At 40.2% G+C, this 72,089-nt stretch overlaps 2 protein-coding genes across 4 annotated transcripts; one reads left to right on the forward strand and one right to left on the reverse strand.

The window, feature by feature from the left end:
* Nucleotides 1–24,015: 24,015 nt before the first annotated feature.
* Nucleotides 24,016–28,577, reverse strand: zic4 (zic family member 4). 2 transcript variants are annotated; one of them, XM_055230203.1, is made up of 3 exons: nucleotides 27,437–28,577; nucleotides 26,702–27,328; nucleotides 24,016–25,017 (listed from the first exon to the last, which is right to left on the reverse strand). In XM_055230203.1, the coding sequence occupies exons 1-3, from the start codon at nucleotides 27,852–27,854 to the stop codon at nucleotides 24,575–24,577; spliced, it is 1,488 nt and encodes a 495-aa protein (XP_055086178.1). In that variant the 5' UTR covers nucleotides 27,855–28,577; the 3' UTR covers nucleotides 24,016–24,574. The 2 variants fall into 2 exon arrangements, with proteins under 2 accessions (XP_055086178.1, XP_033842015.1); XM_033986124.2 differs by having other exon boundaries at nucleotides 26,702–28,577.
* A 2,399-nt stretch (nucleotides 28,578–30,976) lies between these two features.
* Nucleotides 30,977–44,345, forward strand: zic1 (zic family member 1 (odd-paired homolog, Drosophila)). 2 transcript variants are annotated; one of them, XM_055230205.1, is made up of 4 exons: nucleotides 30,991–32,208; nucleotides 32,563–32,726; nucleotides 32,977–33,164; nucleotides 44,278–44,345. In XM_055230205.1, coding segments are annotated over exons 1-4 (1,296 nt in total). In that variant the 5' UTR covers nucleotides 30,991–31,265; the 3' UTR covers nucleotides 44,279–44,345. The 2 variants fall into 2 exon arrangements, with proteins under 2 accessions (XP_055086179.1, XP_055086180.1); XM_055230204.1 differs by lacking the exon at nucleotides 44,278–44,345 and having other exon boundaries at nucleotides 30,977–32,208; nucleotides 32,977–34,693.
* The last annotated feature ends 27,744 nt before the right edge of the window (nucleotides 44,346–72,089 follow it).

Here is a 72,089-nt window from a genome sequence, read left to right on the forward strand (position 1 = left end):
CTCCCTCCTGACTGGCCCGGGCTAATGACCATCGTACATCATGTCTTAAGTGCCACCGCCCCGCTCCGGCTCATGGCGCTGGGCTGTCCGCCGCTCATTTCCATCTGACCCACAGAGCGCTGGAGCCGGGCCATGACAGGGAAATTAAAAATGCATTGTGCGATTCATCTTCAGAATGAGCACATGAGGGGGATGACCACTGGGGAGAAGGCATCACAGAGGACGTGGAGATCATCACAACTGTCCACACACTTTATGGACTGTCCAACAGACCGTCACTGTCATCAACTTTGTCTTTCACTGTTAATTACTATGGTAACCCGAAATAGTACATTACACAAAGAGGAATGCATTAGTCAGACATGGATTTGTATAAGATGTTATAATGCTGTTGCCTCATCATTAGCTTGATTGACACATGTGAGTAAATCCTGCATTGTCCTGCATTTGGGTGCTCAGAGAAATTAAGTTTTGACCTTCCCCCCTATCCCCGCCAATGTCTGTAGCAGCCATTATTTGAGAAGTAATACAAACTGAATTTGAAAATGTTGTGCAGCCATTTTTCACATAACGTGTAAATGAAAATCTACTCCTTGGTACAATGAAATGACCCTCAGAAGGGGCGGGGCCAGTTATGAACAATATGTCATTTGTCCTAATGTTAAAAGCGTGTTTGATCAATATTGTGGTGTGTAATGAACATAATGAATTTGAAAATAATCATGAAAAGCTGTTGTAACTGCGCACACATTCTTGTAACTAAATAAATGTATGTTGATGTAGTGTCTGATCTGTGTTGCCGTCTTGGTCAGGATTCTGTTGCAAAAAGAATGCAAAAGTAATCTAAACGGGACTGCACTGGTTAAATAAAAGTTAAATACAAATAAAATAAAGCAGAGATAATGCTTTTTATGTACTAAGTGTCAACCTGTATCATAATATAAGAGAACTGTTTGATACTTAAAGCAATATTTCTGCTTCATTTTATTTGTATTTATTATTTCACTTTATTTGACCAGTAAAGTCCCATTTAGATTACTCATTTACTTTTTGCAGTGGAATCCTGACCAAGACAGAAACACAGATCAGACAACACATCAGCATAAATGTATTCAGTTACAGAAAGAATGTGTCAGAAAAAGTTAATTTTAAATATTATAGCTGTAGTTTATATTGACATAGATGAGCATCACTGTTATTTTAAAAGTGAAACTAACCACACTTACTACAATGAGGATGTTAATAATGATGAATAGTATTTTATTACAAATAGTGTATTAATTACCTTAAAAAAATGTGTCTGTGCTTTGTATTTTACTTTAACCCTTAAGGACTGTGCACATTATGGACCATTATAGCTCGCTTGGACTTTTTTCTTTTTTGAGCCATAAAAATCATATTAAAGAATGTATCAGTGTGTACTTTTGCCTTTTTTTCTACACAACTACCTCTATTTCACACATCCATCCTTATTTTTCCTTTGATGCTTCAGATAAGTGTGTAAGACCAGTTTAAGTAGATGAAAAATATAAAAACGAATGCACTTTTGAGTAACTTTTATGCAAGGAAACAATGAAAAAACTACCCGATGAGCTCAAATACACTTTAAATTACATATATGAACAATAATCAACATTTATAGAAGAGATTATGTATATTGTTCTTAGGGTTAGGTTTTTACAGCACTTCTTATAAAAAATGCCAGGCGTTTATGCACCAAAGACTTTGATTTTTAAATGTCTAAGTGGCCTTTTATGCACATTTCATAAAAGTAATATGAAAAATAATGTCACATAGCTGTACTTTAGGCTACTCTCTGTTCGTGATTGTTTTTTATGGAGGGCACACATCACCATCACCAAAGCTGTGTCTGGTTGAAGCACGTGCCTTTTGTACAGACACATAATCATTGGTGAATTTCCCTCACCACCATTGATCAATACAACCACGTCCACACCTTCACTTTTAATTCCTGCTCAGTAAAAACACCTGTCAATACTATGGCACAGAAGTCCACGAGCACGAGCTGAAGGGGTGGGGCTGCTCGAGCGTACTACTGTCGCCCCCTGCTGGTTACTGCTTTTGAAGTCCTCTCCCCCTCCCCTCTCCGTGCCATTCAGACTCCACTGGACCGCCTCCCACTGCCCAAGTAACCACCACCAGTAAAAAAAAAAAGAAAGAAGAAAAAGGGAAAGAAAAAAGCGATCCAGACCTAGCTTCACTTCACAACCTCTTTTACAAATCCCAGAGCTGGACAAGTGTTGATTTTTGAAGCAGTAAAAAATATTTCCTTTCACCTTATAAAAGTGTGTCTGCAGCGTGGGCCTTAAAGGGGCAGGATACGGGCCTGTGTAACTTAATCACGCAGATATGAAAGTGGGCTGTGCGTAAAGGCCAGAGATAGGCCGTAACGAGCTCCTTTGGATATTTTGACAGATGTGAAAACGTGGATGAAAAAAAGCCCATGCGCGTAAAAGTCTAATCTGCTTGGCCAATTATAATTATCAGAGGGAAAATGCAGTCTTTTTTTTTTTTTCACTTTACAATATTGGGAATACATTTTTTTTCTCTTCTAAAATGTTATTTTTTTTTTATTTTTTTTTAATGATTCATTTGAACACTGGTGGTGCCATTTGATACATATGCGTAAAGTCCTATATATCTAAACATTGGCGAATATTGTAAAGATAAGGACAAGTACTATAAGTGGTATTTTACTTTCAGTCACAAAAACATAGCCACTTCAAAAAAAATGTGTATTAATCGCAGTAGGCCTTAGTGGTTGCAGTAATTACAATACAATCTTACTTCACCATTCTCTTAATTTACATGCTTATACTCCTATCTTATATTTAGGACTGTTTTTACGCACCAAATATGTTTTTCTGTCCTGTTTTTGTCCTATTTAAATGTCCTTTTGACTTGGTTTCATTTTTAAAAACCCCACCTCTTGCAAACCCCAAACAAGTCTTCACCTTTTACGCACGAGTATATTTGATGTCATGAATATAATGTTAATAAAAGCCCCAAAAAAACAACGAGCAGTGGAGTGTCCAACAAAGCCAGAGTTGGTGTTAAACCTCCGCGGCTCCCTCCTGCGGGTGGAAGGCCCCATTCCAGCCCATCATAACGTGCCATCCATTTATCATAAGGCGCCTCAGCCACATTACTCTAAACACCGTCTTTTCAATCGAATAAAATCAAGTCTGGTGCGCGCGCTAATGGTCACATCGAACACTGACCACGGGAGGTAACTCTAACAAAATTAGTATGCAAAAGAGCTGCCCTCGCGAGGCCTATAATTTCCTCACAAATGATTTCCGCATTTGAGGATGAAACGAAAAAAGACGACAATGACATTATTTTTTTTTTTTCTTTTTGGGAGCTGGAGCGGCCTATTTAAATGCGTTAACCTCGCGTCAGCAGGTGGCACGGGAGGAAATAAGGTCAGAATGCAGCCGGCATCTTTCATATGTGGCTCATGTGGGCAGCCGGCGGAGTGAGCTGAGGACAAAAACGAGTGCTTCAGCTTCAGGACGAAACGACGCGAGAGGGAAAGAAAAAAGAAGAAGAAAGGCGTGCGTGTGCTCTTTAGCCTACATTATTTGCAGCGGGCAGCGGCGTGCGCCATGCTGGGACATCTTTTCACCAGTTAACTTCATTAAACCTGTATCCGCCGCGCTTTGTCTCCACCAGACAGGAGACACAGCCAAGAGTCTGTCAGGGCATTACTCTGCAACAATGTACACACAACAACAACAACAGCAATAATAATAATAATGACAATAATAATAATAATAATAATGACAATAATAATGATGATAATAATAATAATAATGATGACAATAATAATAATAATAATAATAATAATAATAATAATAATAATAATAATAATAATAATAATAATAGTTGTTGTTGTTGCCTATCCTTTTTATTATTTTTATTTATTTATTTATTCATTTATTTTTTTTAGTAATAGCCTATTATTGATTCAAATCCCATCATTTATAGGCCTTGGTGTAGCCTGCTTAATAAACTGTTTTAATCCTGTTTCTCATCTTTCAATAACTGAAAATTATCCCTCATAACCCCACTAAAAAAAAAACATAAAAACATCAAAAAATATAAATACTACCATTACTTCAATACATTAAAAAAGCAATCATAATAATATAATTAAAATAGGACTAATCTTTATTTATTTATTTCATTTATTTTATTTTACGTCATTCATAAAATATCAAAAGACAAACTGTGTCCTAAAGTCAAACACGCAAGAAAAGAATGAAACAAATAGAACGAAGAGTAATCTGATGCTGTCTGCTCCCTTTCCAGACAGTACTTGATTCATTACTTTAAAACATTTCAGTACATTTCACTTACATCACAAACATGAATCTATAGCAAACACATATCTGCACTTGTTTTTTATGTTTGTTAAATGCTGTTCCTGTTCTCAATTCTTGGATTTCTTTGTTAACACTATTCCATAAATGAACTCTTTTTACAGCAATGCTTTGTTCCATAACCTGGGTTTTTTGAACATGTGTGAACTGTTCTTCATAATAGTAACAATAATAAATGTTCAATTCACATCTGTACCAGCCATAAGACTCACACCAGCCTATTATCTTCAATGCTAATCTGCATTTGAACGTTTTACCACCACAACACATGGCCCGTGCTGGTGAAACATGGATCACTTCTGCTTCGACTCAATCACCGCTCTATATAACACCAATTCTACCAAGACATTATTGGACCCATTTATTATATGCGGGCTAATTTTTGAGTTATTATTTATTCATTTGTAATAAAAACGTCACAAGGGCACACTGCTTTTTCAACTTCCTACCGAATACTTAACTACAGAATTTCTGATACGTGTGTCCGGCATATGTTTCAATTTAGTCTTACATTTTATTGGCACAGAACCGGGAAAAGTTGTGTTCTAGTGGAAGAAGCCCTCAGAGTAAATGTCTTCTTTGAATGTGTCATAAGCTCCATCATGGTTTCCTATTTCCCCGGCCCCTCATCTGTCTCAGCATGGAAGCTTTAACGCTCAAGTCTCTCCCTGACTAAGTGGACACATCTTTTCTGCAGCGTATGTCCAATTCCCATCTCTATATATTTATACCAGTTCATTTTTCGTATAGCAAAAATGATGTTCTTCTGCTAATCACTCATCCAAAGTGCTCCGTCGTTTAGTGTGAAGACTTGGGTGAAGTTATTTGAAAAATTAATGCCTTTAATTTTGGTTGATGGCAACATGAGTGCAGCTCTGTAAATTGCTCTTTAATGAGATTTTGCTACAGGGGATAATCTGCAACTGACAGAAAAAACATCTTGGAAACATCTGTAGACCTGATTTCACTCATTCCATGGCGCCCCCCGCAAACCCGTGTGTGCAGAAAAATGGACAGGCTACGAAGCACAACTTTATGATGTAGAGCTTTTCAAAGTGTGGAAACAAGAGAAGACGTTGAGGAAGAAGAAGAGGATGGGAAAAGTTGCACCCTCCCTGAAAAAACCTAAACAAAACAGTGCCAAGTTTCATATCTGTATTAAAACTTATGCATAATACTTATTTCCGTATTCGTTGAAGTGTTTGATTTGAACTGATATGAAATGAAGATCTCATTTATTAGTACGATTTCAGCTCAGATTTTTTACTCTCAAATACAAAAATTAAGATCAGTTTGTCAGTATTCTTGCTTTTTCAGTAAAGAATATTATCATGAGAACCAAAAAATATAATTGCTTTTTTAATTTATTTTTCTGATTTAAAAAAAACACAACTATATAACTCCAATTCACTTTTAACCCCCAAAAAATCCTCCTCATTGTGCTCATTTTAAGTGCTTTTGTTGTCATAATGCAAAGTGAATGAAGAATTTCTCTGTTGTCTGGTCATGGTTTCATTGTCCAATCATGATTTTTTCCGTCTCACAATAATTATAACAAAACTGGATATATATCGTGACATATATTTGCAAACCAATCACTTTCTCTTGTCCTTTTTGCATTTTCCATTTTGCAAGAGACAACATTTTTGAGAATTGTGTCAAATTTCTTCATGCACATTAACCAGATACGAAGATAAACTGTTTTTTTTACATTTTAATGGTTGTATTTAACCTGTTTTAATGTTGAGGCATTGCAAAATTTGAATACGACGTGTCAAAATATAAGAGATAATTCATATATGCGCATCTTTATGTGTATGTTACAATGTTAAAAGCTAAAAATTGACTTGAAATAGACAGGACTAAGTGGGTCTAAGAATTCAAATTATTTCTAAACCTTAATTTTCTCAAATATTCGAACAACCACATAGCAGTCTGGAATAGCTTTTAGTAACTAGTCCAAAGCTATAAAGGTATACGCTGAAGGAATTGTCATTAAACATATACAATATCATTCAAATTGTGCAAAATCCAATCTGATACGCACATCTGATCTCACTTTTAAACTCCACCAACTTCTTTTTGTTCGGCACAAATCAGCAGTGGTATATTTGATTACACCTCAGCCAATGTTCCATACCTCCACCTGTCTCTATTTTGCCTCCTTTCTCTCTCTCTCTCTCTTTTTATCCCAGTCTATGTTTTGTCTGCTCCTTCCTCGTGGTAGCTGTCATGGAAACAATAGTTTGCCAGCGCTAATTACAGACCCAACGAGCAAACGGCAAGAAGGTGGGATGTGGCGATGCACACTTGTTCTGCGATAATGAACTCTAGGATAAACTGGGAATCGAATGTAGAAGTCCCACCCTGTTTTATTTGGTCCCACGTTTTGAGTTTTTTTTTCTAATTCCAGACATTTTTGGCCCATCTTTATTCAATGTGTTAAGTGTTTAATGTTTACCATGTGCAGGCTCAAAACCCTGTGGTGCAGAAAGACATGTTTCCAAATGTTTCATGGTGAGTTTGTCTCTTTTCGCTCTGTTTCGTGCCTCCTTCAAATACGACTTAATGACGCTTTTACCTGGAAAACTGGAACGAAGCACTAAAGCCAATCTTGTTTGTTGTAAAGAAAGTTTGGAAATAAATGACCTATCGACAAAAGATGTTTACCAAGTTGTTTGCTTTTACTTTAGATAAAATTTGAGTATTTATTGACGAATATCTCTGCCTTGGCACGTTTGGTAATTGCAATTTGTTGAGAACGATAATAAGAACAATATTGCTTTTGTTCTGTAGCAGGTTAATAGTGATGCAAAGGTAAGCAGGTAGTCTAGTGTTGTGTTGTAAGTTTCTGTTCTTACCCAGTACAAACTTATAATAATGATGTATTTCTCAACAAGTCACACCAAGATCTGGCCTCCGTTCTCCACCTCAGGCCTCTCCGTCAATCAATGCACAATCACATAAAAATGTACACAGGAAATGTGGCTGAAGTTTCTTTCTGAAGTACAGAGCAGAACCAAGAAAGGGCATCTGGCACACAAGTAGAAAAAGCTTGATAAAAAATAACAAACTGCTGCAAAACATGTACACTATGCAACAAACTCTAGAGAAAGATCCAGCACCTGCTTCAATCCTGGGAGAGGTTAATGCTTTGCTTGGAACACTGCACAGTATGAAATTAAACTTATCTATCTCCATGGAGACACACAGGATGAAGCCACCAGGACAAATTACAATTCACATCTGCGAAGAGCTGATCTGCTCAAAGTATAAACGAATCTGTAATGAAATGAATGTTATGTGGAACATTTTAGGCAGAGCTTAATATCTCCATGTATTAACACACGCCATTCACATTGTTAAACACTCCAAAAGTATGCCTTTGACTGCTGTACTCCTTGTCCCAACTTTTTTTCCTTCTCCCAAGAGTGACACAATTAACTCAGCTCCAATGAGTGGTGCCACCGCCTGTGCCAAGTCGGGATCACGCTCTCAGCACGGCCCTGGGTTCTGCCGCAGTCCTGTCAGGCCAAGCGGCACCTGTCACGGCCGCCCCACATCCTGCCAGCCTCTCCCTAGGATCCCCTGAACCACATGAGCCCGCATAAATGTGGCTTCCCCGCGTACGCCGCAGACATTCCCAACCCAAACACACTCCAGATAGAAAAGCCTGTGTGTGTGCGTCTTGGTCTCTTGCTCTCTCACTCTGTCTCTCTCCATCTCTCGCATGATTTCCCTGACTTGCGCTCCCCGGGGGTCAGTCATCTTTGGTCATCAGCTCCACTCTCAGGTCAATTGTAGCAGCGAGTGGTCTGCCAAACAATGCAGGGGAAAAAAGCGTTATGGTCATGATCCACTGCCGTGCTCACATCAGCGGCGCATGACAAGATCAGAGCAGAAAGCTGGCTATAAACAAGCCCGATGCGTGGTATTAGAGACTTGCTGAAGCACTTAAAATAGATGAGGGAGTGAAAAACACATGCTATGTATTGGCGTCGGGAGCTTTTCGAGACAGGGCTCCAGTAGCGAAAAAGTAGAGTGTTGCTTTGGTAAATGAACTGCAGAATCAGAGCTTGTACTAATGAAGAGGCCTGGAGGATATTTGCTGGGTCACGCAGGGGAGGTTTCAGCTCACATAACCATGTCAAAAACAGATTCCAATCAATATTAGAACTAGTTTTGAAACAAATATCGATATTCAGCGCAGCAAATCAAACAAATAGAACCAAGTTGGACATTTACAGATCATGTTGTACCAGAGTATAAGTCCATGAGGTCATTTTAAAGGTCCTGTATTACACAAAATCTTTTCTTGCGAGCTTTAATCCATGTTATAACCTCACCATAAAACATACCTAGAGTTGTGTTTTGTTTCATACACAGGTGAGTTTGAATAGTCCTTTATTATTAGTCTGTCTACATCGTCAAAGCTCAAAAAGCTCTCTTCCACCTTGTGATGTCATGAAGTGGTAGTTTTCAAATTAAAAGCTACATTTTGCCTTTAGTTCAGTAGAGATTGACAATTACATGGCTGAGTACATCCAAATGATTCTAGTGAAGGTGTATGGAGTTTAAAAACACAGTGGAGCACTTCCTGTATTACCACAACATGACATCACAAGGTGGAACAGAGTGTTTTCCATTTGAGAGAAGAACTCAGCCTAAATATGCACTGTTTGTGAGTTAAACATGTGTGAATGAAGCAAAACACAACTCCAGGTGTGTTTGTGATGAGAAAATAACATTATAACATAGCTCAGAAAATAGCATAACATGGGCCCTTTGAAAAAAATGTCTTTTGACTTATAATTATTGTGGTGTCAAGACTTTTCCTCAGTAACACACAAACACACACAAAATGTAAATTAGGGGATACTAAGACCTAATCCAGGCCTTTCTATGAGGCAACTTTTGTGTTTTCCAATGTTTTTATTATTTTAAAGATGACATATCATGCTTGTTTCCAGGTACTTAATATTAAACCATAACACGCATAGATCATAGATACATTTTATTCATTGTAAACCGCAGTATTGATCTAAAACGGCAATAATAGAAACGGGTCCAGTGGCATTTCACCTTAGCAAGCAACTGATTCTGAACAATTGCTATGTGACATTTTTGAACCTTCTATTTATGACCTAGAGTCTTTTTTTTTTTCTATTATTGCAAGCAAGTACACAGCAGTGGGCAGGGATAAGTGGTAGGTGAAAACAGACATTTTCTGAGCACTCAAGCCTTGAACGCAGGACAATGAAAGATCACTCAAACGTGCAGTACAGCTCATAATATGCTACGGATGAGGGAACGTGGTTATGAAATGCTAAAAAGCTCATAAACTATTACCGTATATGCCTGTGTATAGTGGACAAACTAAAACCACTGAAATTCTTGTTTTGGAACTCTTATTCAATCCATATGCAAGCTGAGCCCTGGAATATTTGTTATGTCGTTTTTACATTTGGGTTACAGCATCAAGGGTCTATCCCACAATGCCACTGTCCCATACCTGTCAGCGCACTGGCCACAAGGCATCACCAATGTTCCGCAACAATCTGTTACAAAGGGATTCCAACAGCTCTCACAATATGTGGTCACATAAAATTAATATGACTGACCATGCAATTTGTCCCGCAAGCCATTGTTATTCAGAAACCCGTGGCGTTGTAATACAGCACTTGGTGAGTTACGTCCCAATGCTATGCTCATATTTTAAACCTTTTCACGATTTATCTACGTATACAATCACCCATCCCCAATCATAAAAAACAATACATCCTCGCAATGAAATGCTGTGTAGCCTTTTCTGTTGCAGCTGCTATTGAACTGCTCATCAAATTTCCTCCCTCAGCCAAAAAGACACCGCAATTACACCCAACATCACTATCAGTTTCCTTGATGAATTCTAATCTACGGATGTTTGTTTGATAAATAAGGAAATACAGCCCGGTTTGCACTACGTATAGTAATTAAAGTGAAAAATCATGTCGCAATGTAAATCCTTAATTGGACTCCTAGAGAGATATTGAAAATTCGTCTTTGATAATAGGTGATGACTGGGGACGGAAAAACAAAGCATGTTGAAATGTGGCTGCAGAACTTTCATTAATCAGCACTTAGAAAACAAGTCATTTAGCACGGCTCATTCGGGGAATCAGTGGGTCCAGGTATAATGTACTTTTAATCATCTTGCCTTAGCATCTCTGTGTAACCGTAATCGAGAGAACTCTTTGCTCTTTGCCTGATAATGCTTTTCTCCGCGCCGGTGTAATAGGATATCATTAATACTCAGTCAATTAAAAGATGTGTTGTCATTGGATAGAAGCGAAAAACAATGGCCGCCGCTCGCCTAAAGACCATAAGTGCTTTGAAGACGATACGTCACCGGCTTCGCAAAGTGTTTTCCGGCGCTTTTAGACGAGACCTTATTAGCGCGAGGTCAATGGAATCCTGCGTGACCTTGGAGTCTTTTGCTCCGACAAGTTGGAACGGCGCTACAACGACGTCGGTGTTAGAAACTTTTTTGTGGTGGTTGTTGTTGTTGTTGCTTGTTTACTCTTCATTAACAACGCCGGCTGCCATCTGTGAAGTGGCATGATCGCACCTGGCTCACCCTGGGCACGTAATGGTTTTTGCCCCATGTGCTAAGCTGTTATAGACCTGTCATTTCGAGATCATCAAGCAGACGCGCAGCACCTTGTATTCCGCTGCTATAATTATGGATATTGTAAAGCGTTCAAAAATGATCAATTTAGCCCAATCTGTCACCGGAGGAGTTATTAAGCCACTTTGTGTTGATTTCAATGTTCGTAATGTGCTCGGATTATTGTGCTCCCAACTGTGTGGATTCAAAGCACTGGTTTGGAAAACTTGTGCAGCTTGAGGCATGAGTACTTATTATGAAGAAGACGTACTTTTTCAGGTATTCAGTGTTAAACTATGACATACATGAGCTACTTTTACGTTTCGCTCATTGGAAAATTACAATATTGATCGATAATAGCTTAAAAAACAAAACACGTCCATTGACTTCCTGTTCGAAACTGCAGATCTGAGTGCAAGCACCAGATATTTATGTATGTTTTTATCGCTGAAAATGGCTATGTAGCATTTTCAAATCATCGCAACTAAGTACTTTGATGTAGGCGGAGATAGGGGGTATGTGAAAACAGGAATTTTCCAAGCACCCACGCCTCAAAAGCAAGTCAACCCACCATTACTCAAGCATACAATACATGACATAATCGAAATACAACTTTAAGTAAGCTAATGATAAAGGAGCACCGTCATAATTTCAGTAAAATAGATTTTGCATAACACATCTCCTTTAAGATTAAGCCAAATAAAACTGTCAGTAGCTGAAAACATATTTAGAATGGTAATAAAAGTGCCAATGTTTTATCTTTGTTCAAAGCCCAATTATCTTCTGAAAAGTTCACGGTCTGCATATGTGCTCCAGACCAGAGTGACTAATTTTAATCGAGACACCTTCACAACACCAAGCCTTTTGAAGTCCCACACTTTAAACTGAAATGCCTGAAAAAACAAGGGCCAGTGAACCACATCAGCTGCTGAGATGAATGAACTTTGGCGAGACCCCGGTAGGATCCTTTGAACTTGCTTACGGGTCTGTTTCTGCTCTGTTATAGGGGCGGTGCAGTGCTGTGGTCAGTCGGCAGAGTGGACATCAGCAGGCTCCGGCCCCCGTGCGCTCTGCTCTGCCCGTGTATCTGTTCTGCCCGTGTATCTGCTCCCAAATGAGATGGACACAGGCCTGAGACATGTCCTGCTGGGGTCCACTGAAACCAGAGAGCCTTGAAGTGGACGTCTGCCTATGTCCAATCTGTGGACCTCCAAATGTGGCAGGCAGCATGGAGACTGTATGCCCCTGCCCCCAGTCTCCCGGTCTATAGTGCAGCACCTCCAGCCCTCAGCCCATGTAGCAGAGGCCAGTCCAGACCAGGGAGCAGACCACCCTGGGCTGGTCAGCAACCCCTGCTTACACCTGCCATAAAACTTAAAAGCTACAGTCTCATCCCCCGGCTTTGAAGTGTTCAAAGCATAGCCTAGTGACCTTTGATGGGACTTGGGCCGCAACACATGTTTTGCACCCATGTTGTATAAATGCAGGCCTCTCACAAGACAAGATGGGATTGTTTACCTACATGTGCAAAGTGTAAGGGGCCAGTGCAGAGAGGCCATGCGCAGTCTCTTCCCACGCCAGGCTTCCCCGCAGTGGGGATCACTCACAAGTCATCCCGGACGCAGCTTTGAGCTGCTCATTCACTACCATGTGTTCAACATTACTCAAACTGCTTTCACTCAGATACATGCTGCTCTATAGGACTCTGTCGTCACTTTCAAATGACTTTAAATGGAGGGCAACATTTTACAGACTGTATTGTAATATTTGATGTGCTGACTAGTGCTGTATCACCTCGTGTTAGTGTGACCCCAGTGGCATTTAATATCAGGATCATTGTAAATGTGGTTCCCCGCTATACCCATAGTGTAAATAATGCATTGTGTGTGTCACTGTGGTTCTATATAAACATCTCTGCCTTTATTGGTTGTGTTTGTGTCAAACAAACAGATCAAATGAAAATGTACTTATGATGTAATGCAGTTTAAAATGAATGCTGGTGTGCAGTATCAGCAGTTGGATGTCTGCTTGACTAGTATATTATTTCTGTATAATTTGTGCGTGCACTGACTTTGCAACAGTACATCATGTTTGAAGGCCTGATCAGCCACAGGCTCACAAAGCAGTTTGTTTTCAGTCCAGGGGCCCTGCTGTTTCACACATACTGTACTAAAATGCCTGTGTGTTTTAAATACAACATTCTCATTGTGGAATTTGATAAACGAGGTGCGACCGGTGTCTGTTGGCATCATGAATATTGCTGCTCCACAGTTTCAGCTGTAATAGTGTTTATGGCTCACATGCTAACGTTTCCATACATATTTGTGCTCACATAGAGCTGTGCACTAGTTACTATAGTGTAAATAGCTGGCTGTTTTACAGGCCATATAATATTTGACAGAGCAGTGTGATCATAATTACATGAGAGCAGGGCAGTGTAAATGTCAAACAAAGCAGGCTTATATACAGCTGGTCACGGGCTTTACATGCTTCAAACGCTGCTGTCTGAATGACAAGGCTCAGATGATGTAATTATAGCAAGAGCGACTTTAGAAGTGCGTGCACCGTCAGTGTGCACACTGGGTTAAAATAGCACATGCGTGAGGCTAGGAGAACTTCAGAGCAAAACATAGGCTCCCTTTTATTTACACAAAGTGCATGAGGCCTGCTGTGCATGGTTTAAGTACACCAACAATGACTCTCTATTACAGTTCAAACAGTGCACACAAGATCCACCAAAACCCAATCGGACCAGACTTTTGGGACTCACTTCCTCTGCCTGACTGGACCAATCACAGCTGTGTTTGGACTGATGTCACTGGTGCCCCTGCTCAGTGGAGCCAGAGGAGCTGGCCTTTCTAAGTATAGACGGAGAAATCCTGAGTACGTTTCTTTAGGCCTGAGGGCGGCTGCATGGCCCACACAAATGTTGATGGGGATAAAACAGCCCAACTGAGTGCAGTCTGCTCTGTGACCTTCGGAATGTGCCTTCAAAGAGCATTCTCAGGCTACAACCAGTTCTCTTGGGATGTGGGGAGTCCCTTGTCTCTATGTTTTCAATTTAAACATGTGAGTCTACTCTGCTACCCTGATATGGTGACACTGATCATCCAAAGTCACAAGATCATGTGGTTTTTTTTTCTGTTCATGAACCAAAGTGGCACAACAATTGCAAAGGGTTTGCCTTGAAATCTCATTCTGTTTTAATTTTGCCCATCTGTCACTCTATTGGAGAAAGCTGTCACGTAAGGAGAAAGTTGTAAACATTCACAGTGATAGGAGCAGGGCCAAATGAACCGCACACCAAGAGCATTGTTCCACGTGCCAAAATACCTGCCTGTGTCGTCGGCACAGCTCACAGGGCCGCAGTGCAGAACAGCAAACATTAAAACAGTCTGAACCAGGAGCTGTCAAGTGCGCCTGTCAACACCTCTATTTCAGCAAACATGACAAGCCCTCTAAAGCGTGATGGATATAAATCATGAGGCCATTTTGAAACAACAGGGTCATATTCAATCCGTGTTGAAAGTGTGCACGTCCCCATAAACCCTGCCAGCATGGGACTCCCTGAGGGCACAGGGCCTGCCATTCCCTCCTCTGGCAAACACCTCACATCCAGTCCACTGACTCCATCCAATACCATCACATTATGTTAGATCTAATAGCACGACAACTGCATTTTATTAGCTTAAATAAAAACAATGGCCTTTGAAGAATTTCTTTTTGAAATCAAATGTTATTGATGCTGTGTTATTTTGTGTTAATTTTGACCTATGCATCTGATAAAATGTTAGGTAACTGTTGGGTAACTCTGCTTACTTTAAATATTTTTGCTTACAGGTTTTATTTGTGTTTTTTTTTTAAACCTTAATGCCTCTCTTTAAGATTATCCACATAATCAAATTTAAATGCTTCTATGCAGATGCAAACTGGGCTCTTTTAAAGTTGAGTAAACCAGTTGAAGTGGTTTTGTGCAGCCATAGTTTGGAGGGGAAATCAAGCACAACAATTAAACTTCCGCCCTCTCTCCCGTGCGCCGACCCTCTTTTGGAACTGCGCAGCCCCTCCATTCCTTTCACTCCAAAGGGACTCTATAGAGAGGCTTTGTCCTGCGACAGATCAGCCTGTGTCTACTACTCCTTCTCTTTTCAATACAGACCATAAGAGCGCGTCTAAGGGCTGGAACGACAGTGTTACCCATGCAAGCAGAACATCCCTGTCTTTTTGTGCAGTGGCTTGGCGAGGGGGCAGAGGGAGAGGATGCGGTCAGTCTGCCACGGGATAATGGGGGGCTGGCCAGCTGCCTGAGCTCTTAAAATGGATTCGTCTAGTGTTTACTTTAGTGTTGTTTCGATGCTTTCTGCGTGTTCTGGGCATTTAGGAGTAAAACATGTGTTTCAATTGAGACGTCTTCTCTGAATCAATCATCCAAGAATCTATCAAATAAATGGGCCTGGTGAGGTAAACGACATGAAACAAGTGTGCGTCATTTGTTTGCTACAGATAAAGCAATTGTAAAAATGTTCAAGTTAGAGTGCTATTATGTCCATAAAATACAATACACATTTTTTTTAAAAACTGCATTGTGAATTAAAGTGAAGCGTTAGTGTCACCAACAACAACAAGTCTGCAGCATTTCGCCATTGTTAGAAGACTCAAAAGTCACCGCTGTCCGACTTCTCCAAAGGACTCCAGAGCCGAGGCTTTGATCCCTTTTCAGGGCGTCTTTTTGGAGTCCTGGGTCCATAATGCTTAAGAATTCTTTGGTGTTCCATAGAAACGTGTCTTTTTGCGCTGTGGATATTGATGTTTTTTTCTTCGCAGGGGTTATGATATGGTGAATCAGAAGTGAAAAAGGGCCGGACAATGCGTGCATTCATGACTGCTTTTTGAGCCTTTGTCGCGGCTCCTTTTTGTTGCAGTTGTTCAAATCCTCATTTCTCAAATGAATACAAATATTTATTCTGAGAGTGTCTGAAGTCCTTCACTGTGGATGCTTTTTGACTATTTACTTCTTTGTGGGAGCAGCAGGTTGAAGCGTCAAACACTGGGTGGAAGAGCTCTGGGACGCGCGCGCACGCACACTGTGTAGGCCTACATCTGTACACGTTTTAATTTATTATAGTCATGAACCAGCTCCAGAAGTGGCGGGTTTTGTTACGACTCAATGGCCTACTTTATTATGTTTCATAAAGCGATGACGAGAATGTGACAAGATACTTCATCAGCTTTCTTTGCACTTAATGAAATTCGGGGGTTATTAGCACCCCGTTGTTGCGCGTTTGAATCCCAGATGCGCAGGAGAGCTTTGGCCCCAGTCTGGAGCTTTACATTCCTCCAGTAGGCGAATTAAATCGACACCCGGGCTTTTCTCAGCCCTCTCCTCCCTCTTCTTTCTGCGGCCTGACATGTCTGATAGACCACGCTTTCACTGCGCTTTGTCCTCCTGACACCCCTACAATGTACATCTGAGGGGCACCAATTTTAGACGCTTTTGATCTCCAGTCTACAAGGAACAGAATAGTGCAGAGGGAAATACGTACAGCACCAAAATGACACTGATGCTTTTACGCAACGTCATATTTAGCATTACTGTTTTCTACAAGGTGCTTTTTGTTTCAAACAGCCAAAGTCTAAATAAAAAACAGACTGAGCCTAATTCTGGCACTTAATGGGCATGTCTATATTTGGGATTTAACCAAGAGCACATGTAATTCCTTGCATTCCTCTTTGCCCTCAAACCACTACAGTCTAGATCTCAAACTGCCCTAGACATTAATTATGATATTCCTCAACTCTCGCGAGAGCTTTAACATTTGACACAGAAAGAGAATGCGTGATCATCACCTTTTCTGAGAAGACACACGAGTGGGTTAACAATTAACAGCATATAACACTCACTCTGCCGAAAAGTGTGGAAGTACGTCTGCTTTTAAACTGTAGTGCGCAATTAAGACCATGTCTGCTTTATTCAGGACCGATGATAAACTTCTGTCTCACGCATGTCTATTGACATGCATAAAAAAATCTGCCTTATGGGATTTGTTGAAACTTCTGCAGTGTGCTCTCATGTGACCTCAGTACAATCCTACTGCAGTCATGATGAACGAGCAGACTGGCGCTCCTATGGACTGCTGCCCAACCTATCCCTCCAGTCATAAACAGCAGTCTTTTAGTGTTTCTATTGCTCCCAAGCAACTTTCCTGCAGTTTGTGGAGTGCACATTCACCACGTAGATATAAAGATACTGTGAAAACCAACAACTGGAGAATTACAGCGTGTCAAAAGTCTGTTGGAAAGACGGTCAAGTCTCACCGTGCTGTTAGCGGGTGTGCAGTTTAGAAGCTGTAGGCGTTACGCGTCAAAATAACTCCCCTGGGTGTATATTACATATAGGATACCTGAGAGGAGTCCTTCTCCTCTGGCTTTTTTTTCTACCTATCTGTTCAATCACTTTCAGCAGATTCTCAAATCAGTGCGCAAAGCTGTCTATAACTGATATGTGAAGAACTGAATAGAAAAAACGTAACGTTTAAATGATCTTAGGCCTGTGTGGAGCAATGAGCTCCATAAGAAATATGAATGAAATAATTTCATGAATATGCGTGATGCAGTAGATTATGTTTGTACACAATAATTCAAATTTTATAAAACACACAATTCTGCTATTTTCTTAATTTTTACAGTCACTGTTAGTCTGCTTAAGCTCAGGACATCTATAGACGTACTTAAACGGCCGTTTAAGCCCAAAGTTTCCAAACACCTCTGAGGCGCTGACGCGCTCTCCACACAGAGCGAGCCCGAGCATCTATCCCCATGAATAGGACGTGTCAAGGCAGCGCATGTCCTCGCACAAAAGACAATTGTGATTTAGACAAACACTGGGGGAAACATAAAGGCAAAGGTCAAGTCCTCTTTCAGTTCAAGTGTGCTCCGATTCACCTACGACACAAGGGGCACAAAGAGTTGACGCTATACCTCAGTCTCCCACAAAAGCTCGTGTGATTACACGCCTGCTAATGGAGCAGGCCAAGTTTCCACTTCAAAATTAACCGCGAGATTGTGCTATTTTGCACCAATCTGCAGCAGATTCTCAGTGGTTCTTATAAGTACCTCCTGCCTTTACAACAAAGATTCTGCCCATAAACACACCACAACCATTATTATTATTGTCCAATGATTATCCCTGCATTTTTCAGCTATTTCCGTGGGTCGTGTTTTTTGCACTCTCTTATTGCCAGTCCAATTATTTCTAGGACAGATGGATTAGAAGAATAAGTAGTGTTAATTGCGCGGCAGGTATAACGAGCAGGTCTAATCCTTCTTCCCCCTCTTTGTATTGAGTTTTTGTGGGCTTAATGAGTGGCAGGTAGGGCTGCTTCCTGCTTTCTCACATGCTCAAATAGGCCTCTCGCTGCTTGCAGTCCTGGACCCTGGCTGTGTACAGGAAACAATTGATTTTGAGCATAAAGTTAATTATGCCTAGAAATTAGACAGCTTCGATGTTTGGTTAGGAGAGGACAGAGGTTGATTTTCTTCCCAACAACTCTCTTGGATCTACAAGCAAATGAACACTTACCTCATTGCAAAGTTTAAGTCTATATCCTCCAAAATACGTAGTTGGCCTAGGCTTTGCTTGTGATTTTGGTGGAGTCTTTCCAAGAATAGCTAAGCTTCACAAATCTGCGTTATAGTGATGACTTATGAGCAAGAAATCTCAAAGTGGTTGGCGAAAAAAAGACATCGAAAACCCTCCCGTTGAAAGGATTAAAGGGGTTATGTCTTTTTGCTATATTGTCAAACAAATTATTATTATTATTATTATTATTATTATTATTATTATTATTATTATTATTATTATTATTATTTACCTCGACGGGACATGTGCTCACACGTTAAACTCGCCCGTCGCTCAAAGGCTTTTTCCTTAATTCTATTATCTTGCGCGTGGCTCTTTGTCTCCGCACTGTCCCCTAAAAATGATTGACATAGTAATAAACGCGTCACGCTGCTGCTGTGCCCGTGCTCCCGTCGCCGCTGCATGTGATGTGCATGTGATTACCGCGCGCCATTTGCATTGGACACTGAAGGGGAAGGAATATGACAACCTTGACACACTTGGGATTTACCCTGTCAAATAAACACGTCTCCAAGGATCTATATTGTTACAATGACATAAGCTAACAGTGATGAAGTTTTGATCAACGTGGTCTCGCTGTCCGTTGTGGAGTGTGCGCGAAACGGTGGTCAAAAGTGTGGAAATGAGAGCTGAATAATACAAAAGGATGGCTAAATAAAAGCGTGGCCAGAGGAAATTAACACCATACTGGCAACACTCCTCATTAATTAATATACTGCTCCTCACCTCCAGCCTCCGCCTCCCTGTCCCTCATAGTCAAAGGACCGGCCCTTCCATAGGCCAAGTACAAATGCGTTTGGTGCAATAACGCATGCGTAATCATGTAGTATTCAACAAATAACAACAAAATGTATATTTTATTATGTATGGGGTATTCATTTAATAGTAACAACAGATGCTAATGTGGAAACGTATAAAATAACTGTGCACAACGTTTAGGCCTAAAATAAAGCATCTCTATAGTGTTAATGTCCCCAGCATTTAGCAGCCCTGTATCCGGGCTAGTGGCGTTATAGATGGGGCCATTTATATCCCACAGAGTGGCCACCTCCAGCAGGTGATCCCGATGTCGTAACGTGTCAGCGGTGGCCTGACATCAGTATAATAATACTTAATAGAGCGTGATACAAAGAATAGCATTAAACCTAACAAAAATGTGTCAAAGGCACAAACGTCTCTGTCTTCATTAGCTTGATCTCCAAGGACCGCCAAACATTTCATTAGTTTGTAATTTATGAATGTTTGACAAATATTAAAGAGTATGTAAATATGAGAAGCGTAATGTGCTTCCTGCGGGAGATGGAGAAATGACCCAAAGTCTCCGATAACTGCTACACTGATCACATGCATTATGTCGCTTTTCAAACTGTGCATTCGCCTGTCTCATCCCGACATATTCTCCATCTGACGTGTGAAATAGTGCAGACAAACCAATGATTCATAATGTTTGGAGCATTTGCATTCACTAATACTATGTGTTACGTTGATATATGATGATATACAGTGGTTTTCATAGAGGAGAGGCGCACTTGTGTCTTTATGGCTGTGGCTAAATCAGTGGGAGGTTTTTTTGTCCCAAACGGTTCATTTCCTTGTTTGTGAACTAGATCAAGAGAGTAGTTCTCTTCTTTGTTTCAACTGCATCAGAAACTCAACTTTGAAAAATTTCCTGTGCCGCCAAACTTACACAAAGAGACTAAAACCATGTTAAAAAACAATAGACGCGCACATGTCCAAACCAGAATGTAAACAACAGTAACAAATAATAAAAACAAAAAGGCCCAAATGAGCCTACATTATACTTTTACTGTACAGACTTTGCAGGCCTATTTTACCCTGCAGTGTATCTTTGTGTCAGGAAAACAAATGTGGACGTAATGTCATTGCAACAAATAATTAAATATCATTCAAATGCTGAATTATCAAAGGCAGAGATGTTGCATGATATGATATTGTGTTTATTACGGTTTTTATATATATATATATATATATATATATATATATATATATATATATATATATATATATATATATATATATATATATAATTTTAATTAAGATTATTATAAATATTACACATTTCAAATAACAATAAATAAATAAAGACGTGTGGACTTTTCACGCTATAAATAATACAAAATAAACAGGCCACTGGATCCGTTTATTCAACATGAATCATGAATTTTAAACTTTAATAAATGTATTGACTCATTATTGTGTGTTTCCAATTACAACGTAGATTTATTTATCTTTTAAGAGAACTGTTTCTTCAAATGATGCTACATAATTATACTTCAAATTCCAAATACACGTTTCCTGTTTACACGCACGCGTTACGTGAATACATCACAAATATATTTGACTAAATACTTCCAGCAACAAGTCCTCGAGTGTCTGGGACTTGAAATGAAGTCATCAGAGCTCTGAGTACAGCGCCATTTTCGGAGCGCACGTGAAGAGTCTGAAGCAGAATAAAGGAGAAAGGCCGTGCGCCTTTGCAGCTGCTTTGAGCGCGGGGCCAACAGGCGTCGCGCGCATCCACACGCGGCTCCATTCAACTGCAGGTGTGAACTATGTGACAGGCTCTGCCATAGAGCGGGGAGGCTGTTCCTGCTCCGGCGTTACCGGGGGGCTGACTCGCTGTAAGAAAGCCAAACAAGTTGGTTTCCTGAGACGTGCGCATGACGGTAATCCTCCAGCGTCGGAGGGGGTGTGCGTAACGTCCTATTGGTACTTTTCTCCCTCTGGACGCTGACTTATGCGAGTTTTGCCTGCTATATACAAAAGCGACCGCAGGGTGTAGCCTTAAACCAGCCTTAACTCTGCTGGCTCACCTTTTTATACACGTCGAATACAGTTAATTTAGCTTTAAAGGCTGCCATAAATCTTTATGACGGAAGTTCGTGGCTGACTATACATTACTGCGTCAGCACGTGATCCTGTAAATCCCCTGGAAAGTAACCTTGAGTGATACCGGTATTAAAAAACGAGAACGAAGGATCGGCTTTATGGTGGTATAGGCTACTTGTAGATTTTGGTGCCTTTCAAGGTCTAAGGAGACGAAGTTCATTTCTTCAGTGTGAAAGTGTTGCTTTGTAATGACCTTGTCTAGTCCAAGCAGCGATATATTTCTTCATATGTATTAGCCTACCAAACATGCACAGTGTTACAAAACACCGTGGTACGTTATATTTTTGTGTGAATTAGACTGTACGAACTATAATAAATAATGCAAACAAGCCGCTGCTTCTGCACAAAACAAATATCTGTGTGACTAAAATAAACTCTGAAAATGTTACAATTAAAACTACAGAATTCTAATTTGTTAAAACGCATGCCAAAAGTATGTATTCATCAGTGCAATGTGTTGTTTCACCAGTGCTGCATCAGCCCCTTCACGGCTGATCACTGTGACCTGGTGAAAGTGGAGGAGCGCGAGGAGGGCGTGAAGACCAGGAGGAAGAGGAGGGAGGGGTCAGAGCTCTGAGCGAGCCTTTTACTCCTAGTGCTGCTAATCCCCCTATTAAAAGGGCTTTGTTCAATAGTGCTACGACAGTTTCCGGAAGTAGGATTACCGCCTCCATTATTTTACAAAGAAATTATATTCTCTCACTCAAATGAGCTCTAGAATTCAGTTGTTTTGTTGCCAAGATTTTGCGTAGAATAAAACGTTTTAATTAAAATCCCTACTCCAGTTTTGATCGTTATGTGCATTCCTTTTGAGTAAAATATGACTGTGCCCAAATTATGTTACATTTTTAAACTTGTGTTGCGCGCGCAAACACACACACACACACACCCCACACCCACACACACCCCTACACACACACACACACACACACCCACACACATACACACATACACCTGTTGTCGATCGTTGACCTCTGATTATCAGATCAAGGGTCAGACTAATGCACATGAGTCCTAACTTAACAGGCTCAACAGAAATGGTCAGTGGTGTCTTGGATTCTTTTAGAGCAGAGTCTGTGTGTTACACTCTCTACACACTGTTGGGCCTCTTATGTAGGCCTGTGTTGTTATTTTTATTTAATTTATTTATATATTTATTTATTTATTTTTTTATTTTTTTTATTTTAAAGACCTTCCCTAGACACAATGAAACATCTCATTCTAACAAACTCAGCCTTATCTGCGCACTGACTTGCTCCTTCTTTACTTTTAAACGCCGCATTATTCGGTCTTGTTTCTTTTTGACTAGTGGGACTAAACGATTTACAAACGAGCTTAACAGTTCTCTAACAAAAGGCTTTCCGTGTCGTCTCCATCGTTTAGACCCGTAAGAATCCCTCTGATACGAAGGTCCACTCCAGAGAGGCGCGTCACTTGCACATTATATTTTCTCTTCACTGTAGGCGCGCGCACAAAGTGCATCCACACTTGGTGTTGTGTCGTGGCTTTGGTGTTCATTTTGTTCTTTGTATTAAATCGTTTCACCAAACCTGTAGGGCTTGAGTCAGGCTACTCTTCCCTTTGACTGGCTCATGTTTTAGACATATTTATTCTCCGTCCCCTGTGCACGTGGAGATCATAGAGGCTGCTTAAGTTAAACAAACGTTTGCTTAAGTTCGAAAAAATGTCTGATCGTACTTGTCTTTTATATAAATTGTCAGTTCTTTTCAGTTCACAGACTGTGGCTTATAGAAACGTCCACGGTGCGGCTCTACTTTCTTCTGAAGCAGGTCTATTAAAGAGCGAGACAACTGCGTTTCAGCATCTTTTCTTTTGATTGTTGTAAAGTAGTGTCTAAGCTAAAGAATATATTTTTTCTTTTTATACGGACCCAGTCTGTGGAATAAAGAACACAGATTACCGTTTCCGACCCCATGGGAAGCAAATATTACATTCTTTAGAGCGCCCCTTTCAGTGCACGGACTTGGCCCCATATCATTTGAGTTTGACTTGCCTATTGCCATAGAAATCTTAATTCACCGTGAGGATTCATCGTCGTGAAAAAAATGCGTCTTTGTACAAAGTGTTCTTTGAAGTCTGGATCAGAATATTGTGGCTTTGACCAAACTGCCCACGTCCACTAACAGCTCAGCTGAGAAAATAAGCCTCAACAAAACAAAACCATCCCCGCTCTACCCGACAACTTTGTGTGTCTCATCAGATATGGCACGAGTGTCAGAGGTCAGCGTGAGACAGGCACACAAATGTCTAATATATTATGTTTGTTTAGAAGCGTATACAATATTTTTATTAAACACACATATCGACGTTAGTTTCGTGTGCAGACGACTGCAGCTAAAACTCACCAAACTGGTCACTTAAACAAGGTTTATTCAAAATACAGGTACAAGGCATTTGGTGCGCATTTTTAATGCGACTTCATTTTAGATATTTTTTTAAAAAATAATTCAAAAATACTGACATGGATGTACTGACAAAATGCCCACTTTTTAAACATTGATTATTTCACAGTTATATTAAACGTAAATGCAGATCGGCTCATAGGGCAAACTGCACGTGAAAATGAGCCTATTATAACTGTTTGATATACAAATTACTGCCAGGTGGCCAAATGTTTCAAAAACGTACACATCAACACATAAAAAGTTACAAAATGTACAAATGTACAATGTGTCCAAATCCAAACATGCACTTTGGTTCCATAATACAAAACACCTTATGTTTAGGCTATTTGGGCTGAAAAATAAATAAATCTATTTACAAAATTGAGTGACACCAGCATGCCAATGGCCACGGAACTTCAGGTTAGCTACTGTAGGTCACATTGGCCACACTGAGCCAAACTTCGGAACACTCCAGCTTCCTTTCCATTATTGTGTCTCTTAGCGTAGACTCAAGGCGATCTGGCTCATTACATGTCCACAGTGCGTCCAGAGAGTGCCATGGCTGTGGTCAGTAGTGGTCCCTACTTTCCACGTGTCTGTATGAGGGTTCCTCTGTGGGGTCGGGCGTGGAGGGCCCACTGGGCGGTGTATGTGCGCCGCTCGCACCTGAGCTGTGACACACGTACCACTCGCTCAGGTTTGCGGCCTGATTGGCTCCCATGGGCTCGGACATGACGGTGGAGCCGCCCCCAGTGTCGCGCCCTACGTCTGAAGAGGGGGACACTAAGGACGGCGTGGAGGACTCGTAGCCCGAACTGGGCGGAGGGGACTTGCAGTGGACCTTCATGTGCTTTCGTAAAGAGCTGGGGTGTGTGTAGGACTTGTCACAGCCTCGTACTTTGCAGTTGTAGGGTTTGTCGCTGGTGTGCACGTGCGAGTGCTTCTTCCGGTCACTGCTGTTGGCGAACCGCCGGTCACAGCCGTCAAACTCACATTTGAACGGTTTCTCCCCTGGAACAAAGTAGCAGACACGTCCTATGTTAAACATTTGACAATTATAAGCCTTTTCAAGTCATGCCATCAAAATGCACAAATCAGACTACAGACTATAAACAATACACGTTTTACACACACAGCATCGTGAGACGTCTTTAACTACATTCATAAAAAATGAATAAATAAATAATACAATAATACTTAGCCTAAGTATAAAGTATGCGCCCATAATTATTTTTACTTGATAGATCAATAATGTAGCCTACAACATCTTCCACTATTTCCATACACTAATACAATATAATGTGTTATTTTTATTTTGTGCTAAGCTGAAAATAGTTCTCGTCTGTCAAATAAAGAGAACGTATTACGCAGTAACCAAGGGGCAGCACGCCCACTGCCACAGCTCTATACCTGGCGTCCCCACGCTTCAAGGCATACGTCAAAACAGACAGGCTACAGAGCCCAGACTCAGGCCTAAACCAACTGAAAACAATGACAAGTGGACATAGAGCGCAGCCCACTGCTCATGTGCTGTCTGCCATTTCAATCTAAAACGCGACTTAATAACGAGTATTTCTGTCTGATTATGACGAGGCACAAAAAATGAGACATTCTGAATAAATTACACGGAAATCATCCACTGCTGATTTTTCTCCTCCCGATTAAAGCTTTTGAGAATATGTAATTGCCTCTGTCTAATTACACTTGCGGGTTGAATATCAATTTGACCTTCAGCTGTTGGGTTGAGAGAGCCAATCAAGGATATTAGTGTAGTACAAGAAAGCGTCGAGAACAGACCCCAGGGGCAGCCCCAGTCATGAGCACACTTTGGGCTAGGTTTTAAACATGATACCAAAGAGCAAGCCCCTTGGGAGTCAACACACAGAAATAATTTAACACATTTGTACTTAGGTAATGTGAGCAAATGATATGAATAATACATAGGGCAGAACTGGAGTAGAATGAGGGGGAGTGCCGTTCGTTCAACCACTGCATGGAAAATGAGTTCATTTACGAGTGTGACTCGACATTTTGGGCCCTTCCTCTTCCAGACGTCACTGGAATACACTAGAGGAGCCATATTGCCATGTATACTCTACAGTAAGGATTAAATCACTGCACTGTACACATAATATTTACTTATTTAGCTTTTACAACCTGTTGGTAGGTCAGATCAGGGCATGTGTGTGTGTCAACTTGTTGCATACTGAGAAACATGTAGCTACAGCATAGGTTAAATGTTCTAATAAAGTAGCTATTTTAGTTTATAGGCATTATTTTGTACAATTTGATTATGCACATTTTGTATATAATAACGTTTTTAATCAGTCACAGTTTCAAATAACTTAAATGCATGGGGCAACAAGTGGTGAACTCTTAGCTCCTAATCCAAATAACACAGAGTCATGAAGCCACTGGCTGAATGTAAATGTGAACATGTACCTCTCCATCTGAACTGTCACTCACACACTTAAGCCTTATCGTCTTTGTGCTGCGGTGTAAACAAGAGGTCCAAGCGTCAAACGCCTCGCTGAGCTGTCACACTGACTATGGCAGGCTTTTGTATATGGCCAATACAAGTTGTAGCACTTACTGTTTGGTATCGACCTAATACATGCATAATGATACATTACTGATCACAGGGGTTGTATAATACTCACAGTCAAAACCAAAGTGGAATAAAAGTACGACTAACCTGTGTGCGTCCTCTTGTGGATTTTGAGATTTTCGGATCTGGCAAAGACTTTTCCACAGCCGGGGAAAGGGCAGGGGAAAGGCTTCTCTCCTGTGTGCACGCGGATGTGATTCACAAGTTTGTACTTGGCTTTAAAAGGTTTGCCTTCCCGCGGACACTCTTCCCAAAAACAGATATGGTTCGCCTGCTCGGGTCCTCCAACGTGCTCCACGGTCACATGCGTAACCAGCTCGTGCATGGTGCTGTAGGTTTTGGAGCAGCGCTTTTTGGGTGAAAGTTCCGGCTCTTGCCACTTACAGATGAGTTCCTGCTTGATGGGCTGCCGCATGTATCTGAAGAAGGCCCCCGCGCTGTGGTGGTGATGGTGGTGGTGCGCGCTCAGATTCATGTTCAGATTGAGTCCACCGTAGCCGTGCAGCGGCGACGCGGAGAACGGATCAGCCCTGGAGCTCGCCACTTGACTTAAGTGCTCAGACCTGACATACATTTCTCCAGGCAGTCCTAGTCTTATTTGTCCGTTCAACGCCTGCCCCCCCGGGGATCCGCTCGCAGCCTGGTCGTGGTGCAGTCCAGAGAAGAGTGCATGGTTCCCGTCAGGATGATGACCGTAGTGTCCGGGGTAGCTACCTGTTGTTGAGACAAACATTCCGTGGTGAGAGGCGGAACCAGCAGACTGGTCAGTGAGCACTGGCATGGCTTGAGCTGTCAGATCTCTCCGGATGAGGAAATCCCTACCTGCGGCTGGATGGGACATAGAATAAGGCACCGACGTCGCCTGAACCGGGCCAAAAGCTGCTCCCGTTTGACTGGAGACCACGTCGCTGTGGCCTGCCATATGATGGTTGTGGTGGTGGTGATGGTGGTGGGGATAATGATGGGCTGGGCTGATTTTGAGGGCCGCGGAGTGCCCCATGTGTTCTGGCCCGAATGGACTCGGCCCCAGGCGGGGTTCCGCAGTAATCTCCCCAGGGTGCGCGTGAGCCATTGAGTGTGGATGGCTGCTGAACCCCGGGAAGCCTGTCACGCTCTGAGGGGTATGGTGGTGATGATGGTGATGGTGGTGAGCCCCTGCCAAGTCAACTAATCTCAGCGCCGTGTTCCGTTTGGAAAACGTAGGGTCCATCACGGGGCTTCCCAATGCATCCACGCTCATTACTCCCTAATTTTAGAATAACTTGACAGCAGGCAAAATAATAATGATGATGACAAATATATTTTAATCGCACTGAAAAAATAAAGGAAAAAAGTTTGTGAAGTTGCGTCTATCTGCAGACTACATGGAATCCCATTCGCTTGAGAGGCAGCAGCAGGACGCTTTGATACTGAATAGAGATTCATGGTAGGCGCTGCAGCCCGTGGAGCTAAACAATCATCCCGCTTTCTAATTGGTCAGAGCGCTATGATTGACGTCACCAGTGACAGTTTCCAACGTGAAGAAAAATGGCTTAGTGACAGCAACCAGCCAACACGCATGCGCACAGCCTCGGGCAACGCTTGAAAAAGAGTTGTTATGTAAAGATTATTGTACGATAAAAGTGTTAAAAAGTTACCGCGGATATACTGCTATGTCTTTGCGGTTACGAACAAAGGCTTGAGCCGCGATGAAAACCCGTTTTCCCTTTGGCTGTGCCATTACCACGCACACAAGCACAAAACTGTCACGTATTGTCACTGTAAAAGTTGTTAGAAACATTAATAATGAAGTGATATCTTCATATCGAGGTACAAAGCGCGAAGAAGAACTTTACGCACGGGTTACGCACGGCACCACGTTGTAGAGAGAGGAGTAGTGGAGGAAAAAAAAAGTCCGCATTAACGTGTCTTTTTATAAGTATCCATATTTACATATCCATCCGTTAGTCCGTTTCATGGGTGCTGCATTTAAAGCGGATTGGAACATGGCGAACCGGAGCCATCGTGGCGAGCAGAAGAGAAATGGACGGGACCTGTTGTTGTGATCCGAAGCAGCTCTGCTCTGGAGCGGGGACGGCAGCACATGAGGGTCACAGGAGGCGGTGCCGCGGCGCACAAAGTTCTAAATGTATCGGGTGTGTACTGTAAGTAACTAATTTCAAAATCAGGGCAACTACTTTGAGTCTGCATTTGATTTTAAACACGAGGAAAAGACGGTAAAACTGTGTTGTTAAAATCATGTTCTACCGTCTAATATTTTTCCAGTGAGACTTTTTAAACCATGAGTGCACAATGGAATTGTTGTAAAATGTGGCCAGTTTTAACTCCAAGGCTATGTAATTCACAACATCTTTATTACTGTTAATTTTGTATGATATATTTTTATGTGCTTTGTTGAGCTGTAACATTTCAGCATTTTTAATTCCTCGTTTAAACTTGCAACTGCATTAATCATTTAACTTTCCAAGGTGACGGGCACATTTTTTAAATGTATTCCTTGTTAATTAATTGTTTACAATTTAAGAGGCATTCCATTTTTGTAACAATTTATTTAGAGTCCATAAATTATTACTGAAGGTTGCAATGCCTGCGGCTAATTTACTGCTACGCTATAACCTCACAACACGCTCCATAACACAACTGTGTTATAAATAATGCTTTTTACACGTGACACTGTTCAGAACACCAATGTGAAACACCAACAATCTTAATAGACTCGTCACAATCTGCAGTGACAGTTTCACATCGTGGACGTTCGAGGCTGAGTCAATATTTGGAAACGTTTGATACGAAAGATGTTTATTAAATGGCCTTTACGCATGGGGTTTACTCTTCGACAACCAACCAGACATCAGGGCTCAAAGCGAAATGCAAAACTTTCCAGGTCTATTTTAAGTAGTGCGTGCATTTCTGCAGTCAGGCGAAGGAAAGGAGTTGGATGACAACAAGAGAGAAATGCCAACAACAAAATAACGGTATGACATGGCACACAGATTATGTAAAAAAACATTTGATTGTGACAGCTAGAAATTCTAAATCTACTGGAACATATTTGAAATTCTCTCGCTCAACGTCAGCTCAAATAAAACCATCCCTGTGCTATGTGCTATTACTGTGTGGGGTAACTTAGCTAAAACACCAAAACACAAGGAGGTTTCTTAGTTACATATTGTTAAGTGACATAATTCTTACCGTTTTCCACTTGTTGAAAACTTCCCAATTTGAAAATAGAGTAAGTCAAATCCTATGTCTACTTGTTAAGTTGAGAACAAAACTTCCACTCTTGGTCTCTGAAGAGTTAGCTCAGAGAAAGCGCACCAGAAAGTGGCCCAAGCAGATATTTTAATGGTTCGCATGGCACGTCTGTTCATGTGGCTTTGAACTCTAGCAGCCGGAGGTTCCTGCAGAGAGCGCCGCAAATCCCACTTGATAACTTCGACAACCCACAACGTTTTACACACGGGCTATGCACCACTGGTCTGCGAAAAAAAAATACTTAAGCACAACTGGGATGGACATATTCAAGTTTCAACCGGACACAAATTTAGAGCAGATGATATATGGGAACAGTGTCATTGTACACAGACAATCAAATGGCATAAACAACCATCAGTCTCCAGTAGTGCCAATTCTGCATGTCAAGTGTTTTTGGCTCCACCATCCACCTTTCTAGCATGATAATATATGTGTATTACTTAATTAATGTGCACTTTAGCTTTACACACTAATGGAACAGTCCCTTAGGGTGAGCCATCCACATAGACACAAATGAACACGTTTGGAGAAAGAGAAAAGAAAAAGAAAAGAGAACAGAGGAACATCTAGTAAAAAGGGTTAAAGGTAAAGTGATGACATTACTTCTATAGTTAACTGGCTTTTCCATTGTAAACAGCTTTTACAGTGTCTATTACATATTTGCTATCTACACCTGACAACTGGAGACACTGTAATCTGCTGTCTTTAGTTCAAATTCAGAAATTGAGATCTTAAATTAAATGTGCTTCTTTAGAGAATAAAATAATATGCATGTCGTGTAGGTAGACTCGTGCTTATTGGATGTAGCCTATTACACATTCTACTAGTGCTGTGCGTAAAGCGTGCGTAAAACGTCTTGTCTTTTAACTTTGTTGTAATTCAGCTTTTTAACCAAATCCACAGTCAGCACTCTTCCTATCTCTGGGATTGATGATGCAAAGAGGCCAATAGAAGCGTGGGCCCTGCTTCGTGGATTGTTGTTTGGTGAGTGGATGTTATTGGGGGGAAACGGGCTACATCCAATGAACGACTCGCTTCTGCTTCACGTGACCGCCCCCTCCTCTTCCATTCATCAGGGCTGGACTGTGTTGTCTTTTCAATTCATTTATCTGCAGGAATGATTGCGACTATCAGTCTAGAGCTCACCGCCTTACTGAGGAGGTGAAAGTTGCGCCACAGGAAGATCAACCGCAAAAGACAATATCGCGTGTATACATGTTTGCGCGCGTGAGTTGAAGACGCGGCACCAAGAAAGGGGGGATTTCGCGAAGAGAAACAAGTCCGAACGGAAAGCGGTGGATTTTGAAGAGATAGAGAGAGGGGCGGGGAGGAAGAATATCTGTGCGTGAGTTGTTGATTTCTGCTCTCAGTCGTTTTGGGCGAGTCGACACTGAAGATGCTCTTGGACGCAGGACCGCAGTATCCCGCGATAGGAGTCACTACTTTCGGCTCCTCGCGGCATCACTCAACAGGCGAAGTCACGGAGCGAGAAGTGGCGTTGGGGATCAACCCGTTCGCGGATGGGATGGGCGCCTTCAAAATCAACCACAGCTCACACGACTTGGGCTCAGGACAAACAGCATTCTCGTCCCAGGCACCCAGTTACGCCGCGTTAGGACACCACCATCACGCGACCCACGTTGGCTCCTACTCCACATTTAACTCCACGCGGGACTTTCTGTTCAGAAATCGGGGGTTTGGAGACGCTGCTGGGCCACAGCACAGTTTATTCGCTTCTGGAAGTTTTGCCGGGCCACATGGACACTCTGAGGCGGCGGGGCACCTGCTCTTCCCCGGGCTACACGAGCAAGCGTCCTCGTCCAACGTGGTCAATAGCCAGATGCGCTTGGGGTTCTCGGGGGATGTGTACGGACGGGCTGAGCAGTACGGGCATGTCACCAGCCCACGGTCCGATCACTATGCATCCACGCAACTGCACGGCTATGGCCCCATGAACATGAATATGGCCGCGGCGCACCACGGAGCGGGGGCCTTCTTCAGATACATGCGGCAGCCCATCAAACAGGAGCTCATCTGTAAGTGGATAGAACCCGAGCAGCTAAGTAACCCCAAGAAGTCTTGCAACAAAACTTTCAGCACCATGCACGAGCTCGTCACACATTTAACGGTGGAGCACGTGGGGGGACCGGAGCAAACGAACCACGTCTGCTTCTGGGAGGACTGCGCCAGAGAGGGAAAACCTTTCAAAGCCAAATACAAACTGGTCAATCACATCCGAGTGCACACAGGGGAGAAGCCGTTCCCGTGCCCGTTCCCCGGCTGTGGCAAAGTGTTCGCGCGCTCGGAAAACCTGAAAATCCACAAGAGGACACACACCGGTGAGGCAGTGTCATTTTCTGCTTTCAAAAAATAACGACAATAGTGCTTAATATAAAATAAATTATAATAATGCTGGAGGCAACTTAATATTTTAAATCCCATTCATATTTTTGTATAAATTGTATCTCTAATTTGAGTGTATAATAATATAATATATACCCAAACATATAGCAAGTATTATAGAGTATATTTACACGGAAAATGATTGTCTAATTATTATTGTGTATTTGCAATAATTTCACGAACGTAAACTTTTGTGTTGATTGAAAAGTAGTAGTAATAAAAGTGTAATGAGAATAACATTTGAAATCTTCTGCTTAAAATGTTTTCCTTAAATCCTTTTTATGTTATAGGGGAGAAGCCTTTTAAGTGTGAGTTTGATGGCTGCGACAGACGATTTGCAAATAGCAGTGATCGCAAGAAACACATGCACGTGCACACGTCGGACAAACCATATTTGTGCAAAATGTGCGACAAATCCTACACACACCCCAGCTCCCTGCGGAAACACATGAAGGTAATTGCTTTGTTTTTTAACGACTGCCTTTTTATGCAATTTGTACGTTCATAAATTAATGTGTTGTTAGTAGATTTTACAAATGTATTCCTTTCAAATCAGACAAGTTAATTTGCTTTGACACCCACTTTCTGTTTTTGCTTTGAACCGACAAATAAGATTAAGATTCAGATGACCTAAAACCTTTGTCTTTTATGCAGACGTCTTCAGCATTTCTAGGGTTTAACATGTGCCTTTGCCTTTTACGCAGGTCCACGAGTCGAGTAACGGGGGGTCCCAGCCCTCTCCTGCGGCCAGCTCGGGCTACGAGTCCTCCACACCGCCCACAATCGTCTCCCCGTCCACAGAGAACCAGAGCAGCAGCTCCATATCACCAGCAACGTCAGCAGTGCACCACACGAGCAGCCACAGCGCGCTCTCGTCCAATTTCAATGAATGGTACGTGTAAATATTTTAGAAAGAGACACTTCGAAACAAAAGACTGTTTTTTTAAAAGCCAGTGACATGGACTGAAAAACACACGGAGGCCCACGCGATCTTTAAGTCAGAGAAATGCATGGACAAAGGAGCCCCCCTTTTCCTCCATATTCCTTTATTTTTACGCAAAAGACTTGTCTAACGCATGCTCTGTGCGCCTCCAGGCCTCAATTTTTGTACATACGGATTTCACCAAGTTAAAATGTAATATTTTATTTTGTAAATATCACAGTTTAAGGGAATTTGTGAAAAATGTGGTCCCTAGATATATGGAAATGAAGATAAGAATATTGCGATGATTTGAAAAGAATGTTCTAGTTGTGTACCAAATGTGAATTATTCAGTATTACTACAGTCTACACGTCGACCTAACCGACTCTTATTAGTATTAATGTGCTTTTGTAGCCTATTCAGTGCAACATTTTCGTCCAAGGTCCAGTTTGAGTAGCACAGTATTTGTTGTTATTTATGTCATGTCGATAAAAAGTCGTGTAGTGAAAGCCTGAAAACTTCCGTGTCAATCTGTTTATGTACGTGATAAATATAAACACAAAACTCTCTGTCAATTGTCTGAAAGGAAGTATTATTCCATGTAAGTAGCTCAATTTTCCATATTTATCCGCATGTAAAGGACCGTGTTAGAAAATGATCGGTATTTATGGAGAAATGCGCTCGTATGTTAAATTTAGTTTACATAAAATGTTTGGATACATTTCGTACTATATTAAAGGATTAAAAAATGTCAGAATGCATTGCGTTGGAGGTTCATTTTTGAGAGCTAAACGGAAGTTGCATTACATTTGTTTTTGTTTTTGCATGTCGTGCGTAAAAGTGTCTATTTCATGTTAGTTGTAGGGGGCAAGTCCGATGCTAAAGGTTGCACCACGTTCAAAGTTTAGTGACAGTAATAATACGTAAATTCACCCCCCTCGTGTTTATCCCAAATGAACAGCCCACACTTTGCCCTGCAGTGACGTGCAAATGAAATCGATTAATCACGCCGCTTGTTCCTCAATGTAAAGCCTAAAATGTGGCGTTAGTTAATTGTTGAAAGGGAATCTAATTTTCAAATCTTGTTTTTGGTTTTGGTGCGGATCTTTTCCTTGTGTGGGGAATGAGTCAGTGTTGGCCCCTTCATTGTTCCTGGTGCCGCGCGCTTGACCGCCCCATTAGGCAGAGATCACATCAGCAGCCGCCACTGATCACGCTTACGCCGTGCACGATCTGTCAGTCTGGACGCACACGCACGAGGCCAGGACCAAACGGCAATTTTAATAGGAAATGTACACACGCCAGCGTGGGATCTATACTGTGTGCGTGCGCCTGGCAGTGTGCGTGCGCGTATCTCTCTTTCCTTTCTAAAATAAAAACAGCCACCATCTTAGATGATTTATCCAATCGCACTGAAATGTATTCGTATTTTCTTTTTTCACGGACTATTACTTTTGGAGATAAATGAAAGATGGTAATAAAACGACTTTTTCGACTCTATTTAACACTGTCTGTATGAGCTTCCACTGCTGATGCTTCACTGCTATAGACACACGTGCACGGTGCGCGCGTGCACCAATCTGAAGATTTATAGAAAGTGTTCATATAGGGCTGTGGGGGAGTAAAATTGGTTTGGATGTTGGACAATTGCCATGTTTAGGGACCACTACATTATCATGAGAATAAAATATTCCATCAGGACAAACATTTGAAGCAGGAAAAAGTTTAACATATATTTGTATAAAACAAATGTAGAAAAATGTATATATGACTTAGTTTGCACCAAAACTGAAAGTACTTCTTTTTTATTTCCCACGGTCTTTCAAACTTGTGTCCGTGGCCAAAAGCAGCTGCGCCTAACGTGGCAACACACGCTCATTCAAACAGCTCCACGTTTAATTCGCACTTCACGCTTGTGTCGCATAGCTTTAGTTCATCAGAAATATAAAACACCCGTAAAAAAATAAATAAATAAAACAACAGACAAGAGTCGAAGACAGGTTGCATCTCGTGGCCCTCAGGCAGCGGTGATTCCACATCAAATAGTAGCAGCAGCGTGGAGGCAAAAACACCCACTTTAGCATGTATTTACGCTCAAGTCTGGAAATGACAAACACTGGGAGAGAAGTGTGGGGCGCAGGCGCTGCACTCATGAATATTTATCAGCAGCACTTGTGGCCAGTAAAGCGAGCCCTACGACTGTGTTACCAAGGTAGACAGCGGCGTACATCACACATCAGGCCGAACAGAGGAGATGGCAGCTCGCCTCTATATGCTCCTATGATGAAATGGCTTCAAACAGATGCTAGGCGTGTTTTGGCCGCGCGTTCCACGCTTCCTTTAATGACTTCGAGGCAACGTCTTACTCCCACATCGGCAAACTGATTGGCTTTTGGATGTAAGATGTCCAAATAAACGCGACGACATTTTAGTTTTAGTGAACACACACACAGCCACGTGGAAAATGGTGAAGAGCACAGTGGCCCGTGATGGATTAGGCGGACAATGCCAAGATTCTGATGTGATGCCCAGCTGTTGTGAGGACTATCGTCAAGTTCTCGGTCTGTTTTAACCGTTACATTTCAAGAAACACACAACTTAGTGTATTTTCTTTGTGATAATAGTTTTGGAGAGTTGTATAAAACTTAAAAGCTACGCCCAAAAGTCGCAAGTTATAAAATCTCTTGCACAATGGCATCCTACGGTGTCCATCTGCTGCGCGTAAAGAGCCGTACAGAAAAAAGGTCAAATTCGAGTCAAGTTTATTGCCGTGTAGACATTTCTAGAGAAAAAAACCCTCTGCGATAGAAAGCCATTTGTGCTGGATATGCCTCCATGACAGCTTTCTATTGGCAGCTTGTGTCTGTAATGGGAGCCATCCATCTGACACCGAGGATTTGCATAGCTACCAATCACATATTGATTTTTACGCACATTTATTAATAATCTCTTCAAAGTAAGTGACCTGACCACGAGCTGTAACTGAGCTGGGCATATCAGATTGAGATTATTTTCCAAACATTTTTAATAAGTAGAAAGAAGAGGAAAAAAAAAAACCAAACAAACAAAAAAAAAAACACACGCACACTGACTTTAATTCTAATGGAAACGTATGTATTTAAACTACGTCTTAATACAGTGCTTTTATTTTGTCGTTTTACTTTACGTTCTCCAAAAAATCTCCAAATTAAATATTTTGAATCAATTTTATATATTTTCGTCAACTGTAAAAATCATGTTTTCTCTTTCTGTCGTGGTCTCCTTTGGCTTTTGACTGACTCTCTTTCTATTTAAGCGCATGGCTGATTGGGACATCCGTCTCGTGTTTGTCCCCTCGCTGGCCTCGGATGCGCCTTCGTTATAGTGAAACATAGGCTCACGGTGACCTACGTCGCATCAGTCGTATGGTGTGTGACACGCTATTAAGTGGAGAGAGAGAGCACTAGGGGGGAGAGAGACAGGGGGGAGAGGAATAGAAGGGAGAGGGGGAGATTTGTGGAGGCGCTGACACCGTGTTGTCGCGTCCCCTTTGACGTGTCGCTAAATGAGGCCACTCCAATTAGCTCTTTGCGACATGGTGAGACTACTGCACACCTTTACTGCCTCCCAGAGAGACCACAACAAAAACTAACAAATTCACGCGTAAATTTAATTATAAGTGTTTTAAGGCTGCGGAGATTAAAATGGAACGAACAAACGAAGAACCATGCGTAAACATCCAGTTTTCCAAAGCAGCAAACACTTAATAAACAACAGAAACATCAACTAAAATAAACAATACATGTGACAAAATATACAAATAAAGAAGTTTAGATTAATAAACAGCTCGGAAATCTATAACACTGTTTCCAAAATAGGCCAGACGGGTGCATAGGCCTACATTTTAGTTCTGTTTGATTTATTTATTAATGAAAACAAGCATTGTATTTACATATATATGTCTGCTGCTGCTTTTTAACTGTGGTAAGTCACCCCAAAGTGCAACTCTTCCCATTTTAAGATTTGATTTAAGCTGTTTTAAAAGAATACTAGTCCCTGCGTAACTTTCACGGGCCGGATTTTCTTTAACCCCAAACTGACTTCTAAATGGCTCCTGGTGGCTGTGTTTCTGACTGTAGCAGGCTATCAGGGCGCTGCATATGGGGCGTTAATGTAGTGTTGAACCGGCAGAGGTCTTGTCGCTTACAGAGCAGCTAGGCGACATCTGCGGATCTGATGACTTCCATAATGAGTCATTATTTTCGCAATGAGGATGTCCAGCCAAACGTAATCACTGACAGACTTCCACTTGAACATTCCGTGCCACCTTTTATAAGCTCCAAAACACGACCATATGAACGCGTAATTGTGTTTAGTGGCATGTGGCATTTTAATTAAAGGGGCATTAGTATTAGGTTATATTAAACGTTGCAGTTGTGTAATACGTGATGCAAAAATACTGTAGGTGCACATGAAACAGTTTGCATTCAGTCCTACAATGCTAGAGTCAATGCTGGTTAAATATCTGATCAAAATAATACAAGTTGGATAATTTTGGTAAGCTATAATATTAGGCCTATTAGAAAAAAATAAAAAAAAAATAATTAATAAAAAATACAGAATCTCTTCAAATGACTCAAATTTCTGGTTTACGTTTAGAAAATCCAAAAAGTAAATTATTTAAAATTATTAGAAAACTCCAGTGTTTATCATGTTATCCTCAAACTCATAGTACAAAACAGTTCATTGAAAAAAAGAAAAAAAAAAAAAGCTCATTACATTTCAACCCGCAGCTCCTCACACCTGCACTCAAACTGTATAGAATTTTAAAAAAAATCTAATATTTGACTGAAAACTAACCTGTGAGCTCTCCGTGTGCACTTGATCTTTGGCTTGGCTTGAAACGCACCATTGTTTTCCTGTTGGGCCCAAGCCTGAGACCTTCAAAACCTTCTGCAGTGACAAGCAGCAATAAATACAGGTTGCTTTGCTTGCCCGGACTTTCAAGAGCGTATATTTCAAACAGGAATACTTTCCATTTTCCCCTTTTCTTTTTCTCATGTGTAAATCACTCCAGCAAAAACAAAATGTGTGCAATGAAACAAAGCAGATTCATAATTCCCTGCCTTAGAATGGGCTTGTGCGTGCAATTGCTATAGCTATTCTCAATGTTAATATCCACACCATTTTTTTTCTCAGCAAACATTTGGCGCGTTGTAATTGTTTTGGCTCACTGTTGTTCGGTTTGATTCTGGTAATGATAGAGCATCCATCATCGGAGTCCACTGCGCAGTATGGCTCAATGTAGTTGTGGGTTTTCAAAGTGCTATCATAGAAGTGCAGTGTGTGGTATTTGAGCACGGGTATAAGAATGCTAGGATCAGAAGATAGAGTGTGTACAATTACATACAGTTCTCCTCCAAAACCTGAACAAATATTTAATTTACAATGAACTAAAGTTTTATTAACAATTATTTAAGCTTAGTGACTACACTTTAAAGGCGACAGAAGCTCAGTTGGTAGAGCATTTGTGCACTGATCCGAAGCTTGGTGGTTCGAATCCCATAAACTTCACTGGTTGCGCAGTTAGATCCACTGACCCACAGGTTGGCGGTGCGATTCCAGCTCCCACATATGAAAAATGTAATTTTGTCCTTGGGCAAGACACTTAACCCAACTCGCCCCTAGTGTCTGTGTAAATGTGTGTGTGAATGGGTGAGTGGTTCCTTGATGTAAAGCGCTTTGAAGGTGGAAAAGTGCTATAAAAACGTGACCATTAACGCCCTGACACCTTAAATAAGTAGTTACTAAGCTTATGTCATTCTTAATAAGCTATTTCTTCATATTAAGATGATAGATTATTTTTTTTAAAGTGTCGTTATATTGTGTACTCTTGTGTTACTGTCAAAACTAAAAGCACTTATGAGAACACAGACCTCTGCAAAGGCACACTTGCAATGTTTACAATGTAGGTTTAATGTAATCTAAAATTCACCTGTTAATCCTCATTATATTTTCTTGTTAAACACTTTTATCTCACAATACAAATTCAAAATCTAATATTTAATTTGAACTGTAGATACATAAAAATTGTCAAAAATGTAAAACAATCTTCACTTTAACTTTGCACAGTAACTTGCCCCAAGTGCAAATATCCCTGGGTTTGTCAGTAATGAAAATTCAGATTGGTACCATAGCAATAAAAAATATTATGTCACTTGAATGACAGAAAGTCCTCGAAAGTGTTGCATATAACAAGAAGCCGAAGCCAGGTATAATAAAGTTCTTTTTCTTAATCTTAACTCAAGCATACAGTCTGATGCAACGCGTTCTTACCTGGAGTCTCTCAACAGTTAGTCATTTAGAATTTCCTTGGCAGTGCGGAAAGAGAGTGATTAAAAGTAAAAAGCTGGCAAACAAAATGTGCTGGGTGGGATACCATCAGACCCACTCGCCTGGCAACGAATCTCCTTCAGCAGCTGCACCAGCGGGATGCAGGTGGAAATGCAACTTTTACCGCAGATTGAGCCAAGGCAGACCTGGCAACCTACAACCTGTGTGCAAGAGAGCCACATTTTACAAACAGCATTACGGCATTGTACAACTTCATGTTTTATGTTACAGTGCTATATTTACATTTGAGTATAAAATGTAATGAGGGATGAGAATAAGCTTTATGTGCATGTTTTTAAAAATATAATTAAATTAAATAAAGTGCATAGATATCAGCAAAGACAGGGGACATATCTCACAATAGCATAACTTTCTATGCATTTTTAAGGACATTTTTTTATCAAATTCAGAATTTTTGAAGAAGAACCTAAGACAGCAAGCGCCATATAATCTGATATAATCTCTGAATTCATTACAATCTTAAAACAGCCTCTTGGTAAATAAAACACAACTTCTAACCCATTATAGCACATGCTGTCTCATGCAGATGTCATTGTTTTTCCTGGAATGCTCCACAGTATGACATTAAACGTATCGATCTCTGTGTAGGCAAGAAAAGGTCACGCTACCAGGCCAAATTACAGAATAGATCTAAGGAGAGATGGCCCTTATTACTACTTACAGTACGATGTGACCATTCTCAAAGACAACAGAGTAACATTCAAGTGAGGACGACTGTTTACATGATACTACAGTTATGATAGTGCCACAGGATGCACTGATCCCCTCGTGTGACAACCAGTACTGTAGTTTATACTGTAATCCATTGGACTTGTTCATTTCACAATAAAATGTCATTACTCTACTGTACATAACTGCATATTCCATTATTTCAAATGGCCCATTGCTCAGTCACCATTGATTGATAATGATTGGCCTGAATTCACTTAGTCCAGGTGTGTGCTGCAGATTATTTTTCCACCCACTTCAATTAATCACTCATTAGCAGCCGTTTACACCTGCGATGCAAATTACACTACAGCACTGACCACAGGCTGAACACGGGCTGCCAGATAATGCAGCATTTAAACACTAGCATTATTATTACTTTTTGGAGCTTTCTACCATGTTATAACCATATATACCATGGCAATTTTTCAAGCATCTACAAAAGCATGATACAAAACAACTTACAACTTCACAATCCTGATGCGATGTGCAGTAGTTTCATTAGTGAAATGTGAGGCAATTGTGTGGTGATAGTGATCTGAAGGGAGAGTGGGGGGGGGGGGGGGGTCTTAGAAACAAAAACAAAACGGAAACTTATTAAACGTGTTAATACAGTGTTTTTGGGAAGTATAGCATTTTCAAACAATAAAAGGAAACACAGTGATCTAAATATGTTATGTGTTAGAAATTAATACCTCCTCTTTAAATAGTCCGAATGAAAAGGGAAGTGCCCTGCAAGTTTCTCTTATGTTGAATTTTTTTTTTTTTTTATCAGCTCTTTTCAAAACATTTTTATACTTGATTCTAATTTTGCATATTTCCAAAGAAATGTGCTTGGGAGTGAAAATGTGATTTATACAATACTCACTTCTAATTTAATCAAAGAAAATATAACCCGATGCCTTAAAAAGCAACTAGAGCTGTAGCAAAAAAAATATATAACACATAACTGACATAACATTAAGGTCAATAGTAATGCTTCATGTACAATCAACTGACACAGGGTGAAATAAGTCAATTAAAGTCGAGTTTTTGAAGCTTTTATTTGTAACAAACGCTTATAAGTACAAACAAATATCAAGACGTCTTGTATTTCATTTACACTGGAAAAGACAGAATGTACTGCTCTGTACACGCACTCTGTCACAGCTCTAAAGAAGTCTGCTCCTCAAAGGGCAAATGAAACCTTGCTCATGGAAAAGGTCAAGGCACTTGAGACGATAAAAAGAAGTCGCTCCAGTTGATTTAATAAACGGGAAAGAAAGTGGAATACTGTGTTTGGAATGAGCCGCAGGAACGCACCGGGTACAGACTGCATGAAACTGCTCAGCCCAGTGGTGGCAACACAACACAACTTTTACTTAGTTTTTATCAATAAAAGATAAAATTCAATGGTTGGCAAATCTAATGAAAGTTCTCAACATTTGGCCAAAGAAGCACCAATTGAAAAGTCCACAGATGTTTTGATTTTCTGCCATCGATAGGAAGTGTCTCTGTATTTTGTAAATGCTTTTAATACTTTACAGGATATAGCTCAAGAGTAACAGAGATGACTTATGGAAGTTCCAGATGCATGCTATAATTTCATAAATGCTTTTTTGTACAAATTCTTTCTATCCCTTTATAGCGTGGGATTGTGTCATCATACCTTTGAAATTTCAGTTTGCCTTATGTTAAACCAATGGAGATTTGAAGACGCTATATATTAACCTCAGCGTTCATTCAAAAGCTTTACCAGCTTAATGGGATGTTCCACTGTTTTTCTTAAGTTTTTGCTAATGTATCTCTATGGACATTGGCATCCTGTCTGTATTAGTTTTTGGCATTCACTCCTTTGCTCCACTGCATACTTTCAAACAATATAACATGTTTTTACAGTATCAAATTCCAAAACATCTCATCATTTTTGAGATTTTCACATCCCTGCGATTTATTTTGACATTTTCCAAAACTTTTTTTTTTTTTTTTCACTTGATATTTGAAAGTCACATGATTTGTTTGAGGTTTGTTTTGGCCCCCCGCTCACATCGGCACACAGCAGTGGTCAGCGAGTAATGGACAAACAGCTGAACTCCTCCTAAAACTTGTGTCACCTCACACATAAGCAGCAGCGTGGTGCAACCTAATGACCATAACATTTATTGTCCAATACGCATTTATCTACATGTTTTCAAATCATCATATCCGAGCTTGTTTGGAGTTTCTTTTCAGGAATAATTGGTTAAAAAATAGCAATCTGACTCCCACTGTTAGATCCACTGTTGATGTTTTGACTTTATGAATGGCGACAATCATAAACACATTAATAGCCGAAATATAGAAGTAGTAGAAATACAGCATTTTTACATAATTTTCTCAAATTTTCTCAAACGTGTATAAATCATTTCTGCTATGTATCTAAACTGGCTGTTATTGTACGAGTGCCCATAATAAATGTGATTACAAAAACCATGAACCCCGCCTCTTGTTTACTTTGTGATCTTGTAAAAAAAAAAAAAAAGGCACGATTGAATTAGGATTACATCGCCATAGAAACACATCTTTTAAAATAGTGAAGCATCAAGCACGGCAAGTTAATTATAACCAATGGGGAGAAAGGAGGATTAGTGTTTTGATCCGGGGCCTTGTTAAACAAAATGGCGATGTACTGTTACGTTATCCCGGAGGATTACAGTGGAAGTGCCGGGGTCTTTTGTGATGGGAGGAGACACATCACACACCTGCTTATGTGCGTTACAAGTGTAGGATTAGAGGACGTACTGGAGCGGAGGGCGCAAATAACTGCATTGTACAGGCACCACAAAGAATACTTCTATTACTTATGTACCTAACTTGAGTCATATTTGGGGTAAACGGTACTGCATTGAACACACTCAATATTGGACCATTTTGTGGGACTGGAAATAATGTTTTTTTAGTTTTTTTGTGTGTTTTTTTTGGGCTCACTCAACAACTTGTCAATGTTTATCAAGGTATTCATGGGTTTTTGGCTTCCTCGTATATGCAAAATTTTGAGGACTTTCCGATCAAAGGGTAAAGTACTTGTTTTAAATTGTTAATCGCTACGGAAACAGCACCATTTTCTCATCATTCTGAAACCCATAGACATGTTTCAAAACTTTTTACAGTGAAAAAGCGAGATGATCATTACTTGAAAACTTAATTTTTTGCACAAAGTTATATCAAAATATAAATCTGACAGGTGATCCAACCACTCAGAACTTTCATTTTTTGCTTCTCTGCCAACCTCACGCTGACGATTATAGTTTGTTGACCCCAAAGCAAAAATTCTGTTGAAGACTATGCATACAGTTCACAAAGCACTTCTTCTCAAACTCACCCCAGCCCCATGGCCACGTGCGGCGCTCCAATAAATCACTCACTCCTGACACTTTGCTGATGGAAAACCCAATCCTTCATTAGAGAACTCCTCTTTTACAAAACATATGTTTGCTCCAACATACAAAGTAACAGCCATCATTTCTGTCTATTCCACTTGACAACAAAAGTTTTTTTCTTATGCTTCTCTTATGCCTTTTTGGCAATTAAGTTCATTCAAGTTTAGGATTGTTGCATGTGCAGATGGTTTGGGGAAGCATCAATCTTTGTCAGCACTGTAATAATGCAGACATTCCATACTGGGACACTTGATGAGGGGGAGAGGGGCGCGGGAGAGGGGGAGTTCCCAAATCCAATAAAGCCTTGTGTTGTGCCGTTGGTCTTTGGAGCAGCTCCCCGGTGAGGATGCAGTGGGAATGAAATTACACTCACCCCCTAGTCTCCCACCTCCATAAATGTTCTTTGGCCTTATCAAATAAATTTCATATGTAACGTGATCAAATATTTATGCTTGACTTTTAAACACATTTGTACTTGTTATGGAAATTGGTGCATTGCAACACAATTAGGCTTTGACATGCGCTACATCTCTATTTGCATTGCATTCTGGAAGCTATCTCCCGCTCTCTTCTTTCATCGGCAGAACAATACGAACTGAATCCAAAGCCGTAAAAATGCTGGCCAGCGATCGGACCTCCACAGCGCCTCCCCTTGGCTCTCTGTCCCGGGCCGATGTTGACTCCACATGTACAGAGGAACACATGGAACGGATTGGTGCGGCAAGAGACATGGGAGAGAGTGTGATAAGACTGGATGCCCTTCATGTCTGCCTCTGAATACAGGCCTAAGTCAATTTTACTCCCAGCATGGAGTATTCTCTGGCCCAAGTTTTTGAGTAAATCCAATCAGCTGTCCACAGATTGAGATGTAGTGTGTCACCGATGACACAGTGTGGAGTACAGCTGAGATGCACGCTGGAGTTTTTAATAAGATACTGCAATACAAGCTGTGACTAGGGCCAGTAACATTTAAGAGAGGTTTAGCTCAAAACAATAGGGAACACATAGAAATTAGTAATTGGTATTCAGCTATTAGTATTTTTAAACATTTATTGTCATCATCTGGACAATGTTTTCGAGATGTTCTCTCCTCTTAATGTCTCTGTACCTGTTTTTTATTGTCTTAAAAACATGGAAAACACAACTAATTCATTTTAAACTGTCTGCAATGGTCCACAGTTATTCCTCACTTACCTTATGCATTTGGAGCGTCCTAATTATTCACTCTGATGAGTTTATAAGAGCTTTTCACAACTTTCAGAAACCAGGGCAGAGCTTTGCCATCGTAGTAATGCAACAGCTAGCATGCTAATCGAGCGCACTTCCTGATTCCCTGACAATAAAACTCAAATACATGGATATTTAAGCAAAATATACCTTACAAACAAGGATGTAATTAAGTATGTATGCATTTTTCTACTAGTTAGTGGTCTCTAAACTAGTGTCAGCATTCGCGTTAGCTTGACACGTCGGAACAATTAGTAGTTGTGATTAGCATTGTTAATGTTTTTTAAATCCAGAATGTCAAAAATATACATTTTAACCTCAACCAGGAGCTAGTACGTTTAAGAAAAGAGTGAAATATGAACTGCTTACTAATAAAAGGATCACATACACTTCAGAAAAACTTTGTAGATAGATACACACTCAGCCATGACACAAGCAAACACATTACAGCGCTGTCAAAAGTATATGAATGTGTATACAGTTGTATGCTGGTGTTTTGACTCTGCACATCAGAGACAGGGGTTTAGCATGGCACCGCTCGAGTGCTTTGGCATTGCAGCGTGGCATGAAATAGCTAAGTCTGCCAGGTGCGAGCTCTCCAAATTTTACTTTCTCCAAATGTGCATCAACACGTGTGACAGCGGCCCGACAGCACCGCTCTCCCTGCACCTGGACACAAATGTGAGTGAGTTACGCTACTAACTTAAGATTTTAAATGTTGAAAATATTACTACTTTTTTTATATCCTTCCTTCCTTTCCAAAGTATGTTCACTTGGGTATAGCTCCAAATTCTGGGCCCTGGGTACACACGACATGTTGTATGCATTTCACTTTATGAGGGGCCCCTCCCTGCACTGGGCCCTGGGTAAACACTACCCTTTACACCCCCACGCCGACACCCCTGCACCTTACCTAACCTTCAAACTCAAATGCTTGGATGAATATCAAATATCTATATTTTTTGTTACAAGGTTTTTTCTATTAGATCAAAGGTGAACTGTGTCACTTTTATGATAGAGGATCTGCCCGGAATGTGCGGCATTAAAACTATCTTTATCCATGGATACAAGCAGATGACATCACCAGATGAAGTTACACGTCAGGTGGTTGACAAGTTAGATAGTGTCGATTAAAAAAAAAAGTATAATTTATGATAGTGCTGTGACATTTGAAATTAAAATTATTGCCCAAGGACTGAATTACAATATGCCCTGGTAGAAGCAGGAGCTGAACCATCAACCCTCTTGACACTGGGTAAATGCTGTGCCGATTGCATTACTCAAGACTTACTAGAAGAACGTTGTGTTTGTGGACCTCTATGCACCTCCACTTCCCTGTTAATTAACTTTTATTGTTACTAAAAATATAAAAGACTGAAGTAACCGTGGCATTTTGGTTGTACTTTAAAACCTCTTCCTTTTCCGATTACCATTTTCTTTTCTGGCCTTCTTCCCCACTTACCTCCTCCTTCCTCATCTTTTTGATTGGCTCCCCTCCACACTCATTAGCATGTCCCATTATCTTTTTGGAAAATTTGGGGGAATGTTTCCAGTAGCTGCCATTCCAATAATTCCCTTATAGACAACACGGTTCACCACTTTCACGTTCCTGGACGAGCTTCAGCTTTTTGTCAAGGTCCTCAGTTCAGCTTGTAGATTTTTCAAGGGCACCTGCTCTTGTGCTGGCCCAAGTGAGCACCCAACCAACCAATGGGAGGGGCGGGGGGATCTGGTGAGAGAGAGTGGGGTGGGGGTGGGGGGCTAACGGAGCAAGCTGCAATAATCCACCTAGAATTTGTTGAATCAAATCCTTGCACCTGGATGCAATTGTCCTGCCGCTGTGCTGGGACTTGCCGCTGCCACAGAGAGACCAAATTAGTGGGCCCCAAAATGGCCGACCTGTCAAGACACACCGTCTCACCTGGTATCATCTTCTTTTTTTATCCAGACAAAATGCCTATTCCCCCTCACGTAGCCGGTTGGTTAATGATGATTTTGTTTACAAGCTGCGGGTAAATAACGCCGCTACGAATTTGTGGAGAGGAGGAAATCAAGCTAGCTCGGCACAATGGAAAACAATGCAGGCGTTTGTTAGAGAGAAATGAATCACCGCGGCTAAATCGAATGCAAATGGAGCTTTGTGGTAGTTAAAGTCTGTGAGGAGTTAGGTACATTTTTGTAGTACACAATTGTGCTTTCACATATTACAATGTAGTGCAAAAAGTATAGTGAGGCTTAAATGACAAACAACAGAGGTTACTTTTAGGAGAGTTAGTTCGGAATTTATTTGAGTCGACTGATCAAAACAACAGTTCCCAACATATCAGCTTTAAAATTCCCAAAAGTCTGTCACATGCATTGCACATATGTTGTTGTTGGCACGTCTGCGTTGTGGGTTCGCGCTTACCCACAACCGTTTGCCGAATGTCTCCACCCTCTCGCTCCCCATTTCACACTACAGCTGTCCTCTCCAATAAAGTCTCCACGCTAAAATACTGAGTTCTTATCCTGATATAATATGTAACCAAAAGGATTAGATAAATCACAAAAAGATAAGATTGGCCTCTGTGCAGTGAGAACCAAAGTTACATTGTACTGCGTGAAGGATTCTGGGTAATATTGCGAGATAAGACCTGCATCTCAAAAGAACCTCTCCTCGTCTGTTTTTCTTTTCTTTGTTCAACGCTTTTCTTAAACTCAGATCTTTACTATACGGGTTCACTCCAAATAAAAGATATGAGCGTGTTTCCATATTAATACTGGCTGTAATCATGGCTTCATTTAATTGGCTCTTGTGTGAGATAAAGCTCCACAGTGTTACAAAGTCACTTAAAGGGGATTTGTGCGGCTGATTCTGCAGGGGCAATGCAATCACATTCATTCCAAACTAAATAATGCAGTTTACAGAGATGGCAGGGATAAAGAATTACAGCAGTGGGGGGTCTGGACAATAACGAATAACGCTGATGAATCTGGTGCAAGATAGCATCAGCCCTTTGCATCCCTTTAAGAATATTAATAAAATGCCCCCTATTTATATTCCTTCATAAATCCCGATTGCATTATAGTAACTTTATGGAGTTCATTTTCAGCAGTGACAAATATTACACGTATTATATTAAACTGTAAAGAAGCGATACGACCATTTCATCTGTTGTTTTTATAAATGTAAAAAAGAAAAACACACAATGACTTCACATTTAAAGATTCACTATGTAACTTTTGTTTTTGGTGATGGGTTGGTCCATGCAGGTGCTTGTCTAGAATGTTCAACAATATGACATTAAGCTTATCTGTCTCCATGGAAACAAGCAACAACAAGTTACAATAAAACCTGTAATTGAAAAAAAAAAAAAAAAAAAAAGAGTAAAATTAATAAGTTGGGCGTCTTTAACTATTCCAAATACTTAGATATATTCCTGTTTTAACAATATCATGTCAACAAAGAAAGAGAATTACATTTAGCTGCGTTTTATATTTTTAGGTGCCATTTTGGGTGATCCAACGTGGGTAAGCTGTGGTCTGAATATTTAAGCGTATACTTAAGTGGTTACTGGGCAAAGCTATGCAAACAGTGCAGCTGTGTAGTTACCGATGTTTTCACAGGGTGGAATGAGAAATGAAGTGAGTTTGGCAAAGCTATTGTTTTTCAGTGAAATATTATAAACCCATGTTGTAACCATGCGATGAGTTTACGTCTTAGCTGAGGGGCTCTTCAGAAACTCTGTAGTTAGCTTATGAAACGGTTTTATATCATATTTTAGCCTGCTCCAATTTTCCAAACTATTTTTACAACATAGAGGAGCATAAAAAATCACCTCATTTGACCTTGAGATTGTTCCACTTTCTCCATAACCATTAGCAGGATAGATCACAATTGAATAGAAATCGCTATTTGAAAGGTCGTAAAAGCAGTAATTATTATTATTATTATTAATTCCCTCTGAGAACATTGAGTCTTATTATATAAAAAAAACAACTGCTAACCCTGTAGTTCAAACAGTTACAAACATGCTCTCAAATCCATGTGCTTCTTGTGTAACTTTAGCAGTTCAGATTGTGTAAAAAGTGCACTTTGAAACCATAAACCACAAATTTCCATAGGGCTGTTATTGACTAAAGACATACAATGCTGTTCGAAAAGGGGGCGGGGCAAAAGCACTCAAAAAGGATAAGGCAGTGTCCATCAGTAATCTGACCAAAAACGAAGAAGCAGCTTGGATGAGCAGCAAAACGTCTTCACTCCAACAACTTTTTGTCCAGTTGACAGATTTGAATTTTTCTTTGACTATGGATCAGACCTGGATGACTGGGGCATTACACAGACACTCAAAAAAATCATTATCTCTATGATCTGACCATGTATATGCTCAAATTATTACCACTGCTTGTGAGTGAAAAGTACTATGAAAAGTGTAGTGTGTTCTAGTGAAAAAGGCAGATTTAACACAGGATTCACCCACATTTTCCGCTAATTAACTCCCTATTTCTCCTTTCTGCTGTTGTGCATATGAATCCTTCTAAATAAATGAATTTGACTAATACAAATGTGGCACCAATAAGGCACCATCGACCGATTAATCAATCAAACGACTGAAGCACGGTAGCCCTAAATCTAACCAGAGAAATTCACGTTATATTTGTCCAAAACACTTTTAAACACTGCTGTATTTTTTGGTATTACACAGAAAACCAAACACAAAAGCCCAGTTCCTCTCATCCAGATACGGTAAAGAGTGTGCCATCCATCAGGCCGGGTCCCGTTGTGCACGTGCCTGCTGAGAGGGCATCTCTTGGGAGCGTCCCGTAGACAGTGTGGGCCAGCGGGCTAATGGCTGGATCAGGTGGCAGGTGTGCCCCAGAAGCTGTAGCGCCACCTGCACACTGGACACGGCATAAACGCCTTAACTGCTGCATGCGCTGTGGATGCACCAGAAGCACCTGGACCAGCAAGAATTACATGCTAAATGGATCTGTCACCCATTTCAACACTTTCATTTGTTGGTGAGTAAATATGAGTGTGAAACTGCATTCAAGTTTGAGGATTTAAAGTTTTACATTTGCCAAATTTTTAAATATTTGGGAGATTTTCTGAAAAGTATTACACTTTAAGGTGCACTATATTGATTATCTCCAACACCTGCTTGTCTCATGGACATGTTACTGCTGTGCTTAGAATGTTCCATGGTATAGCATTAAACAGGGATTATTATTGTTAAAAAGCTTACAAAACGACTACATAGATCTGACCTGTAACTTGGTCTAATGGTGTCACCTGCTTGTTTCCATAGAGATAGAACATTTATATAGTGCAATTTGCCATTTAAATAAATAAATAAATAAATAAATAAATAAATAAATAAATAAATAAATAAATAAATAAATAAATAAATAAATAAATAAATAAATAAATAAATAAATAAATAAATAAGTTTCAGTTCAAAGTGAGAGAAGCCTGAAATAATAATGGCTTAACTTATACAAGAATCTTATACATTTCAGGATATGTTGTATATTTAAAGGACAGGCAAAATTGGATGCAATGTACCGTAATAATTTCATAACTTGTATACACACACCTGCACCTGTTTTTATTGTTTTAAATGGCCTTATATACTTTTTTAATTATATTTTGAACTGAGCACTAAGTGTCTAAGTGCTCTCATTGTGTCTTCCTGTATAAATAAACATAAATAAAAATGTGTGTGTCTAAACAACAGGATTAGCAGGTTTTCTTATGGACACATTACACATATGGACACAGTAAGTAAAAAGTGTGAAAACTGTGAAAGGTCATGCTACAGTGCTACAAATTGTCGACATGTATATAGAGTTTTGAGTTTTCTATAGTGGGACATGTTATTCCTTGTGTACTACATACAGTATAAGCCTGGTTTACTGTGTTTTATTGTCCAAACTGGTGCCATATGTTTTGAATGTGTTTGTGCGTGTTCAGAAATGCTCTTTTATCTCAGAATAAATTGACCCTCTCTTCTCGCTCGGAGAGGCTTGGACGGCCATTAGTGCCACAGTACAACAAATCATTTCCACAACGTTCGCTAAAGCTAATTCTAATTTCCAAATAATGTCAACAAACTGGCAATTACAACTGAAAAGCTTCTTGTGTCTTTGGTCTGAACATTTTCTCCAGATAACACACATGTCACTTGTGTTCATCTCTGAATGTCTTTCTTCAATATATTTATAATGGATCTATCACTGTTTTGGTACTGAATTTGTGTTGTTTATTTCATAATGGCCACTCTGCTTTCCCTTTTATCTTGACATGTTTTATTTTGAAGGGCATTAACAGCTAAAATAGGGCTTTTAATTTGAATAGTCAAGAGAGAATACACCAAAGAGTTGTCCCACATCCCCACGAGAATACTAAGCGTTCTCTATTTACAATAATTACGGTGATTACACTTTATATTATCGTTTATGGAAAATTGCTAATCAGTCCAGCAAACATGTAGCGTAAAACAGGAGTACTGACTTCAGCCATTTTGATTCATCTTGTCATTACAGTGATAAATATGCATTGTGTCTGGGCAATTAGTTTGTTTTCATAACAACATTTGGGATGATATATTCCAATAACACATTATTATTTGGTAGAAAGCTTCAAAATCACAAAGGTTTGCTTTTAGTGCCACTAGAAGAACTCACAAAAAACATGAAAAGCAATGGAACTACTTAGCTTAAATTGTACTCAGCAACAACACATTACTAGACAATGACTACTACTACTACTACAACTATCACTACTACTACTAAAACTATTACTACTGCCAGCTAGCCTCTTTCTATGACACAATTATTTTATTCAGGTAAGTAGCAGATTATTACGCAAATGGTAAGTTAAGACATAGATGTTTACTAGTGTTACTACGGTTACAACATCTACAACTACAACTACAACAACTGCATCTACTACTACAATTACTACAGCTACTACTACAATTACTACAACTACTACTACAATTACTACAACTACTACTACTTCTACTACGACTTCTACTTTTATTGCTACTACTACTATTACTACAACTACGACTCCTGCTTCTAGTACTACTACTACTACAACTTCTGTTTCTACTACTACCTCTACTACTACTATTACTACTACTACTGTGACTTCTACTTCTACTTCTATTACTACTACTACTACTACTACGGCTTCTACTTCTACTACTACTACTTCTACTACTACGACTTCTACTTCTACTGCTACTACTATTACGACTTCTACTTCTATTACTACTACTACAACTTTTGCTTGTACTACTACTACTACTTCTATTACTACTACTACTACTACTATGACTTCTACTTCTACTGCCACTACGATTTCTACTTCTACTTCTACTACTACTACTACTACTACTCCTACTACTACTACTACTACTACCACCACTACAAAACCTATTTGTTATGACCTTCTTTACCTTAAATCTTGACTTATATTGTTATGAATCTCTTTAACCCAACCTTCATAATCCTATCTGTTGTTATACACGGGTGTATCTCTTTTTTGTTGCGTTGAGCGACCTCCAGCCACTTGGACTAGACTAAACTGGTACTATTGTTTTGATAGTATAAATACACAGTATGTATGTTCATTTGTGAGCTGAGGGTGAGACGACACTATTAGGGACAACAGCTCTTTGACGATTGTGCACAATTGATTCAATAAACCAGACTTTTTGATTCAAGACAACTTCTCTGTTGATTTTATATTTTTAAACGTTTTTACTATTAGAAATTCCACAACATACTACTAAAACTACTACTGCCAGCTAGTCTCTATCTAGTACAAAATTATTTTATTCAGATAAGTAGCAAATTATTACAGAGATGATAACTTAAGACATACCCGATTACTACTGTTGCTACTACATCATTACTACTACTACTGCTACTACTACTACTACTACTACTACTACTACTACTACTACTACTACTACTACTACTACTATTATTACTACTACAACTTTACTAATACTGGATACTTTTACTAAATGAGTAAAAGTATTCCCTTAGTCCTGCAGTGGTGATTTGCATAGTGTGTACCTTATCCTTGTTCTATAGTGATCAAATGAATGTTTCCTCAGCTCTTCCCAAAGGCCCTGTCTGTGTGGGCCTCCCCAGTTTTCAGTGTAGTATTAGTTTGTAGTAGTTCAGATTTGGGCTATGGCAGCAACACAGTAAAACAGCTCCCCAGAGAGAAGCCGTGATTGCACTCCAGCGCGAGAGGTGATGTTATGTTTAATGTGTCGCTTTATTCCTCCGGGGGCTCCCAACATCTGGTGTGCTTTTAATTTTTCAAATACCCTCCGCCTCTGCTTTTACTCGGGAGCTTAGCGGCAGCGGCATGGGCTCTCAAATGTTTGGATTCTCAGTGTGTTTGTCAATTAAAGCAGACGAAGGACCAATTTCCTGGATTTGTTGATCCGCAGAGCTAATGCAGAATAACATGGCCCCAGGTGAGGGAGGAAAATCTACAAGCAAGAAACCAAATGAGTTTGAACTGGTGAGTCTTCAAACAGGCATCACTGATTTCTGTCAATATCAACAGTGTCTTCGCTCTAGTTTTATTTCTTAGAATAAAAAAAGAGATTTGATTAAAGGTCCCATATTACACAAAACAGACTCTTGTGAGCTTTAAACCATGTTATAATACAATATGATACCTGCTCAAAAACACACCCGGAGCTGTGTTTTGTTTCATTCACACACGTTTGAGTGTTATAATTAGTCTGTCTACATCTCCAAATCTGAAAATGCTCTGTTGCACCTTGTGATGTCATGTAGTTCAGTAGAGATTGGCACTTCCAGGGCTCAAATTATCCCAATGATTTTAATGAAAGTGTATGGAGTTTAAAAGCACAGCGGCACACCTCCTGTATTATCCCATGACATCACAAGGTGGAACAAAGTGTTTTCTGTGTTAAGGAGGAACTGTGCCTAAACACGCAGGATTTCTGTGTTAAACAAGTGTGAATGAAACAAAAAACAACTTCAGGTATGTTTTTGATGAGGAAGCAACATCATAGCATGGATCAGAAACAGCGTAATATGGGCCCTTTAAAGATTACTAATGTGTCTCAAAAAAAAAGAAAAAAATGAATATGTATTGCCCCCAAAGACAAAGAAAATGTCTGTTTGCAATATTATAAAGTAGCATTATGTCCAATTATATTTTCAGCAGATATAGGCCTAGAGAAAGTCATTTGGTTGACCAACAAATAGGAATTCTACGATTTTTTGCGCCCAATTTGAGAACCACTGCTCAAGCCCACTACATGAAAGTTCTTATGTCCTTTCTTCCAGGTACTAAAAGTAAAAAAAAAAAAAGAAAATAGCCAAAATGTGGGCTATAATGGCGTACAGTCCTCGCTTCCTTCCTCCTGCTCCACTTACCGCTGTACCCCATCCACCCGTACTATAGTCAGTCTAGTTAGCCCTAGCCCATGTTAGCAAAGCCAGTGACTCCCTGTGAAAGTGGGTTTGATTTGTTGATGTGAGTGACGCGGAGGGCAGCGCGGGGGCCAGGCATTACCGCGCCCCAGACAATAGGCCATCACTAATCAGAGAGCTCAAGGTTGCCATGAGGTTAATTGTAATGCAGGTGGCGCTAGGGGAGGGGGCGCGGAAGAAACGTGCACTCCTTCACTGCCCTCAGCGGCCATTGTGCGCTGACATTAAGGCCCGGGGCTAGGATTCTGCCCTTTCTTTGGGCTCTTTCCCCTGTGTCCTCCTTTACCTTTTTAATTTCTGATTATCCACTAATTCCCATTCAACCTCAGTGGGCCTAAGAAAACCCTGTGTACCTGCCCGCAAAGAAAATGTTAATATTGTGTCTGTTGTGATGCGAGGGGATCCGCTGTGGGGTATTTCACATTCAGTGGAAGTACAGGCCTGTTCTGTCATTGTTATTTGTTTAAAGTGACAGAAACCACAGAGCCCGTTAGCTTTTGTGTGAGGAAAAGAGGCATCTCCAAACAAGAGCAGTCCATGAATACACAATAAGGTAAAGTCTATAGTGTTAGGGCTTCTTTGTGAGACGGGTTAAGCTTTTGAACAATGTTTTAGAGTGTTTTGTCAACTGTTAATTGTCATTCGTTAGTGATTTAAAAAAAAAAAAAAAAAAAAACTGTATAGGGGAATGTATTCATTGCATTCCTGTGGTGGACTGGGTGGATGTTAGGAGTGGGGGCAGCTACAAAATACATGAAAACGCACCATTTCCAGATAATGTGGTTCAATTTATTCAAGTAGAACAAGGTTTAGACAAGATCATAAACCAGTATTAAACCTAAGGCCAAAGATTTGTGTGGAGTTGAGCACTAAGAATTAAGATTTAATAGAAAGACTAGAGGCTCAATAAGCTATGTGTCACTGGTGATAGCATTAAAGCCACTTTTTAGCCCCAGAATAGACTAAAATATCCTACAAATAGCCTTAAATAAAAGGATGTTTGTTTGTTTTTTATTGCATCTCCACAAACCTGAACCTCCTCCTGCTTGTCTAAAGAAATGTTGCTCCTATGGCTATAATCGTATGGCATAAATTGCATCTATCTCCATGGAAAAGTATAGTTTCAGCTTTCTATCTTTCCATGGAATTACGCAGGTGACGTGCCAAATATTGTACATTATAAACTACGGGAAAGTGCCAAATTTGCCTGGAAGAACATGAGGCATAATCAGTTAACACACACGAATAGCTATAAAGAACTTGCACTCTTCTTGCAAGCCAAAAAATATATACATTTGAAACTTTTGTCCAGTTGGAAACTCATCTAAACACATTCATCACTTATGCTGTTGTAATCAGTTCACCTCTTCTTAAAGGAGCAGAGGCCATTGCTTTAAGAGACAAATAGCTCGTCTCTTGCTAACCTGCAAATGGTCTGGGTGTTTATTCAGAGGAGGATTGGACCAGGGCCAGATCTTTCCATATGTGAGACCCAATACGTTCAAGTTTGATCCATATGACAAATGAGATGGTATTGAACAGCAGGGATCCTGGTGAGGCAGAGGCTGAGAGGGGGAGAGCCAGTGGAGGTTAAAGGAGATATGGAGACATCTGCCAGGACCTCTCAAGCCATCATGTGGTGAAATTGAATTTAAAATGTGCATTGTGGAACATTTGAAGGAAAATTACCCCTAATGATATTTTTTTATTCCCAAAGTACAAAAGGATATAACGTACCTTAAAAAATGAGGACCCCCACTGACTTTGGTTCTCTGCCTGTAACAGTCGACATAGACAGATTTGTAACAATGGTTTAGTGATGTTTTATGGCAGCAGCGCAAAAAAGAAAATAATAATAATAATAATGATGAACTAATCTGTGTTTTTTTTCCGCTCCAATTGTAAAATAAACTTTTTGACATTAAATGATACATTGCCTAAATCATAACCTAAAATGTGTTTTGGATTTCAACACTTACAAATTTGTTGGGTGCAAATTAAAGTGGAGTTTGTTATGGCAACACAAATCATCTGTAATATTGTATTAAATAAATAGTTTGGAGCCAAATTATGTGAGAAACAATTTCTATAGAATGAATTCAAAGTATGGATGTATATTTGTATAAGGCATTGGTAAAGAGCTCTGGAACGACTGCTGCCAAATTCTATACGTCTGCAAATGAACAGGTCCCCATTACCATTGGCTCTCCACACCTGTCTGTTTAGATTTTTCTGAACTGCTGCAAATGCTAATTAGCTTTCTATAAGAGACGTATTTCATTTCGAAAGATTAAACACCTTGCTTGCAAAAATATGCAGTACAGCTTTATTTTTAATCCAAGAGTTTCAAACTTCACCATCCAAATAGTATTAACCTTGTGATTATACACTAACATGGTAAATGATCCCCCTTTCATCTCTCACCTGCTTCATGTGACCGAGACCCTGGCCTGACACAGATAAAGTGGCACCTTTGCTAAACTATGTTCTGATATTTACCACGTTTATCCGGATCGGTGACATTGAGAGGGACAAGCAGAACCAGCGCGACGATTAGGGCGGACAAGCAGTGACTTTGAAATCCAGCTCTTCTGAGTGAGCGCGAGCGGGTGTGAACGCCAGAGGTACTATACACGAGCAGATCATCTGTTGTCACAACACGTCTTTGGGGGCTGGCCGATGGCAGTCGTCAAAGCAAGGTGCTGGTGAGGTGTGGTGCTCATATCAGGCATAATGTTCTTTCATCTCACTTAAGGAGGAGTGGGGGGCTTCGCATGTAGCTATAGACTCAGATCTGGCATTTGGCATCAGGGTGGTCTTAACCAACAGCTAATCAGTTCAGTACCTTATATTTACTCACATAGACACTAGTCATTGTGTGATTGTATTTTTCCATTCATTCTTCATAAATTTTGATTAGACTAGTGCCCACAGTGGCCATTTAATAAACATATTATTATATTTAATAAACATATTATTATATTTAATAAACACATAAATAAACACACACACACACACACACACACACACACACACACACACATATATATATATATATATATATATATATATATATATATATATATATATATATATATATATATATATATATATATATATATATTTATATATTTATATATTTTTATTTTTATTTTTTTTCCTTTGTAAATCCATTTCATTAATTCAATGAAATTTAAAATGGTTCTTTCAGGGTAGTCATGGCTCCCAAGGAGACTCTAGTGGTAGCTGAAACTGGAGAAAACCTATGCAGACTTAGAGAGGACATCCAAACAATTGCCTCTCTCTGGCCCTATATGCAATAATTCTTTCTACACAACCTAACTTTGATATTTTCATATTTGATAGTCTTGCACAAAGTTAATTATAAGCAAAAGTATTCATTTCAGTTTCAATTCAATTAAGTTTAATTGTACATCCCAAATTCACGATAGCACTTAACTCTTAGGACTCAACAGGATCATTGATTTAATCAACAGAAAGTTAGAAAACAGACATTAATCAATAACAGCAGATTAACCAACATTTATTAGAGAACAAGCAAATAGAGAACTGTCCCAGAACATCCCCTGGGACAGATCTCTATTTGGCCTGCTACTTGACAAGGAAAATCTCAAAAAACCCAGTTGGAAAAAGAGAAACCTCAAAGGAGAGATCCACTCCCATGGACAGGCAGGCTGCAAATGTGTCCAGGACTAAACCAGGACTAAACCAGGACTAAACCAGGACTAAACCAGGACTAAATCAGGACTAAACCAGGACAGGCAGGCTGCAGATGTGTCCAGGACTAATGCACATCCATTTGCAGACAGTTCAAATCTGTAGGGCCAGAGCCAACTCATCGAGGCTGGGTAGGGGTCATCCAGCCAGGAGAGGGAAGGGGAGGATCCGGGTCCACAGAACAGGGTCAGGGCATAAGAGGGGTATCTAGGGTGAAGTCATCACCGGGCAGGCAGTGACCAGGCATCTGAAACTGTTGCACTCCCTGGGTGGGAGTGGGACAAGGAACAGCTTGTGAATAGCAATGAACAGACTACAGGTGAACTGAAGAGTGAATGTTGATGATGGGGAGAGTAGGAGGAAACAGAGGATAGTGCTGAGGTTACCATACTTTCCCCAGCATAGTTGCTCTTAAGGCAGCTTAGCTAAAACTGTGGGTTTTATTTCTGCTCCTCACTGGCCTGGCCATAAGCTAATTCAAAGAGGAACGTCTTAAGCCTGGTATTAAATGTAGAGACTGTGGGGGCCTCTTTAACACGGGCAGGGAGCTGATTCCATAACACAGGAGCTTGGTCCCCGAACGCTCTCCCTCCTACTGTGCTTTTAGACACTGTAGGAACCACCAGTAGTCCAGTATTTTGAGAGTGGAATCCTCTGTTTGGGTGATTTGGTACTATAGCATCTAGCACATAGGATGGGGTCATACATTTTATGGCTTTACAGGTCAGGAGAAGAACTTTAAATTTAATTCTGAGCTTGCTGTGTAAATCCTAAAGACAGTCACTAGAGATGCATGGTTGCTATAGTACATGTAAAGTGGGAGTTTCCTCCACTAAAGTGTGACATAGGTGATGAGAAATGTGACTGAATCCCCAACTTGACACCAGCTGTGCCACCTCAGCTGCTATAGGCCCAGAGTGTGCTCTGGGGATGTGACAGGTTTGCATGACTTCCTTACCCATAAGCTGAGCAAAAACACAGGAACAGCAGAGTCGACTAAAGAACATGATCAAATGTCCCTTGATTACATTGATTAGTGGTGTTAAATGCACGAGTGAGAGTGTAGTGGGCTGGATAATTATGTGCTTAGTGACTAAGTTGTAAAAGCCATCTTAAGAACAGAAAGGAGGACTCTGCACTGTTCTACTGGAGCAGAGGTGATAAGGCACGTGCCTAAATGTTCTATATGTATGTATGTGGAGGTTTACATAGAGGACAGCTCTGGCTTAAACTCCATAAAAGGCCTCAGGAGATCAAAACCTCCAGTCTGCCTGCCCTCTCTGCAGGAACCAGCCGACAGTCAGCTTTAATACCACAACATGATTTGTATTTCTACATTTGCTTTACATATGATTATATTATTATACATTTCCAGTTTGCAATCACAATCAGGTAGCATTACAGGGTTAGTTGTAATCCCAAAGTAATACAGCTCCTGCTCGCAGTTAATGATATTCATGAGGTGCACTGTGCCCCAGTGCTCTGCCTTTGGCTTGTACCTATTGTTAAGCCTCCTATCTTCCCCTGAGCTATAGGCTGCAGGGCAGCGTTTAAGGAAATGACATAATCTATATCTGCATACTATAGAACAGCTGCAATGAAAGTGAATGCACCTCCTCTGCATTGTAATGTATGGAAGAGAATGTCTTCTGTTTCAGAAGAGGTAAGCCCTAAAGCTATTTTACTTGTATGTGTTTTAGTTTCCATTGCATATGCATTATTGGCAATCACAATATGGCTGTTTTAATATATTTTTTGATTGAAGGGGTTTCACATTTTTTATAGATAATACATTTAATGTCATATCAGGTCATACATGCACAGGGCTTACTTTGTAAAAGTAACACTGACTGGAGAAGGTACAAATATATCTCCATAGATTATTGCTTCCTTATAGTGTGAATTGCATTTGCATGTTATTGCACATATTTCCATTATTTTCTCTTAAAATGATCAGGTCAACATGTCTCCAACATATCTCCCAAGGTTGGGCATATAGCCATTTAGCAAAAGCTTATGAGTTTTCTTTTGTGATATAAATCTGTATAAGTCCAATGAAGCCCATTATTTCTTTATGAAGCTCTTTTCATAAAAACATGGGCACTTAGCTGCCATTCTCATGTGTGTCACTCAGCCCCATTTCACTCAAGACAATACCCTCCTTAAGAACAGCAGTAGTAGGCCTGGAATGGGGGGTTCAGTCTCAGCCTCCACTCCAAGAAAAAAAGAGACTTGTGCAATTAGTCGTGCACTATAAATCAAATGGTGTGAATCTATTTCGCCATGGCCTAATTGAAAGTCTTTTTTTCCGAGATGCTGTAGTCGGACACAGAATTGCACAGGATGGTGATAGATGTGGAAGCCAGCGCAAACAGTTTGAACCAGTCAGGCCGTGATTGATCAGGACTCTATGGGACGTCGGGTGGATTTTTCTCCTTCAAGATAAAAAGCCTTAACGACTTTTGCTCCTGTTGTACCTTATGTGTGTCTCTCTGTTTTTATTTGCTAGTGTCTGACCTTGAAGTTTCAGTAGCTGTGATGTCTCAATGAACTCCCTTTTAGTTGCCAAAATGCTCCTTTTAACAGCGTTGTACACACACGCTACATAAACGCCCCATGGTGCCGCCCATTCGCATGAAAATTCCGTTGATTTATGACTGGATTCTATAGCATTTTCTATAATCGGCCAAGCGCATTTTTGTAGAGGCTTAGGAGTTGGCCGTAGCGATGCCATAGTGCAGTGGTGACTTCAAAGCAGCGTTTTGTTCACACGCAGTCCTTTACAAAGAGTGGCAAAGGTGCACTGGCTGAGTTGTTTTGTCTCACGTTTGTGTTGCAGTTTCTTTCACTCTTCATCGTTCAACAGTTATCTTTGAAGTGATTTAGAACCGCTTAAAAAAAAAGGAGTCGCGGGGCTTCACTGGTGATTCACTTCGGGGTATTTCGGCGGTTGATTGTGCCACCGAAACTCAGAGGATGTGGCTTGTCTCGGCATCTGGCTCAACCGCACTCTCACTTGGGTCGCTCTTGCCCTCCTGGGGGGCAAGGCAGCGAGGGTCGCGGTAGGGGGTCCACGCTGAAAAGCAACATAAATTTCAACCAGAGAATCAATAGAAGGAGAGGATTGTAAGAGACGCTTTAGTTCAAGACGTGTCCGCTGGATGGAAGTTGAAAAGACAAGAAAATAACAACAGCATGTATGATTCATAAAGGTTTTCACTTTCACGGATTATCTGGCTAACACCGCAACGCATCACAATGGGCGGATTCAAGGGATAGCCCTAGCTTGCACTGAAAAAAAAACAAAAAAAAAACTGTTACAAGGGGGAAACCTATTCTCCCACAAGATGTATAAATAGCTGTGGCTCTGTGTGTCAAAGTTAGGACACTCAGTGGGGTGCAGGACTTCAAAGGGACCAAGGGAATTCTCCAAAACAACTGCTGGCAATTTCAAATCAGCATTCCCTCTGAAAGCAGTGTAACCTTTCACCTGTATTCTGCCATGAGATGACTACATGAGGATAAAATGTCAAGCCACAGTATATACAGTAAGGGACATGGGAAAGCGGAAGGATAAGACAGTAACAAGGAAGAAAGCGGGTCACAAAATGCATGACGGCAAAGGAGCATTTTAGGCTTTGTTGTAACAATATTTACCCATGGGCTAGCAGTGGGTGATGTTGATGAAAATTATTATCTAAAGCTTTATTTTTACTCTCCCCATAACAAAAATCTGATTATATTTCTGCAAGAAGTGAATCAACTGTAAAATAAAAGTATTAAATATGGTTCAATGAGGATTTTTTTGAGCCAATAACTGATATTTGCCAATCCCGATATTCAGATTTTAAAATTCATAAAAAGGCCCACAAATAAAAAATAAAAAAAAAGATCTGTGATATATAATTATTTGTTGCATGGTTATGTAAACAATCAACCATATTTTTAGTCTAACTGCTTTTCTATTTCCATGTTTACTCAGCCAAAAGATAAATCTAATGAACGGAGGAGACTGACACATGTACACACACAGACAGTTTAGAAAAAAATAGAAAAAAGCCATATATCGGCTAACTTAAAGTAAAGTATCACCTTGTCCACACGTTTAAAAGATCACACTGCAACTTCTATTCTTTTAATATAACAATTAGTTTACAGTTTTATTAATATGAACAAGCTCAAAAGAACCATTTTGATATTATCACCTGCCTGGCCACAAACACATATAAATAAAATCGACGTTGAATCTAAGCGACAATGCAAGATGTGTGCTGAATGAAGACATGGGGCGAACATGGTATTGTGTCTTTGATGAAGCCAGGCCTGGTGCATTGTGGGTAGCAGGAGGCTCTTTCTCACCACAGCAGGACATTGGTGCCCTGTCCAGTTTGGAGGTGCTCTCTCTTCACTCATATTAATTATGGGATGAAAAAAACATAATCCCTGTCCCTTTGAAGCACCAGGCCACTTTTCAAAACCACAGTCCCCCCCCGTCCCCCCTCACCCACTGGCTCCACACCAGACCATGAATATGCTCCTGGCAAATACACACATTAAATAATGCTGTTTTTGGCATGGTATAGCTATTTGAAATTGTGTTTAAATACCAGTTATTATAAATACACAGTAAATCAGACCAGTTTTAAAATATTGTTTGTTTGTTCTGCATTTTAAACAGTTAATTTTGACTACATATAGGCTGTACTAGATTTATTTTCTATTTCTAGTTCTATATGGTTGGCGGGTGTGTATCTACAACCCTAAAATTGAAGTAAGCTTTTAAAATACAATATACAAGACATTTATAACAAGCTCTTGAGGTCAAAATATGTCCATTGTGTACTGCATCTGATGATAAAGCTTTTCATTGTCCGAGAATCAGTGCACGTTAGCATGCTAGTTGTTGCTGTTAGGTTTCTATGATGACCAAGCTCTGCTCTGGTGTCTGAAAGTTGCGAAAAGTGCTTGTAAACTCATCGCAGTGAATAATTAGGATGTTCAGAATGCATAACGTACATGTGGAGTAACTTTGGACCAACCGTTGCTGAACATGTGTTGAAAATGATGAAACCGAAGCTCTCATAGTTGTCATTTTCTACATTTTTCCTCCCTTAAAAATGAAACCTACAGATTGAAATGTTATATTTTGATGACATCTACATAAAATTCTGTGATCCTGGGTGTTTTTGTTGATACTAATTTTGGTGTGACATTTCTGCTGCTCCAACTGCAGGATTATGGTCTTTGGCTTATGAGCGTCATTAAACCTATACACTGTGTCATTTTATCCTCGGATTAGCTCGCTCAAATTATTTGCCGGAAGTAATTGGAGTTTCTCTGCGCCGCTCGGGATGAAGATCATGTTTAAGTTATTTTCAGTGGCGCCGTGCTTTTCCCTGTATCCACGTTCTATCTCTATAACAGGTGAGCACTGGAAGCACGCATTTTCTCCATTTATTTCTCAACTCATTACACATAATCTCCAGCTAATCTCCTCAGAACAGCGTCAAAGCTCCTAAGAGGAAATCCTTTCAACTGCCTCCATCTATTCTTTTATTAATTAGCTAATACTGATAATTATTATTTGAGGAATTTTGCATAATAATGTCCGATTATTGATTATTGGAGGGCAGTAAACTTACAAAAACAAATATTTCAATCTAAAGTTATGCTAGATGTCGTGGTACAGCAGTATCCATAAAGCTTTCTTGAGATGGGTTGCAGGTAAAATGTATATTGCCAGTTGGTATATATTTGGAGTGCTTTAATTAGATCACCTAATGACCTAATCATATCGGAAATGAAAATTCTGCACAATCAACCCAAAAACTGCCTCCTGCCCCACCTCATCTATGTGAAAACACTTGTATTTCCTCTTCTTGAGATCAAAGTCTGACCCCTGCTCCTGGACAGTCCGTTTCTGTGTGTGTGTGTGTGTGTGTGCGTGTGTGTGCCCATCTGTGCGTGTGTGTGTGCATGCGTGCGTGTGTGTTCAGATTTCAGTCCGGTGCGTCTGTGGGAGAAGAGCCAGTGCAGCCCATCACATCTTTACGGCTGTTGATTCAGGTGGGAGGGCTGCTGTCTGCTCTGGCCTCAGCTATAGGAACTAAGTTTAATATAGATTACTCTTGGTAGTAAGTAGTCTAGTTTTTGAGCTAGTCAATAACTTTTCTGGTTTTCTGTTACTTTTCTGGTAGGTTTGCCTGGATTGTCCACAGTATGTCATTAAACTCATCTGTCTGGAAGGAGACAAGCAGATAGGTGCAGTATTTTTGAGTAAGAAAACTGCACCATGTTCAAATTATATAATAAGTATATGATAACAGGATTGCTCAAATAGATCTGTTTTATTTTTTTAGATGCTAATTTGCTTCCCAATCAAGCCAAACTTAACTTTTATTAGCTGCTGTTTCAGAGTGGAAGCTGGGTGAGTAGGCTCTGTGCTATGACCAATAATGCAGGCCTACTCATTGTGATTAACCTTTACTGAGCACACGGTGGTTGCATGAGGCTCTGTCTGGATATAACATTTAGCTGACAGTCTTTTTACATGTCTCACTTTGAGCAGCATGAAATGTAAACACGCTCTGTATTTGTGGGGTCAGCCTCACAACGGGCTTATACCAGGCCTCTTACAACAGGATTAGTATGGTTATGGTTGGAATATATGGGGAATATTTGAGGTACTGTGACAATCCAGTGTGCAGAAATGCTAACTGTGCATAATAGCATCATCAATGGCAGGAATTATGTGGCTAAACAATCAGTATCTGTTTACAAGGAGATCAACAGTTCAAGCTGCTAAGACAACTATGGAGAGATTCAATGACACATTCAAATGACTCGTTCAAATGTGGCACAACAAAAAAATCAAGTATCTATTGTTTTATATAGTTGAGTTATGAAAATGTATTTTTTTTAAATAAATAAAATAAATGATTGGGTTTGTAGAGACTCATTCATCTCCTGTGTTCACCTTTAATATACCAAGGTCAAAAATGAAGAGAGAAAAATGCAGTTACATTGCTCACCTATGACTGCTGTATAACCCTACTCATGATGACATATTACTGAGGCACTTGCCCTAAAAAAAACTCTGATTCCATTTATCCATAGATGTCTCTACAAAAAAAAACATTTGTGTTCTTTTATAGGGAAAGAATGAAATGATTAGAATAAAAGCATTTGGTCTGGGCGTGCTTATTAATGTGGGTAAAATGGGAGCTGCTGCCTTCTGCTCTTCCACATGTCAAAAGGACAGAGAGGAGGAATAATTGTTTGATCTGTCCTTTTGCCTGTCGCTGCCCTAATCACTCAAGACTGATTCAGAAAATGCAGGCTTGAATGTCAGAGGGCCCCCTGTGGAGAGGTGGAGCATTTCACTGGCTTTGGACAGCCGTGCCCCGGTAATCACCACTCTCAACCTGGCCGGGCACTCCAGCACTCCCCTGATTGAGCACCTCAATCTAACAAGGTGCTATTGCTGGAGCAGAGATTCTGCCAGGTTTTGACAAACCAGAGGATTGTCCCCGATCATCATGGGGCAATGCTTTTTCGCAGCTCAGCCAAGCATGCTGCAGCTCCAATCCTGAACACCTGCTAGTACAACACACATGACTGATGCTCAGGAAATTAAAAATAAGCGTCAAGGTTGCTGTCCGTTACAAATATCAGATAATTCCACATGATGTGAAGGAGACAAGGGCTTGTTCTTGTCATGTCGGAGCGTGGAGCCATTTTGGGGAGTAGATGTTACATTTCCCCTGTGAGCTCAGCTGCAAACGGCTTCCTCTGACCTTGTTCTGTGTGTGACACTGGGGCTGGCCCTGGGGGAATACACATCCCCATTGTAACCAGATAGCAGCGTGTTTACAATTACCTTTAACCTTTAGCTTTACCTCAGAGACCTAATTGATTATGTGGCAGGCTGCAGCAGCTTCTACCATACGTGCTAACTCCAGCCTTTAAGTACTGCTCCTGTGGGACAGAAGCCTTCCATTTAAATAAAGCACTGATGGTTTGAAGAGAGGCGTCCCATGGTATAAAAGCTATATATATATATATATATACATTTAATAAATTATTACAGCAAGATCGAAATAGTTTCGAAGGTTGTCATCTGGACAATGTTTTTTTTTTTTCTTTTTTGGTGACTACTTGTCTGCCATGGACCACTTCTGGGCTAATATGCAGTACATGCTCAGTCTAATTATTCACCAAAATTTAAATAGAGCTATAAAATACTTAGTTATTTTCCCTAAATAAATTTGAAGTATTCCCTTTATTTAGTTCAAACCTTTTTAAATGTAGAAGTGGTTTTCTGACATATATTCCATTTTCAGGCAGTTTTTTTAAAACTGCCTGAGCTTGTTTCTCCTCAATCTTCCAAATAAATGTAGCACAAAGACCAAGACAACAACGTCCCAACAGCATTACAATAAGTTCCACAATACAACATTCACAGTCAGATAAACCCATCCAAAAGCTTTCCCATTTCCTCTTTAAATCTGTCCCGAGTAAAACAAAAGGACCTCATCACGACTAACATGACAACTATTAACGGCTTGTAATAGGGCCTGTAAAGAATTCATGCAGTCTAGCAAAGCTCCAATGAATATTTATGTCTGTGAACAACTCTCAGAGCAACTGTAACATTCAGAATGACTGCTAACCCATTTCACACTTCCCTGAATTTCGAATCAAATGGTCTTATTGCTTTGGTCCAGCTCATGCCATTATTGCAAATCACAATAAGGGGATTTTTTGGAGATGAAAATACATTAAACATTGCATTATTTTTGCTTATTTAGCCATGTTCACACAGTCACTATAATGAAAGACGGCCCTAGTGGCTGTGTTGTGTTACTGCAGGGATAACATTTGGGTTGCCAAGAAGTTATCATGAGTAATCCATTATTGAAATAATTGACAACTAATTCAGGAATCTAGTTATCTGGACTTTGTACTCATTATGCAGGGACTATAGTGTAAGCCAGGCATATATGTATATATATATATATATATATATATATATATATATATATATATATATATATATATATATATATATATATATATATATATATATATATATATATATATATATATTATATATATATATATATATATATATATATATATACATACATACATACATACATACATACATACATACATATATATACATATACATATACATATATACACGCACACACGTATTTTATGACCTGGAGCTGAGTGCACCAGCTGGTCTTCAGTTGAGTTGGTCCTAACTCTTATGTCGGGCTCAGCCACATCGGATGTAATGAATTAAGTTAGTACTGAGTTCACCAACTCAAGTTAAGACTAGCGTAGCCACTGCTCCCTCTAAGCTGCGCGCGTGCGCAATTGCGTACTGCTGACGCAGTCTCCGCGCACAGAAAATCTGTGCTGCGCACAAAAAAATCGAACCGGAATTGAAAATAAAATAAACGCACAACAATTCATTCTGCGCTATTTTTCAATGTGAGTCAGTGACTGTGACCGGGGACGAGCTGCTCCAGACAATTATGTGATTCACATAAGTATTTGCGCAGTTTATCAACGTCATTGACAGGCTCCTCATGTCCCGCTACCAGAGTTTTAGCCGATGTGGCCGATGTGGAGTGAAGACTCGCTAATGATGCTAATGATGCTAAAGATGCTAATGATGCTAAGGATGCTAAGGATGCTAAGGATGCTAAGGATGCTAAGGATGCTAAGGATGCTAAGGATGCTAAGGATGCTAAGGATGCTAAGGATGCTAAGGATGCTAAGGATGCTAAGGATGCTAAGGATGCTAAGGATGCTAAGGATGCTAAGGATGCTAAGTGCTGTTTATCCCCTTAACGTTCCGACGGCCCGCGCTCTGACGCACTGTTTTGTAGCAGTTTTGCGTTTTAAACATGACGAAACGGACAAAACAAAGGAAGTACGCGACTGAGGACACTGTGGATGTTTGTACAAGTTAAACTAGAGGCATCTCGGACCCGGAGCGGTTCGTGGAACCGAGTGAAGATCTCATGATGGACTCAGGAGCAGAGGACCTGATGTGCTGATGGACTGGATGCTGTTCCTGGTCGGTAAGTGTGGTTTATTCTGCTATTGACTTAATTGTGGGTCAAATATATCATGCGTAATCATTAGCGTTAGCTAATGTCAAAGTGTGTGTGTTTATTCACTGTTTGCAGTGTGTGGTTTGTATATATATATATATATATTTATTTTGAGCCATACACCTTGTTTTGAATATATTTTATATACAAATACACATTATATATTGTGTTTTGATGTGATATGTAAATGTACAGTAATAGAGCAGCTGGGTGTGCAGATACAGATTCCTCTCAGTGTGTATTGGTCATTGACTGTCACTAGTTTATGAGTTGTAAAAATCAAATGATCGTGTCATATACTGAAAAAGAGTTGCCGGACTGTCTCCCAGACACAGTAGGACAATCTCCCTCAGTGCACAGCAAAAGCTTCACACAATGACTTATACTCATAATACAAGTCAGAGCTTTATAATAAAAATGTTAAGTGTGTTTTCAAGTGTGTTGGAGTTTACAGTTGTCTTGGTTTGGTTGGAAGCTCATGTTTTGCCATAGCTAAAATTAAATATTTATACTTCCAATAGGATTGACATACTACACAGGTCATGAGCAAGATTTTTGTCATTTTCATTGTATAAGTGGCTAAAGCACTTAATTAAAAGTCTTATAACAGAAATGTAAATGTGGTAATTTGATTCTTTTAATAAACCATTTAACTTGGATGGATGTGATGCAGCATGACCACAGTGCACACGTCTGATGTTGCTCACACTGGTCCATGGGACTGCTCAGGGAGTTTGTGTGTTTGCTCAGACTCGTGAAAAATTAGAGGGAACATTGGTCATAGCCTGTGTGTTCACTAGAATTCTGTGCTTGTTGCCAGGTTACATTAAATTTAGTTTAGCAGTGTAAATTATCCAGTGGAGTTGTGGCATGAATCTATTAGAAGGAACTGTAGAAGGCTAAAAGTAAAACTAACATGCAAATAAACAACAAGGTGAGTATATTTCTCATCTGTCCGTGTCCATTTGTGTAACATTAAATGATCTGTTGTGTCTCACCTTGTCACAATAAAGCTGCTTCTGTAGTTGGAAAAAACACAAACCTTTATTTTGTAAGTGCCACGGAAGTGTTTAGCAGAACCTCCACACACAGCGGAAGAACTTCAGTCTTGTTTAATTGCTGCAGTCTTGGATTATTTAATGCCAATTCTAACTAACGTGACAGGAAAGCACATTTGTGTACAGGGTCTGTGAGTAAAGAAACGAGATAGCAGCGTGAAGCGGGCTGCACCAGCCAGCACTGAGACCACACAGGAGAGAGCAGGAGAGAGTCACCACAGCCTCGCTGAATCAGAGCCACAGCAGTGGACACACAGACACAGCTCCAGTGGCCTATGACACTCACTGTTCTCTTCTCTATCAGCCGCTGCACGCTTGTTTCTAATGTTGTCCCGGGACTTACGCCTGCTCCACACTGGGCATAAAAGTTAGACCTGAGCTTTATGTGGCTGGTGCAATAGTCGTAACTGTAGGTTGGTCGTAATTTTCAGATTTCAGTCGAGCGTAGGGTTAAGATCAGTATTAAGAGTATTATAACACACACAGAGCTTACATTTTGTTCATTGTAAACCTCATCATCTAAAATGGTTTAATAACAGAAACAGCTCCACTGACAACTGGAATGCAACACATGTATGACTCGGAGTTGAATTTTTTGAAATAATTGTAATTGAGTGCAGGGCAGTGGGCGGAGATAAGGGGTATGTGAAAGCCTTGAATACAGAACAATACAGGATCACTCCGGTATGCATGAATCAATGAAACTGACTGAGCTAATGATTAGGAAACACCAATATAGCATGGCAAAACGCTAAGTTGATTTCAAATAATATTTATGTAAATGCTCAATAGCTTCATGGAGTAGTTTATTTGCAGCTGGATGTTTGTGTTATACAGGCTAATGTCTCATATGTAGACGCATCAGGGAACATGGATGCACCATTCTATCAAAAACATCCATTTAAATGTATACGGAATAGTTCTCTTCCTAAGTTTTTCTCCTATCATTACTGGATATCCCGAGATGACACTAACTTAACACTTTACAAGGCCCACGAAAGAACAGTTTAAGTGGTACCTTTTAGACTTTTTTCTTTTATTTTTTTGTAAAACCCTACTTTTTGGCTTCTCGTGTGAATGCCTTGTACCCGGCTGCAGTCAGCTTTTTGACGGCTTGAAATGCCTTCAGAATAAATGCGCATTCAAAAATTATGATCAATTGTGGTTTTTACAAAGCTGGATTTAAAATGTCATAAACGTCTGCTGCGCTCAAAGGGAAATAATAGCCTCGTACAGTCTTGAGCGAGTTGAAAATTCATTGTAGCCTCGCCTGCAGTTCTGTAACCTCTCATCTGTTTTAAGCCTTAATAATATTGTTGATTTATCTGTGATATATTTGAAGCTGCGGGCATTTTACTGGTGCTATTCGGAAATGAATAGATAGCCTTGGCGTGTTTCATTATTCTCGCCGGGTTTGACTGTGAATTGCCGAGCAAACGTGACGGACACTCCATCACGAGGAATTATGTTGAGTTTGTGTCGCAGGCATTTGTCACGGCAGACAGGAGGTATTAGGGCAATGAAAGACTCTTAACTCCAGTTCAAATCAGCACCTTGGACTCCAGAGCCAGGGGAAAGCTGACACTTGGTCCCTCGCACTTCTTGTGGCATTTCCGAGCACGCATCCTCATACGGTAACGCTGAAAGTTGATTAATTGTACGTTTAGCGCAACTTACGGCCGTCTTCTCTGTAATAAATTAGGGTCATTAATCAATAAAGAGCAGAGCAATTCCAAGAGACAGGGGACATGCTGCTTTTTAATAGAACAGAGAGGCGTGGCACCCAGGACGAGCTCACCATTGACCACCCCGCTGCACCTGCCGTAATCCAATTAAAAGACTTAATTAATGAATGTCTTTAATAGTAATGAATACTCCAGCTCTACCAACCTGTGGATTTCACTCACAAAAGTAAAGTTACGTAGTATAAGAAGACAGTTCCCTCGTGCAAGAATGGATCTGCGGCATAAATTAGAAAGGAATGTTTGGAGATTTTTGTCTCAATGGGGCGTGCCACCTGCTTTTATCCTCAGTCTTTATCCAGAATGCTTCACTATGTATGGCATTAATCTCATCTAAAGGATCTCTGTGGAGGGAAGCAGAAGATGCAACCAGGCCAAGTAAGGTATCTATGGAGAAGCGGCTTTTTTAAAAATCAAAAACAATAAATACAAGCTACATATGTTTAAAGCTACACTGTGGAAAGCAGGTGACGGCCACTCTCCAGCAAAATGTGCAACAGTAAAGATCTCCCAGTCCTACTAGTTAATTTGAATATCGATATTATCAATAGTGATATTTCCTGGAATTTATAGCACTTTTACTTTGATACTTGCACCACAGTCAAGGCTCATTTCTGCTGGATTATAAAAATACCATCCAATTAGCATTATCAGGCTAATTCAAAGATATATTTATCCCACCGTGGGTAAAATGTACAGTGTCATAATAAAAGTGAATGACTACTGCGAAGTCCCTTCAAACTGTCACTGAAGTATAGAAAAACTGCCCTTATTTGAGTGAGTGTCATTTTAGGAGATAAAATTGTCGTCTGTCAGGAAACAATTAAGTGCACTAGTGAGTTGTGGATGAATGACTTTGGAGGGTTACCTGAAAAAGCACTTGCCCTCCGAGCTGTCCGCAGCTGTCAGGCCGCCTCGCCTTCATTCAGCCTGATTAATGACGAGCTGTAGGGCACCACTGGAAGGGCCACTCTCAATTATGAAAAAGCCACTAACCACTCCTTTGTGCTGATTCCTT

This window comes from Periophthalmus magnuspinnatus, chromosome 20, assembly GCF_009829125.3.
Source record: "Periophthalmus magnuspinnatus isolate fPerMag1 chromosome 20, fPerMag1.2.pri, whole genome shotgun sequence".
Lineage (NCBI taxonomy): Eukaryota > Metazoa > Chordata > Actinopteri > Gobiiformes > Gobiidae > Periophthalmus > Periophthalmus magnuspinnatus.

What these genes read in the sequence shown, in the direction of transcription:
- zic4 (XM_033986124.2), bottom strand. Translation starts at nt 27,854, where the DNA reads ATGAGCGTGGATGCATTGGGAAGCCCCGTGATGGACCCTACGTTTTCC. An exon ending in CCACAAGAGGACGCACACAG is followed by an intron (nt 25,018 to 26,701) that starts GTTAGTCGTACT and finishes ACTTTGTTCCAG; the next exon opens with GGGAGAAACCGTTCAAATGT.
- zic1 (XM_055230204.1), top strand. Translation starts at nt 31,266, where the DNA reads ATGCTCTTGGACGCAGGACCGCAGTATCCCGCGATAGGAGTCACTACT. An exon ending in CCACAAGAGGACACACACCG is followed by an intron (nt 32,209 to 32,562) that starts GTGAGGCAGTGT and finishes TTTATGTTATAG; the next exon opens with GGGAGAAGCCTTTTAAGTGT. An exon ending in CCCTGCGGAAACACATGAAG is followed by an intron (nt 32,727 to 32,976) that starts GTAATTGCTTTG and finishes CCTTTTACGCAG; the next exon opens with GTCCACGAGTCGAGTAACGG.